The sequence below is a fragment of the Lissotriton vulgaris genome, chromosome 5 (assembly GCF_964263255.1).
Source record: "Lissotriton vulgaris chromosome 5, aLisVul1.2, whole genome shotgun sequence".
NCBI classification, from domain to species: domain Eukaryota; kingdom Metazoa; phylum Chordata; class Amphibia; order Caudata; family Salamandridae; genus Lissotriton; species Lissotriton vulgaris.
The window spans coordinates 387,833,712-387,905,800 of record NC_141693.1 but is presented as its reverse complement, the minus strand read 5'-3'; positions in this window follow the sequence as shown (position 1 = coordinate 387,905,800).

The window sequence follows — 72,089 nt, the reverse complement described above, 5'->3', positions numbered from 1 at the left end:
GGATGTTTATGAGGCAGTTAGTCAGGTTTTCAGGATGGTCAATCAGCTGGGACAGGGAGACGACTAATTGGGTGTCATCGGCGTAACTCACCATTTTGATGTTAAATGGTGTTACCACGTCCTCGAGGGGGGCCATATAGACATTAAAAAGCGTGGGGCTTAGGGAAGAGCCCTGGGGGACGCCGCTAGTGAGTGGGAGGGTGGATGAGTGGTGACTGTCATCCCAGACTTGAAAGGTGCGTCCTGTAAGATAGGATTCGATCCATCCGATAGCTGTCCCGGTAAGTCCTGCTTTCGCCAGTCTGCTCAGAAGGACACGGTGGTTGACCGTATCGAAGGCTGCACTTAGATCCAGGAGGATCACTGCCACTGATCCTCCTGAATCTAGTAAGCCCCTTGCCTCTTCAATCACCGCAAGCAGTGCGGTGTCCGTTCCGTGGCCTGGGCGAAATCCGGTCTGGGATTGTCTGAGCAGTTTGTTTGTTTCAAGGAACTGAGATAATTGGATATTTACCAATTTCTCGGTGACTTTACTAATGCCAGGGAGTAGGGATATTGGCCTATAGTTGGTCAGGTCTGCTGGATCCAGCTGGGGTTTTTTTATGAGTGCTTTGACCACCGCACTCTTCCAGCTGTCGGGGACGATGCCATGGGAGAACGAACAGTTGATGAGGTCCGTAATGGTAGGAACTATTACTGGGGCTACTGTCTTAAGGAACCTGATAGGGGCTGGGTCCAAGGGCGATCCACTTTTCATTTTTACAAGGGTTCGCTCAACCTCTGCGGGGGTGACAGGTCGGAAAGTCTTAAGCGAAGGACGACAGATGCTTTCAGACATTTTGGGGACAGGACTGCTTTCCGTAAGGCTGGGAAGGCTGGAGGGAGGGAGGGAGGCCAGGATATTAAATGTGTTTAATTACCAATGAATACAAATTAATGACCAAATAATAAATAATTATCAATTAATTATCAATACATATAAATAAAAATAAATATTGACTTTATTACAATTAAATTACTTCCCACCCTATCCCCCTATAGACCCAAAACCCACCCCAAATAATAAATAACGCAATTAGCATAATTATCAATTAATCAACTAATAAAAATTAATTACCAATTAATAATTAATTATCAAGCAATTAATTATCAGTACATATACATGAAAATTAATATTAACTTCATAACAATTACTTCCCACCCTATTCCCCTATAAACCCACAACCCACTCCAAATAAATAATGCAATTAACATAATTATCAATTAATCAATTAATGAAAATGAATTACCAATAATAAAAATGTATTACCAATTACTAAAAATGTATTACTAATTAATAATTCATTATCAATCAATTAATTATCAATACATATGAATACAAATTAATATTGAATTTACTATAATTAAATCACTTCCCACCCTATTCCCCTATAACCCGCAACTCGCAACCCTCAACCATCTACGGAATTAAATTACACAAAAATGTAATTACATAACATTCATTACTTTAAAAAAATCAACATACACTGCAAAATGAATACATCATTTTAACACATATACTACCATACATAACACTAAAAAAATGTATATTATGGAAATCGATATGTTAAATTCGATATTATGAAAATCGATATTTCATACCCCAAATTCGGTATTCTGATTGACTATATTTTAGTAATTAGATATTCTGTCCTATCTATATTTTGGAGTCGATATTCTGTCCAATCTATATTTTGGATTCTATGTTTTGGTCGTTTACCGGGTATCCCACCCATCGAAATTAAAAGGCCAGTCTTAATAAGCTTCAATAAGAGTTCACGGTTTTTCTTTCTCTTTATTACTCTATCTCCCACTTCCCCTTTACACTCTCTCTGATTTCCCTCACCAACCCGACCATATCTCTATCTCCTATCCCTTAGCCCTCCAGTCTTTCTTGGTTGCCTTGTACCCTCGCTGTTCCCCCCCATAAATAGCACTGCAGCAGCAATATTTCTTCATGTCTCACCTTTCTTGCATCTATTTTCCAACCTATAGGGTGACTCTCAAAGTTGATAGTTATGCTAATGCGTGTACAATTAAGCCAGTGTTGGCAAAGGAAACTGCATCAACCAGTCATCTTGGAATGCTATGTTTTTTTAAGTTACAAACTGTCTGTCATGTTGGTTGCAGACACAGTGTGACAGCCATTTTGATATTATAGAAAGCAGCATAAAAGACAACACTACAAGATGGCTAGTGCCACTATTGGTATAACAAAATCATTAGTTTGTCAACTGCTTGCTATTTGTTTGTGAACACCAGTGGGGAGTGCAGGCTCCCGCCTGGTATTCCTCGTTTTTGGATTGTATGACACAAACATGATTTCCTTTCCCACGCGTACCTTAACAACGCGAGCAGAACAACAAATGTGTCTGAACAATGCATTCCATTTATAACACAAACCGTTACAACCACTTGCCTTAGGAGGGGTGCTTAACTTTGGAATCGTATAATTTAGTATTCCACGCCAGACCCCACAAAAGTAGAGAAAGCGTTGGACTTTAAAGTCCAATGCAGCTTTACCTAACGCATATTGTCATAATGATGTGTTGTAAATGTAATGTGAGGTCCAGACTCATTTATTGTTACATTCGCGTTGCAAAGACAATATGTTGTTTGGCGCTCATGTTATCTGCTGTTTTCCTGTTTTTGCATTGCCCTTCAACACTATTGGTTAGAGTGGGCCCTCGCCAAATCATTTTGGTGTTCAAGTTGCCATCCGACTGGTACTTGACTGGTACTCACCTATAACTATACGTTTAACAAAATGCTACTTGTCCGCCTGAAAAGGACTCTTCAGCCATACCTTCTGTACTGCACTGTTCCAGTCTGTTAATTATGTCTAATAACACAGTAAGCACTTCACATTGGTTGGGAACATAATTTTAAAACACAGAACTGAATCAATTCACCTCTGTTTACTATGTCTTGTGGGTATTTGTTTTAGTAAAGTGTATGCATGTAACATAGCTGATAGATGAGAAACTATGGTTTCTAGGCAGAAATGTGTTACTTTGAAAATGATTCACTAAACAAATGTTAACCCCTTCCATGCGGCCGCGATTCTGCGCCTGTGCGGCAGAAGCGCGAGTGGGCGGGTTTATGGCGGCCCCCAGCCGTCATCAGCACACGAGCACCGTAGTGCATGACGGCTGGGAGCCGTCATCAGCATGGAAGGGGTTAACGCAAGTTGCCACTTTTCTGTAATGTGGTTGGCTCAAGCCAATCCAGTAGACATGCAGCAAACAGGCCAGTCTTTGACAAATAGACTGTTCTAATAAAATAAGTACATTGATAATCCTACGAAGATGTTAGCTATCTTTATGAAAATTATATTTAACTTGCAGTACACCAAAAAGCGACTTTTGTTAGGTGGTACTATGTTTTAAAAGCTTTATTTTGGAAGTGATTGTAATGTGCTGCCTAGAACTCTAAGAACCCTTTCGGCATATATAAATGAGACTGCTTTGTCCTTCCATTAAAATATTGGATACAATTTAATATTTGGAACATTGGCAAGGAAGGCCATACATTTCAGACCATCTAACTTCACCCTGGAACATCAACTTACACAAACTAGGCAGGTGAGCATCTTTTGTGTCTTTACTTTAGCAGGTCCACCAAGCTTGATCCATAATCAGCATCCGCCCGTCAACTCTACTATGCAAGTCAGGGTATCCTTGAAGTAATGGGAACAGTATAACTAATATCTACACAAATCCTTACTCAAATCTGAACTTTTCTCTGTATTCAAACTAAACGTAATCACAAATCATATTTTAGTTTACTGAAGATAGTTTTGTTTGTTATATGTGTGTATGTGTGTAGAAGTATTTCTATAGTGCAAACCTATCTAGAAAACAACATTGCACTGAAAAGAGGGGGGCAGAGACCCAAAGTGCAATTCTGGATCATTCACAGGAACCTTGTAAAATTTAATTCCTATTGTGCATGTTAGTAGGGCTCTTATTAAGGAAGGTGTCTTCATTGTCTCTCTGAATTACATGTAAGTTGGTACAGTATTGAATCCGATAGGTATAAGGTTCTAGATCTTGGTCATGTAAATGAAGGAGTCTCACTGTCAAGTCTTTTCCTTCTTGAATTCCCCACAATAGGTGGTGCCATTTTGCTGCAGAAGAACATACTAAATGTTTGGCTTAGATGAACAGGGTGCAGTATCCTGCATTGATCTGATAATATAGCAGCGTTGTTACACTTACTCTCACACTGCTCATAGGCCATATCTATTGAAATGTATCTTAATACATTTTAATGCGGACTCTCAGCAGCTATATACAAATCTATAATGATTTGTGGAGTGGAGGTTGATAAGGGTACAACTCAATATATTAATTGTGATATTTTATTGTATGAATGTATATTTTATGTATGGCCTCTACCTCAACCAACATTATTGCCCACATTTTACTGATTTTAATAGCCTTGTGATTAATGCATGTATTCTATTGTAATATTTAATCGAATAAATTGTACATTGTTGCAATACCTTTATGACATGACGTCAAAATAAAGTAAATACAACAACAATAATGATTTGTGTGACTTGTTCAGTTTCAACATGTTTGCTTAACCTCTTGGAAAGAGAAAAGATCCATAAAAGCTCAACCAAAGTACTAAGCATGATAAATCACCCAGCACATCGGGCACGGGTTATATTATATATAGTGACTGGAGGTGAGCAAAGGGCATTTGCACCCGAGGGCAATTTGGTGTTAAAGAAAGGGCCACATATAATTGTGCATTGCATGTAGGTGAAATCCAATGCAAATGAGTGAAGGCCACAGACATGGATGCAGGAGCAAAGAAGTTGTTATGTAGCAAACTAATTGTGTGCCAGGTATGAGGTAATAATCAGTTGAGCCAGTCCTGAGGGCCAGCGGCCAAGAGACCCCCAGGCTGGTGCACTGAAGCACTGAAACACTTCACTCACCTACACAGTGATTGCTTCCCCCCTCTTGAATCTGAAGCCGGGAATACTACCTGTATTGTTGTATTGAAAGGCCTACCAATCATTCTTTCACCAATGCACTGTTCCCCATGCAGATGTGAGTTCATACTTTTACATGGAAGAGACAAAGGGGTCTATTAGGATTATGGTTAGGAAATAACTCCACCCCCATGGTGTGGCTCACTGGTTAGAGGCGGCAGACCCGGAAGCAGAGGACGGCCCGGGACCAGGGTTCAATTCCCAACGCGGCAGGGTCATGGACCAGGGACAGCGGACTCGATAATTCGCGCTTCGGTGCCTACTCTAACCAGGGATCACACTTGGCAACTCTGGGCATTAGCTTGCCTCATCTCCACAACGGCCCCCCACATACACCGGGGATGCCTGGTTTCACCTTGCAGATACCCAGCAGGGATCATCTCACAGGGAAAGCCAGGACGGGTTCCCCAGTGGTCTACAGAGCCGGGACGCCCCATTGCTGGGGTAGCCATGCGCTTTACAAGACAACATAACATAACATAACATTAACATTGCGGCGGTTGCTGCTGCCAGCAGCACCTCCACGATGTCCAAAGAAGCATGTCCTGCATGTCCCTGCACTGTGTGGCAGGCACTGCCTGCCACCTGGTACAGGGACATGGTACCCCCCCGGTGCACCCACACCCCCCCCCAACACATTAGGGGCCCTCTATGTGCCCCTGGAGACATTCTCCTCATGCCTTTCCATGGCGGTCCCACTGCTGCAGAAAGGATGGCTACTGCCGGCATCAGAATCACGTCGGCAGAGCCTAGCCCTGCACCGGCACCATTGTAGCAGTCCAGTTTCGCCCGTTAGGCAGGTGTGCGGACTGCTACCAGCAGAAAAGTGGCGGGCGGAAAATCTCACCACCGCAGTCGTCACCACCATGCTAATGGGACAGGCGGTTTTCCGGGTTGCGATCGCGGGCAGATGTCCACCGCCAATCCGGCAATTGCTACCGCTGGCCCGGCGGCGGACATCTGTTCGCCCTCCTAATAGACCCCTAGATCTGGATTGTGCACCCAATATGTCATACGTCCCGAAATGCTCTGTTGCATAATACTACCATTATATCCTTACTCATTTTTTAATATATGGAGGATATTTGTGATCTGCTTTTGCCCTATAAACCAGGACAGTCTTATCTGCTCACAAGCAGGCTCTCTTGTGTGTGACTCTTGGATGTTTCACCATTGCTCAGTGAGTCCTACATTCTTAACATTAATGCTTAATTTGAATGCTTAATTTGAATTGGTGGTTGCAGGTGAAACCCACCACCACTCATTTTTAAAGACCAAGACATTTTTCCATCCACAGACTTTGACCATGAACAAGAGAATGATATGTGGAAAAAAGGGGAAAAAACGAAGAAGAGAAAGACTGCCAAAGGGAAAAAGCAGGGATGAAATAGAACTGCAAGAGTGAGATACAGGAATAGAAATGTGTGGTGGTGAATGAAAGAGACATAGGGAGGAAGGCAGCATAGACAGCCTTAGCATTCAACAATCTCAACATTTGATAGTGGTAGCAGAGAGATTGTGAGAAAACGTTTGGGCCCGGCACTTATTGCACTGCTCACTATCACGATTCATGGGAGCCATATTTATGACCTGGTTTATGCCACTCTTGCACCACACAACGTGGTGAATGAGTGACACAAACCTTAGGTCAAATTTTTTAAGCAACACAAAGCAAAGCTGTCTTAAAAAATCTTGAGTAATGCAACGCAGCACAAATCACTGCATTCCATTGCTCTGTGCAAGAGAGGGGTCCATGGGAGTTGCGTCGGTGTACCCAAGCAAATCACAATGTTTTTGATGCATTTCTAGTATTACAAACCAGGTACACCTGGGAAAGCAACATCACAAAATAAAATAATGGACGGATTATTGAAACTTTTCAAACATCCCCAGTCATGGATTCGGGTTTAATCTATCGTCATTTGCTCACTACGTCACCCCACTTTGGACCCAGCCATATGCAAATGAATCTTGACCCTGCGCCCATGGGAACACCCAGCCGGAACTGCCAAGCCAGGTCCTTCCTGGATCGTATATAATAATCCTGGGACCCGTTTTAGGCAAACTTACCAGCCCTTGACCCATTTGTCTTCCTCAGAGTGCTCCCCTTAAAGCAGATATGGCTCGGTCCACACAGAGCGAACCCGCAGAGGACTCGGGCGTGTCTTGCTATCCGTGCATCCTCACGCATGGCTCCTTCCAGGTCTGCCTCACAAACAGAGACAGAGATGCGTCTCAAATTAGATGCCGGATAATCAGACTGCCTTTAGCAGAGGTCACAGCTAGTAAACTGCTTCAAGAGTGCTCAGGAGCCGAATTAATCCCCAGCATAGCCCAGACAATTGTTGAGCTGCTGATGGACGCCGTCAGAACTGGTGAGCCAGTTTCACCCTGTCAGGATGAGTGACGATTTCTCAGATATCTAAATTCATCAAAATGAAGTAGTCTACCAAGGACAGGGAAGACTCTGTTGAACAGGACGATGAAGTTGCTGCTGTACACACATTGCTCTACGGCAAGCTATGGCACTTGCCTTGTGAAAAACAAATTACAAAGCAATAATGTGTTTGTAAAGTTATCAGAAAAGTCCTCGTGGCTAAAAATATCTACTCAAAATGATTTTCCCTCAGTGATCAGAGCTAATAGTGAGTACTACAGTCACATTCAGGAAAGCCTTTTAGTGTTGTCCCTTTTTCAAGGACTATGTTTTTTATGCAAAGGAAATATTTTTTACTCGACATAGCATAGTGGTAAGGTCTAAGGCATTAACCTTGATAACTACAATGAGTAATGCATGAAATTATGTGAGATTAAGCTGGTACAATAATAATTTCACCATGGAGCACTATGCAGCCGAAGCCACACCTTATCTCATTAGGTCACCCATCCATCAATCATCTAGAAAGTTATGTGCCTTTCTATCGAGCAATGTTTACTTTTGTGACCGTGTTGTCGACGATTGCTTGTGGTTCAGTGTGTTTTATCTGCCTCTCTGAGGACATAGATATACATACTTGTTTTATAAGTCTTTGCATGTGCCTTATTACCCTTTGTCCATTCGTTTCTTACGAACCAGTCTTTGTGTGCAAGATTGTGTGTATGAGTACTGTGCTGTTTGAGGTCATGTATTTTTTCCATGTACCATGCCTCTGTGCAGAATCACTATACAAAATCTAACCTATTGGCATAGACAGGGGTTCATTATTGTTCCTAGGTAAGCATTTGTCTGTTGAAATACTCCTCGTTACTCTGCATTTAGGAGGATTGATGTAAATCCCTAAAACCCAAAACTGCAAGCCCAGTCGATTCGGTCGTTCCTATTTCAGTACATGGATACGTCATCTGTCCTAGGCAGTGCTTGAAATGGAAAAAAAATAGAAGTGCAGGTACTCTACACCAGAGTACCTGCTTGTTCCTGATAATGGCCGATACTCTCCAATGAAAAGTATTACGCCACTTTCGAGAAGTGCCAATACTCTCCCTCTCAAAATAAAAAAACTACCAATACTCCGTACCGGACAGGACCGGCCTGATAAAAGCACTGGTCCTAGGGTTCCACATCATAGGGCCAGATCATTTACAAGCCCCTTTTCTCAGAACTACCGGTTGGCTTCCTGCCACTATATATCTAAGATTAGGTTCCACATTTAATGAATCTGAAGTGCTGAAAAGTGGACATAATGTGGCAAGATTTTGCTTAAGAATCATTTTAAAAGGAGAATTGAAGCAACATACGTTTTGTAAATCTGAGCCTCGGTGCTTAAACTGCAAGACTTCGGCCATTAATTGAAGCCCTTTAAAGAGATTGCTTCTGCTGACATAGCTGATTATTCATGATACCGCATTATATATGGTTTATCATTTGCAGAGATTATCAATTCTTACACGCAGTGGCTTAAATCTTTCCATGAGCTGTAATGCAAGCAGGCAAGAGACATATAATTGCCCTGTAATGGTCTGCTAACAACATCCTTGAGTCTCGCTACGACTTCATCAGTGGCTCGAATGCTCTAGCTACGTCTACACCTTGTATAAATAAAGATTGCAGCTCTTAAAGACACTCTTTGAAAATTGTAATGAAAATAAGATTTATTTCCTAAAGCCAGTAATTTTCTTGGTCTCGCAAACTTGGTGCAAAAATTGCAGACCAACAGTTCTTCCCCAGGCATGCTCCACGTCAGCTTAGCATTTCATTAATTTTCTCTTTAATTAGCAAAGCAAGAGATAGAGCATATTCAGACAGCTACATTGCCACGGCTGTTTCCTTATATATAACTCCCCGTGTCTTCGAAAGATTAGCCCTTAATAGAATGAGAAAATGCAGCATCCTTAATCCTCACCTGAGGTTTATTGTGGAATTATTCATACAAAGTAGAAACTGAGGTTTAAAGAGCACATTTGAACAGGCCCATGGAAAGTATTTTCCAGTTGATCAGTTGAAGATACATTCGAAATTGTGTAAGAGTAAATGAACTATTTTAGACAGCTAGATTGCAAAACTTTTCACGGAAAGAGAAGTTATTTATTGAAAGTTTAGGCATTTATCTCTGACATGCACACTGAATTAAGACAAAGAGAAACATTTTCGGTAAACGAAGTTAATACCATGATGGTGGTAATTTGGTACCCTAACATCACTACACTGTGCAGCATCCAGAGAATATTGTACCTCAAAAGAACGCTATATCACACCTCATAAACAGTAAACTGGCCTTGGTTCTAGAAAAATAGACAATCTGAGCTTAAATCTGACCTTTGCCAAAGCCATGGTCAGCAATTAAGAGGTCACACACAGGTGTGTGCACTCTTCTAATAAATTATATGCGGAGGTCATGGAATACATTTTTTTTTAAACTCTTACACAATTTAGGTTCCACTTTACTTAAAATAAGACACTTTGGAGCATATTTGGGAGATTTGTGGGGCAGGGCAGCACAGCAAATCACCTTGCTGCACTCCCCAGAGTCACAGGGAATGGACAGGAATGAACAGTATTTATCCAATGCCTCGCAAACCTGATCTTTTACCATGCGCTAGTGCCATTTTTGCAGCCTAGCAACAACGCAGGCACCCTTGCACCATGGGTGCCTGTGTGTTAGACAGAATCGTTTTTGTGCTGGAAGGGGCACCTTCAAACCACAGGGTCAAGACTGATTTGCATATAACTGTGTTTGAACAGGGGTGGCGAAGTGAGCTAAAGTATGATGATGGATTCAACCCAGATCCGTGACTGGGGGTGAGTGTCTGAAAAGGTTCAGTGCTCTATCCATCATCTCCTTGTGTTTGCTTTGTGCACCCTAAGTTGGCAGGGTATGCCCAGACATGGGTCCCTTGCTCACTTTGCCACTGGATACAAGATAGCCTGGTTGATGAAGGGTGTTACCCAGAAACCGGTTTAGGGAAGACCTGGCTCCGCAGTTTGAGCTGGACTGTTCGCAGGAGGCACAGGGTCAAGACTGATTTGCATTTAATTGTGTCTGGACTGGGATGGCGAAGTGAGCTAAAGAGCCATGATGGATTCAACCCAGATCTGTGACAGGGATGAGTGTCTGAAAAGTTTCAACACTCCGTCCATCATCTCTTTTGCTCATCATGCTATTCCAGTTTGGACCCAGCCATATACAAATCAGGCTTGACCCTTCTCCGCATGGGAACGGTCTAGCCCGAACTGCCAGGCCAGGTCCTCCCCGCACCGGAAACAAGCATCCTAGGATCGAGGTTGGGGTATCACCCCTCATCATCCATGATAGCTTGACTCCAGTGGCATGATGATCACAGGACCCATGTCTGGGCCCACCCATCCCACTTAGGGCAAGACATGTTCCCATTGGGATCAGGATCAGGTCTGATTTGCTTATGCTTGGTTCAAACTGAGGTGGCATGGTGAGCAAACATTGATGAATTTAACTCGGATCCGTTACTGTGGGTGAATTTTTGACAACACTCAGCATTCTGTCCATCATCTTTTTGTGTTGCTGCAGTGAACCCTTATCAATCATTACTTTAGGAGTGATTTCCTCACCCCCATATCAAAGTGGGAACTTTTCACAGAGAAGGTACTGAACACTTCTTCTTCATAAAACCACCTTAGAACTCATCAATCCAAAGAACACTCACAAGTCCTAATAAAGGATCAAATCATCTGCCTCTTGATGCATCATAGGTAGGAATCACAACAGAATTCTGAGATTATCTAGGCGGAAGCATGAGAACACAGAGATCGAAGTTAAACTAAAGCTCATAAATAAAGCATATCGGAAGACAGTTTGAGAGTACAAAGCAACATTTGATAACTCTCACAAGGGAATTCCAAATCATTCTCTTACAAGAACGATGGGCATAGCGATCATTCCCAATAGAGTTGTTTACCAGCTGTTTTAGTCCAACAAGATCAAAAATAATAGATGTTGGAAGGAATGCTTAACAATGCAAACATTCACCCCAGTCACAGATCTGTGGATAATCCATCCCTTTTTTGTTCACCATGCAACCCCAGTTTGGACCCAAACATATGCAAATCAGTTTTGACCCTGCTCCTCATGGGAACAGTCCCGCACAAATTGCCAGGCCAGGTCCTCCCTGGGCTGAGAACAAACATCCAAGGCCCAGGTTCAGAGTATCACTCCTCATCATCTAGGATAGCTTGACTACAGTGATGTGGTGATCACAGCATCCACGTCTTGGCATATCCACCCCACTTAGGGCAAGAAATGTTCGAATTGAAAGCAGGGTCAAGTCTGATTTGCATATAGCTGGGACAAACTGAGGTGGCATGGTGAGCAAAGAAATGATGGATTTAACCCAGATCTGTTACTGTGGGTGAATGTTTGACCAAGCTCAGCATTCTGTCCATCATCTATTTGTGTAGCTGTAGTGAACCCTTATGAATTATTGCTTTAATAATGACTCCCTTACTCCAACATCAAAGTGGACGCGTGTCATAGAGAATCAATCAATCAAACATTTGTAGAGTGCGCTACTCACCCAGGAGGGTCTCATGGCGCTGAGGGGGGTGGGAGGGGCTGCTACTGTTCAAACAACCGGATCGGAATGGAGGGAGGCGGACTCTATGGGTTCTGTCAGTGAGGAAGGAGGTGATCCAGTCAAGGGCTTTGTCGCAGATCCCTGCGTTGTAGAGGCGTGGGCGTAGGGTGTGGTGGCAGACAGTGTCCAAGGCAGCTGAGAGGTCTAGGAGGATGAGGGCGGTGGTTTTGACGTTGTCCTGCAGGGTCCTGATGTTGTCAGTGGTTGCAATGAGGGCAGTTTTGTTGCTGTGGTTGCTGCAGAATCCAGATTGGGATGAGTCCAAGGTGTTGTTCTCTTCAAGGAATAGGGTCAGTTGTGTTGACGATCTTCTCAATGACTTTCGTGGGGAACGGGAGCAGGGAGATGGACCAGAAGTTCTTGAGGTCCTTAAGGTATACTTTGAGTTTCTTGAGTTGGGATTTGATCTCTGTGTATATCCAGCTTTCCAGGAAGGTGGTGGTCTCAAATGAGCTGTTGAAGATCTTTCGGAGTTGGGGTGCGATGATGGAGCTCGCTTTGTTGAAGATGTGATGGGGGCAGAGGTCTGATGGTGAGCCGGAGTGGATGTTGTTCATGGTTTTGATGGTATCTTCATCATTGATGTGGTTCCAGGAGATGAGGAGGCCGGTGTGACTTGGGGGCGGTGAGTTTGGGGTGTCGGCGGTTGTCGGGGGGGGTCTGGGTGTTGATCTTGCTGTGGAAGAAGGTGGCTAGAGTGTCACAGAGGTTTTGTGACAGCGGGATGCCATTGGAGTTGGACCTGGGGTTGGCGAGTTCCTTCACAATGCTGAAGAGCTCTTTGCTGTTGTTTGCGTTGTTGTCAATGCATTCCTTGAAGGAGGTCCTTTTGGTGGTTCAAATGAGTTGGTGGTGCCTTGCGCTGGCGTTCTTGAGGGCTGCATGGGTGTGTGGTGTTTTCTCATGGCGCCATTTCTTTTCTAGTCTTCAGCAGGTCTGCTTGTATGCCTGGAAGTTGGCGGTGAAGCATATGGCTCTTCTGTTGGTGTGTCTATTTGAGGTTTCTTGATTGAGGTGAGGGTGTTGGCGCAGTCGTCGATCTATAGCCTGAGGTTGCGGGTGGCTGTGTAGGTGTGGTCGGTTGGTGGGTCTCGGGCGAGGATGGTGATTAGCTGGTCTTTGGTGACCTTGTTTCAGCTGCGGTGCGGGATTTTTTGCTGGTGGTTGTGTGCGGTGATTTTCTCGAAGGAGAAGTGGATGCAGCGGTGGTCAGCCCAATAAAGTTTGGTGGTGTGGCTGAAGGTGATGTGGCTGATGGCGGCGAAAATGAGGTCAAGCGTGTGTCTGGTGGAGTGGGTAGGTGTCGTGAAGAGCTGTTTGAGACCGAGGTTGGCGATGTTGTCCAGCAGTGTGATGTAATTGCTGTCATCGGTGTTCTCGAGTTGGAAGTTCAGGTCTCGAGGAGAATGTAGTCTGTGGAGGCCAGGGCGTGCTAGCTGACGGCATCTGTGATGAAGTTGCTGAACTGTGGCCAGGGTCTGGGGGGTCTGTACATGAGGGTTTCTCTGACGGTGGTGTTGGGATCGATATGGATCTGGAAGTGCAGGTGTTCGGAGGTGCTGAGGGTGTCTTTGGTGTTGGTCGAGATTCTGAGGGTATTTCTGTGGCGATGGTGATTCCTCCTCCCAGTCTGTTGGTGTGGTCCCACAGGTGATCTTGTAGCCATTGGGGATGGCTATTGCAATGGCTGGTGCCGATGGGGTGTTCATCCAGGTCTCTGTCAGGAAAGCGACGTCTGGGGAGGATGAGTCGAGCAGCTCGCAGAGTTCAATGGCATGTCTGTGGACGGAGCGGGTGTTGAGCAGTATGCATCTGAGATGGTTGTTGCCTGCCTTGGTGGGGGGGGGCAGGACGTGCTGGTGTACGCTGGCTGGTGAAGATGCAGCTTCAGCAGGTGAAGGGTCCATAGGTGTGCTTGGGGGTGGCTAGAAGCAGGTGGTTGATCTGCCGGCGTTGAGTACGTGGAGGAGGTTGGTGTTGTAGCGGCGTCTGGTGTTGTGGCGCTTTCGGGGGCCAGGGGCCAGAGAAGTTACTGAACTCTTATTCTTAAAAAAAACACCCTTGAAATTGTCAAGCCAAAGAAAACTGACCTAAAAAAGGAAGAAATTATCTGCACCCATCATAGTTAGGAATCACAACAAAATTCTGAGATTCACCAAAGAAAAATGGAAGGTGCACTCGTTGCGGAGTCAATACAGACAACGTTAAGAATCGTTCTGAATTCTGAGATTATCTAGGAGGCAGCATTGGAACTCTGAGATCCAAGTTAAACTAAATCTCATAAACAATGCATATCGGAGGAGAGTTTGGGAGTGCAAAACAGCAACAGCATTTGATAACTCTAACAAAGAAAATCCAAATCATTATCTTACAAGAAACATGGGCAAAGCGGTCGTTCCCAATAGAGGGGTTTACCATCTATTTTAGTCACACAAAAGGTAAAAGATGAGAACAGATGCTGTGTGGAATGCTGAACAATGCATACATTTGCACCCAGTCACAGATCTGGTTTTAATATATCCTTTTTTTGCTCACCATGCAAACCCAGTTTGGACCCAGACATATGCAAATCAGCCTTGGCCCTGCTCCTCATGGGAACAGTCCAGCACTAACTGCCAGGCCAGGTACTCCCTGTACTGGAAACAAGAAACCTGGAACCCGTTTTGGGTTATCAACCCTCATCAGGCAGTCTGGCTTGAATCATGAGGAAATGTAAATTTTATGGTCAAGTTGTGTTCCCTAACGCGTACCCCACCGTCTCCATGTACGAGTTAAAGTGCATGTAACTTCCCTCCTGTACCAGCTATGAAGACGCAAATACATTTGCGTCCAACGTCAACATGTCCTCTTTCAGACCCACCCTGAATGGGTTGGATAGCCCGTTCCTAAGTATGCTATGCCAACGTCTTTTTGTAGTGTACTTCTACGTTTTTCAGCTCTAGCTGAGTAGGCCCTGAATTTCTGCCACCGAGCCTCTTTTCTGGCTTCTGACTCCAAGGGCCTCTGCCCAGGCTGCCTCTGTACCCGTGAACTCTGACTTACTTTCAGCGCGGCCCCTCGCGCTCAGCTCAGCCTGCTGTCTGCCAAGATTGACTATAACCTTCGAGTTATCTGTTCCGCTCCCCGAAAATACATTCCTGCCTGCTAGCTTCAGTAAACATTCCCCTCAGCTGCAGAGCCAAGGGGCCGACCTGTCTCTATGCAACTAATTCAAGTAATTCATAGCCCTTGTTGCCATGCTCCCATGGAAGGCCCATGCCCCCACGCTTCTCATACAGACACTCAGGCGCTTATGCACGCACTCACAGTTAGTATAGAATAGCTTCTGCCCTCGAGACCTTTCCGCCCAGATAGCTTAGTTCCTAAACACCAGATATCAGATATGATAGAAGCACAAGTTGATCTGACATGCCAGACTTCTGTCTCTTTCCGTCGGTGCAAATGTCAAGCCCCCTGCACCCTCCAGCTTCACGTCAATCACACGTCATGCAGCTACGCGCGCATCCAAGCTTCCGATTTCTGCTGACATTGCAACATTTCTGTTAGTGCCACCCCTTTGTGACACCTACCTGTGACGTTTCTAGCACACACCTCTAGTTCACGCCTTCTGATCACGTACTTGTAACACGTGTATACTGTTATCTTGTCTTCTCTCAGCTGTTACGCCCATTATAACTGTTTCCTATGACATGAATTAAGTATATAAGCTATGTAATGTAATAAAATGTAGCGCTCTATCCCTTCTGACACCCCTGTGGTGGTCAGAACATGATATCCTGGTCTAGACCATTCCTTTTTGAGGAATAAAACCCCTAAGAACTCTAACACCACGGACTCTGTTTTCTTTCTTTCCGATTGAGTTATTATTGATTAAGTACTTACCTGCATAGAAATTAAGAGAGTAAATTAATTATTTACGTCATTTTGGCGCCCGAACAGGGACCCCTCCCCCACCTCACGCGCCGGTTGGTGCGTTGTAAGCTATGTCCCCTGCCATCAGTTAGATGGAAACTACGCGTACCGGCAGGATTTCCTGCATCTCCCTCTGACCCACGGAGGTGACGAAGACTGCGATCAGTGCCCAGACGAGGCGGTGAGGAGTGCGGAGGATCCCGACCAGAGCCTAGCCGAAAGAAGCAAGGTCCGAGGTGTCAAGAGGCCCACCAGGTTTCCGAAATTTTCCGAAGTTTTCCGAAGTTTTTCCGAAGTGTCGAATCGAGTCCAGTCGAGTTTTCCGAGGCCTTCTGTTTCCGTGCTTCCCGGTGAGTACCATTGCTGGGACGTATCTAGACGGGTTTGGGTACACAAGTCCGGTCTGCACTGTTTTTAGGCAGTGTATCTGTACTGTTTAGCAGTACATCCAGTATAGGGGGTAGTCATCTATGTCTCAAATGTCTTTTCATGTGATTAATGTCGTGGTATGAATGTGAATGTGACCGTTTTTAATGTGAATTATTGTGTTTCTTGTACAATTAGCTGTACCCAGTATTAAGTAAACTAAGGATTGAGCATTCAGTACTAAGTAAGCAAAATGCCGTTTTTCAACAAGTTAAAGCAGATAGGAACTAGGAAAGGGATACTAGAGGAAGAAATTCCTATCCCCCCTAGGGACACTCCAGGTAACTTTATGTACCATAAGCACGGCATAGATGCCATATTGTATCTAGACTTATGGACTGACTATACTAAACACCTAGACGAAAGACACAGATGGCCCGTTAACGGAACATGGGATGCCGAGTGCATCATGAAGGTAGAGGAAGCACTATGGAAAAAGAAAGCCAGACAATCTCAGAAAGACGCCATAGAATTTTGGCGTAAGGAATCACATAAACGTGCTGAAAGAGCACTCCGTAGAGAAGACAGACTTAAAGAATCAGAGAAAGCCCAAGAAAACGAACTAGTTACCGAGGGGATCCGAGTAAAAACTGAACAGATAGACCGCGCACGACATAATCTTGTAAACGGTATGTATCTTGCGGCCGAGGGTACACCTGAGGCCCTATCAGAAATACCGAAAAACTTACCACCACCATTGATCCCAACTAAAGTAATGCATAAGACTACTAAAGATATATTCCTAAATTCTTATCTAGAGGATGTAGCACCGGCTTACACCAATCTGCCTGTTCGCACCTTGCCTCCTGACGGGGACGGGGGCACCCCGCCCCCAGATCATGTTCCGCCAGTACCGCGACAGACCTCCCCCGTTCCGCCAGCCCCGCCACTTCCCGCACCCAAAATAGACCTACCGAAACCACGTTTACCTGATCTAACTAAACGACAAATTCAAGTTCAGATACCGACTCCACAGGGAGATACTGCACAAGCCTCCGCTTCAGGAGGTGCAACCGCGGGTCCTCGGACCCCGCCATTGACACACAGATTAAATCTCAGGGATATGCAGAGTCCTCTCACGTTCAGGTCACCCCGCTTTGACGCATTTAAAGAAAACCTTTCAGTTTGCAGATACGATCCAGTACCCGGAAAAGACGATCTAATGATATTGGCATCACTACGGTTAAGATCTGCTACTGATATCTTGCTATGTTATGTAGGAATGAAGGATCGTCTGGATAGAATATATGAGTTTGTTCAGACAGGGAAAGACCCTGACAGTATTAAGGAGGCCATGGAGAAACAGAAAGTTGACATTCAAGCACAGATACTACGATTTTTCATAAACTGTCTAATAAGAGAACGAGATAGGCCTGGAACAGATCAGAGTGAATTAGATGCATTGAACAAGTGGGGGCAAAATATAGCTGAAGGAAAACATGATAAGGGGACTTGCATAGCCACTATGTACAGGAAAATTAGGAAAGCAGTGCTAGCAGTACACCAAAAAGAGAAAGAAAAAGCTTCCTCCGAGGAGGAAGAAGAACTTGAAGAACCAGAAAGAGCTGCAGATACTATAGCATATGTAGGTAAGGGGAATTACCTTAGGAAAGGCATCCGTCCAGAAAGCAAGAGAGTTTTTTTCTCTGCCTTGACAAACCCGAATTCTGCTGAACATCAGTTCCAGGAAACTGATAAAAGGCTTCGAGATCGAGTAGGGTACCACGTGCTCACTTCTATGGATGAACAAGAACTAGCCCGATCAGCCGTATCATGGGCCGAAAATCCAGACATATATAATGATGACACAGTAGCGCAGACATTTCTGAACCTTTCCCCAGACGAGCAGAAATTAGCAGGTGTATACATGATTCAGCACCTCCTCATCAAATACAGAAACCATCATTCTGATCCAGGTCCCCTACACGAAACACTAGAAGCACTACTCATGGATAGATGGAGAGGCTTAAGTACCAAATTAATTCAAATAATTCTAGAACAACGCCGTAGATATGACACTTTCATAAGCTCCGAATATGTTCCCGCCCCGCCTCCAGAAAGAAAAACGTATCACATGCAATGCGGGGGTGGCATTGAAAGTCAGAACCCCTTACGAGAAGTACACCCTGTTATGGGTACGGATCACCTTTTGAAACGTGTATATGTACACACGCCTCTGACCAAGTTAGAACTGTTAGAAATGAAGAAACTAGTACTGTGTCATGATAAAGATCCTGCAGGTTTTCACAGAGAGCTTAAAGACATGTTACTGATGGGGGATTACACATATGATGATATCATGAAAATGTTAAAAGTACTGTTGCCCACGGGCATCTACGAGAAACTAAAGGAAAAGGAATGGGAGGTGGGAGACACAAAGATTGCATGGGCAGAAATAGAAGAGGAAGAAAATAAACGGGTCCCAGGGGTAGGCCTTGGGGATAAGACTAAAGCATTACCCGGTTTGATAGTACAGGTCCTGCCAAGATTATTGACAACTAGAAAGGAAGATTGGGACGCGATCTCGTCTTGTAAACAGAAACATGATGAAGATACTAGTGACTTCTATTCAAGATTCGAGAAATGTTTCATTATCAATAGTGGCCTCAAACCAAGTAGCGAGTCATATCCGCACCTTTTTGTATCAAAACTAGTCGAGAATTCCCTACCATTAGTTAAAAACCGAGTGTACAAAGTTGAAAGTACTTGGCAGGCAAATACACCATCCCAGATGTTACAGATGCTCCAATATCATCAGAACAGAATTAGAGAAGAGCAGGATCAGGAACAGAAACGCATGAAAGACACGAAGATGAAAATGTTAGTAGCTCAGACGGTCCCAGCCGACGGTCAGAGAAAGGGTGGGACCCAGACAAGTCACACTACAGCTCCCGTTAAAGGGACATGCAATTACTGTAAGCAGCCAGGTCATTACGTACATGAATGCCCAGTCCTGAAACATAATATAGCAACAGGTAAAACTAAAGAAAGACCGCATCCGCCTAGACAAGACCATAACCAGCATCAGTCTTCACAGAATACACAGCCTATGCATGCTTCTTCACCTCCAGCACAGACAGTAGCGGTACCACAGCCACAGCCCATTGCCGCGTCTCAGCAAGTTTCGCAACAGATGTACCAGTATGCCCAGTCCGCATACCCAGATTACCCCCGATATACATGAAACAGCCTAGAGAGGGAAGGTGGCTTGCCTCTTATTGAAATTCCTGTAGATCAAGAAGGTCCTTATGTACACAGTCACGTATTGGGAAAAGACAGAAAGTTTTTAATTGACACAGGGGCAAGTCGCACTACGATCAGCCATGATGAAGTCCCAGGGGCACCCCTCTCAGGCTCACAGAATGTTTCCCTTGGTTTTTCAGGACAGCCTATTGTAAATGAGGTATCAGAACCAGTCCCCCTGGCTGTGGGTCCATTATCACGTGTTACAGACTTGTTACTTACAAAATCATGTCCGGAAAATCTGTTAGGAATTAAAACATTGAAGGCTCTAGGAGCTATAATCTGCTGTTCCCCGGAGGGAGTTAGACTCTTTCTACGGGATTTCAAGGGTCATTATGTTTTGCGAGAATTCGATGTCAGATTGAAAAATGTGCCAGATTACTTGTGGGCAAAAGGCCCAACTGATGTAGGTTGCATGCATATCACCCCATACCGCGTTACACTCAAGGCAGGTGTTGTTTTACCGAGAATCAGACAATACAAGTTACCACCCGATGCTGTAGTGGCTTTACTGAAAATCATTGAAGAGCTCATTGCCCAAGGAGTGGTCGTAGAGACCGACTCCAATGTCTGTAATTCACCGATCATTCCGATTCTTAAACGTACCGATCCCAATGCACCGCCAGTATATCGGCTGGTGATTGATCTTCGAGAACTGAATAAATGCATTATACCACAGTACCCTGTGGTTCCCGACATCTCATCCCTATTGACTGCTATTGATTCAGAAGCGACGTTCTTTACTGTAATTGACCTCAAGAACGCCTTCTTCAGCGTGCCTATTGATCCAGAGAGCCAATATCTCTTCGGATTCAGTTTAAATGGATGCAGCTTCAAATTTTCACGCGCACCTCAAGGATTCACAGAAAGCCCCAGCATCTACAGTCAAGCACTGAAAAGACAACTAGATTGTATTCAAATGCCAGTTAACACCGCTTTACTGCAATACGTCGATGATCTACTGATCACCGCACGAAGTGAGCCCGAATGTGAACAAGCATCACTGACAGTTTTACATTTTCTGGCCGACAAGGGACACAAGGTGTCTCCTTCGAAGCTACAATTCTGTGTTCAGCAAGTTGTGTACTTGGGTCACTTGCTGTCCAAAGTGGGGAGACAGCTCACTCCCGATCGCATTCAGTTAATTGTAAATATGCCACAACCCCAGACACAAAAGGAAGTGCGGGCCTTCATAGGCCTCACCTCATACTGCAGACAATGGATTCCTCAACATGCATTTCTAGCTAAACCACTCATCCAGTTAACGACACAGGAGGCAGCGACTTCGACTGCCCTCCCTTGGACTCAGGAACACACACAAGCTTTTGAAGAATTAAAGAAAGCCTTATGCCAAGCACCAGTTTTAGCGACACCATGTTACAGCAAACCGTTTACACTTTTTGTTACAGAACGTGATGGTACAGCATTGTCTGTCCTCACTCAAGATCAAGCAGGTTCACATAAGCCTTGCGCTTATTTCTCAAGTACATTGGATTCAGTAGCCCAGGCACTCCCTGCGTGCTTGAAGTCAGTAGCAGCAACAGCACTAGCCATCAGACAGAGCGATTCAATTGTTTTAGGCCATCAATTAACAGTACAAGTTCCACACTCTGTAGAGGTTCTGTTAAACAGAACCCAGACTCAGCACTTGACTATAGCACGACTGACAGGTTATGAATTAACGTTATTCCAGCCACACATAGAAATCAGGCGCTGCAGTATTCTGAACCCCGCAACACTGTTACCTACAATTATTACAGATCCAGCCCCGCATGATTGTATAGAAATCATTAATGCAGTAACAAAGCCTAGACGAGATTTAACAGATGTTCCACTAACAAACCCAGACCTGACACTTTATGTGGACGGTTCATGCCTGAGAACAAATACAGGAGAATTAGTGGCCGCGTATGCAGTGACCACTGAAACTGAAGTTAAAGAAACACATCGTATTGACACACTGTCCGCTCAAGCAGCAGAGCTCATCGCTCTGACCCGAGCTTGTATACTAGCCAAGAACAGAAATGTCAACATATACACTGATTCCCGTTATGCGTTCGGAGTTGTACACGACTTCGGCATGTTATGGCAAGAAAGAGGTTTTTTGACCTCCCACGGTGCCAAGATACAACACGGTCCCCTCATTCAAGCACTGTTAGAAGCAATACATTTGCCTTCAGGAATATCAGTCATGAAGTGTAAAGCACATACTAAGGTCACAGATTCTGTTTCCCAGGGTAACGACCTGGCAGACCAGACAGCAAAACATACAGCACTGACTCACACCCAGACAACTGATGTGACAAAGACAATAGTACCGACAAAGTGTATGGCAGTCAAGGATCCCGCTCTAGATGTAATTGATATTCAGGCACATGCTACCCCAGAAGAAATAAAGAGATGGATTGAACTAGGAGGGATCCAGACAGATCAAGGTTGGATGACGAAGGGAAAATCTACATGGTTTCTCCCTGACTCTATGGTTCAAGTCATGATTAATACAGCACATAGCCCAGCACATCTAGGAGAGAAAGCGATGTTAGACAGTTTACAAAATCTTTGGAATAATAAACACTTACGAGCGGCCGCAAAACAGAAAGTGCGTACTTGCATGATCTGTTGTCAGTTCAATCCAGGTAAAAGCGTCCCTGTAGAGCAAGGTGGATTTCATCCCCCCGATCACCCTTTTGAAGTCCTCCAAATGGATTATATCCAGATGAACAGTTGTCGAGGATTCAAGTATGTCCTTGTAGTTGTTTGTGCTCTGTCCCGCTGGACCGAAGCATACCCAGTCTCAGACTATACTGCTCCGACCACTGCCAAGCAGTTGGTTCGTGAATTCTTCCCACGATACGGTTTGCCTCGTGTCGTGTACTCAGATAACGGACAACCCTTCTCGTCCGAGCTAATGAAACAAGTTTCTTTACTGCTAGGATATCAGTGGAAGTTTCATTGTGTCCGACATCCTGAAGCCGCAGGCCTTGTAGAGAGGCATAACCAGACACTAAAGATACGCCTTGCAAAAATATGTCAGGAGAAAGGGGTCGACTGGATAGTCGCCCTGCCAGTGGCACTATTCTACATGAGGATGGTCGCCCACTCGAGATCAGGGCTATCCCCGTACGAAGTGGTTTTTGGCAGACCACCGAATATGTGGGGGACGCCCATTCCGAAAAAGATCACTGATGTTGATTGTAACATGTTGACAGATTACCTTGCCTCCTTGATGTCTGCACTCCAATCATGTCGTTCACAGGTTGCCGCAGCCTTCCCTGACAACACTGATGTAAAGCCGCACGAGGTCCGTCCTGGGGACCTAGTATTGGTGCGAAATTTCGACAGGAAGAGTCCACTGGAGCCCCGCTGGAAATCCCCGAAGACCGTCCTTCTCACCACGAGGACCGCCGTGAAGATCGAAGGGAGAAAGGGGTGGGTCCATACGAGTCATGTGAAAAAATTTCATGAACTGAAACCAGACCGAGACTCGTCCACCCCCACCAAAGACTGTGTTGAGCCAAAAGACTTTACAGTTACCGAACGAGAAAAAACTCCCCAAGAGGAGTACAGGTCGAAACTCCGATCTAGCAAGTCAGACAGTTTAATTGTTTAAGTCCTCCCCTAGGTGAATCGGTTAAATAGTTTCTGACATGTATCCCCTAGATCGAGATAGAGAGAGAGAGAGACAAGTTAAGAAAAGTGCATATTGTAAATCACTCCGTAGTCACTGTATAGTGACACTATTAATAATGTTTATTCTGAGTATCTTAGTTATTGTTGCTAGCATTCTGCTACCTATCTACTGGCCTATTTTCAGGCGTGAACAATCTGTTTACAATGTTTCTGCTGAACATTCTTTTAGTGAGTTACCGCCACACGAACTCTCTTACAGACTTGCGCTGCGCAACAATACATTCATTAATATGTTACACCATTCCCATCAGACTAACAATGCTACAGACTGCTGGATATGTGGCCGACTCCCTCCCTACCAGAATTACAAGGGAGCTCTGCCCCTTTTTCCGTACCCGTTCACTCACAATGGCTCCTGTTGTGCATGGTTTAAAATAATTAATTCCTTAGATCCTGATATTGCTGTTTTCGATGGGGGCTGGGTTTGGGGAAACTTGAACTTAGTCCTGCTCGACGTCTGTTACCCTGATAAGGAGGGACTCCCCACTCGAATAGGAACTGATCTAGAAAATGAAGTATATGGATTAGGTAACTACACAATTAGCCTTATGATCCTTACTGTCGAATCCGAGGCTGCACCAGTCCTGCCCCATATGCTAGTATTACCAGTCACTGGTGAATTATGTGTCCGAAAGAAAGGTTCAGTACACTTAGGTCATAGTAAATGCACTACTGTGGTCGAATTCAGTGATCATGGTAAATCGTCCTTCAAAGCTATCAGTCACTCCTATTTTGTTTGTGGTCATACCGCATACATACGTCTGCCTCCAGATTGGGACGGTACCTGTTATATTGCATTCCTTCTGCCACCTGTTTTTCTAGCTCCCCCTGATTACCATAGAAATACAAATCTAGTAAAGAATAGACCCAGAAGAGATATCCCACTTGTCGACTACACAGAAACGGCATGGGAACAGTACACCGATTTTAATAAGGGATTCTTTTTCTTTTTAGGACCTGTCCAAAACAGTAAATTAATACGTAGATTAACTAGAACACTTGAAGCTGTAGTACATGAAACTGCCTCCGCCTTAGGTAACTTAACAGAGGAGCTATCTGCTATGCGGGTTGTTGTCCTTCAAAATCGTCTTGTTATTGACGTCATCTTGGCAGATAGAGGTGGAGCCTGTAAGGTCATCGGGTCAAGTTGCTGCGTTTTCATCCCACAAAACGCGCCATCTGTCTATCAAGCTATTACCCGTCTGCATAAAATTGCAAATCAGATACATCAGAATCCAGGCACCTGGACTTGGTCCGGTTGGTTCTGGACAACGTTAACTGCTTGGGGATGGAAGATCCTATCCTTCCTAGGTTTTGGCCTTGTCATAGTATTCAGCTGCTGCCTGTGCCTACAGTGTGGGCCGGCGATATGTGGACTGTGTGCCACATCGTGCATTGAACATTCCAGTTTCCTCTCAAACCGTCAAAGAAAGAAAGATGAGCAAATGATGCTGCAAGAACAAACTGATCAATTTATGATGATTGATATATCATGAAGGGTCCGTAGGGAACAAGGAGGGAATGAGGAAATGTAAATTTTATGGTCAAGTTGTGTTCCCTAACGCGTACCCCACCGTCTCCATGTACGAGTTAAAGTGCATGTAACTTCCCTCCTGTACCAGCTATGAAGACGCAAATACAGTTGCGTCCAACGTCAACATGTCCTCTTTCAGACCCACCCTGAATGGGTTGGATAGCCCGTTCCTAAGTATGCTATGCCAACGTCTTTTTGTAGTGTACTTCTACGTTTTTCAGCTCTAGCTGAGTAGGCCCTGAATTTCTGCCACCGAGCCTCTTTTCTGGCTTCTGACTCCAAGGGCCTCTGCCCAGGCTGCCTCTGTACCCGTGAACTCTGACTTACTTTCAGCGCGGCCCCTCGCGCTCAGCTCAGCCTGCTGTCTGCCAAGATTGACTATAACCTTCGAGTTATCTGTTCCGCTCCCCGAAAATACATTCCTGCCTGCTAGCTTCAGTAAACATTCCCCTCAGCTGCAGAGCCAAGGGGCCGACCTGTCTCTATGCAACTAATTCAAGTAATTCATAGCCCTTGTTGCCATGCTCCCATGGAAGGCCCATGCCCCCACGCTTCTCATACAGACACTCAGGCGCTTATGCACGCACTCACAGTCAGTATAGAATAGCTTCTGCCCTCGAGACCTTTCCGCCCAGATAGCTTAGTTCCTAAACACCAGATATCAGATATGATAGAAGCACAAGTTGATCTGACATGCCAGACTTCTGTCTCTTTCCGTCGGTGCAAATGTCAAGCCCCCTGCACCCTCCAGCTTCACGTCAATCAGACGTCATGCAGCTGCGCGCGCATCCAAGCTTCCGATTTCTGCTGACATTGCAACATTTCTGTTAGTGCCACCCCTTTGTGACACCTACCTGTGACGTTTCTAGCACACACCTCTAGTTCACGCCTTCTGATCGCGTACTTGTAACACGTGTATACTGTTATCTTGTCTTCTCTCAGCTGTTACGCCCATTATAACTGTTTCCTATGACATGAATTAAGTATATAAGCTATGTAATGTAATAAAATGTAGCGCTCTATCCCTTCTGACACCCCTGTGGTGGTCAGAACATGATATCCTGGTCTAGACCATTCCTTTTTGAGGAATAAAACCCCTAAGAACTCTAACACCACGGACTCTGTTTTCTTTCTTTCCGATTGAGTTATTATTGATTAAGTACTTACCTGCATAGAAATTAAGAGAGTAAATTAATTATTTACGTCAATCACGTGGCACGGGGAGCCCGGGAATGGGACCCACATGTCAGGGCGATCCCGTCCCACTTAGGGCAACAAATGTAAAAAAAACAAATGATGGGCAGAATGCTTAAAAACACCAGTATGGAGACCAGGGCCGAAATCCATAGTTTTTGTGCCTACCATGTCATTCCACACTGGACCCAGTCACATGCAAATCTGTGTTGATGCTGCACTCCATAGAAACATTCCAGCCTGAACTGCCAGACCAGGTTATCCGGACAGGAAACAAGGTAGGAGTTAGTCAGGGAACACTGAGATCCATGTTAAACTGAAGCTCATAAACAATGCATAGTTTAAGGACAGTTTGGGAAGACAAAACAACAACAAAACAAAATCTCTGTACAAACGCAATGTACCTCAGTAAAAAGAAAAATGAAAAATTCCAGAGCTTTTTGGAGAATGGTCAATAAGTTGAACAGGGCCCCAACTGTGGTCTTGAGATCAAACTTAACAGACACAGGCTGGGCTGATTTCCTAACTAAACACTTCAACCAAATCCTAGAGGTCACAGCACTTCTTATCCAAAAGACGGGAAGGAAAATTCTAACAAAGAACCGGATAGTCCCAGACGACTGCACGATTAGCTTCTCTGAGGAGCAAGTATGCAAATCTATCCATAAGAGTAGACAAGACAGGGCATCAGGTCTGAACGGAATTCCAAAGCATTGTACAAAAAAAATCTAAGCATGGGCGGAAAATCCGTTCCGCTCGCGGATTTTGCGAATTTTCGGTAAATTCGCAATCCGCGAGATTTGCGAATTTCCCGCAAAATCCGCAAATTCGCACGCAGCGGATTTTTTTTTCTTGGGGATACAATTTTGCGGCGTGCGGCATTCACTTACCGTCATTCAGCGTTTGCCGAGTTGTTTTTCTCGATATTTTGCGAGTGCTGTGCCATTTTGGATCTTGCTGCGGGATCCCGCGGGAGTTTGGCAGCGCATCGCGAGAGTTCGCAATTGCGAACATGTAGGCAGCAACAATCTCGCACTCACGAAATTACAAAATTTGCAATTCTGCACAAGAAATCCACTAGCAAGCAGCATAGACCTGAAAATGATGATTTTTATAAGAATAACTCCTCAGGTTGACATTTGCCTGCACTTTTTTGGATTTGAGGCCTTTTGACTTTCTTTGGATCACTTTTGGATTAGAAATCAACTTTCACAAGTAAGTTTGTTTGGGGCATTACAGTTGCTGTTCGGCAGAAAAACGAGTTTTGCAAAACTGAAAGCACTCAGCAGGTGCAAAAGTTTACTCATCATTAGTAACCATTCCCTGTAGTACTTCCTGAGGGGCCCCTCCAGAGTTCAGTTGCCTATGTTTGTTTGGGGCATTATAGTTGCTGTTCTGCAGAAAAACGAGTTTTGCAAAACTGAAAGCACTCAGCAGGTGCAAAAGTTCAAAGTCATCATTAGTAACCATTCCCTGTAGTGCTTCCTGACTGGGGCCCCTCCAGAGTTCAGTTGCTAGTTGCAAGAATTGTATGACCCTGCTCTGACCCTCACCGCAGGCTCATAGAATAGCTACAAGTAGGCCACAAAGGTCCTGGGAAAAAAAATTGCCCTGCAACAGAAAGCAAATTACAGATAAGGAAGCAGGTGCCAGACTGGAATTTTAAAACAGTGACACATTAATAAATCAACCCCAAATTAATTCATGTCAGTTGAAGCAGGGCAGGTGTGCTTGCTTGCTTTCCCCCCCCATAATCTACAGTGATGATGAACCAGAGGGTGGCATTGATGTACATGAGGGTGGCATGGGTGAAACAGAGGGTGGCAGTGGTGAAACAGAGGGTGCTGGGAACCTGTGATGATGAACCAGACGTAGAAAAAACATAGTCGCGACCGTTGCGAGCCGACAAGTAAGTTCGCAATTGCGAACTGGTACAAAACCCTCGCGAACTGGCAGAAACCCTTGCGAACACAAAAAAAATCCACAAATTTGCGAAAATTCGCGGGTTTTGCGGATTGCGAGTTCGCAAATACGCAAATTCGCGAACGCCAGATTCGCAAAATTCACCCATGCTTAGAAAAATTCTACCTTCTGGGCGACCAACCTATCAGTAGGTTTCAGTAATGCACTCCAACTAGAAACTATTCCAGATTTGTGGAAAGGCTCCATAATTTCCCCAAGTTTTTAAAGGAGAGGATCACCACCGGCCAGAAAACTATTTCCCCATCAAGTAATTAGACACTTAGGCAAAGCACATTGCAGGGCTTCTTTTTAATTTTTCTTTGGGCAGAAGAAAAACAAATATCCCTCCTAAAGAGTCTGGGTTCGTACAAGTAGCCAGAAAGGCAACTAACACTCTATCACTCTCTGTATTTATGGATGAATAAAAGTTAGATAAGCAAAACATTTACCTCTGTTTTATGGACTTTAAGTCGGCATTGGACTGTGTATAGCGCAACCTCCTTTGGCAAAAACTGGTACACTGGGGCGTTCGTCTCCTAAAAGCAATAAGGTTGTTATACTCCGGTACCTGGGCAAGAGTGAGAAAAGGAGACAGCTCTTTTGTGTCCAGGAAAATAGAAATATCCCTGGGTTTGAAGAAAGGTTAGTACTTGCCCCATAACTGTTCAATATCTTCCTTGCTGACCTGACCCAATCCCTGGATGAAGTAAATTCACATCCACCTGAGCTCGGAGACACGCACATCTCAAATCTCCTGTATGCAGATTATCATAGATTACACTACGCAACAGCCAACGGCATGGTAATAAACAAGAAGAAAACCAAAGTCATGGAAAGGAGCAAAAGAGTACATAAAAATTACAAATGGTACCTACAAGGCCAACAACTGGAGCAAGTTAAAGCCTACAGATTTCTCAGAGTACTATTTAACAACAAGAGCTGCTTCCAACAGGATCTAGAGGAAGGAGGAAGAGCACCACTCTACTCCTCGCAATAGGTGGCCCAATTTATCTGCTACTGCTGACAGAAATAGCAGCAAAATTACCCCTGCATATATCCTATGGAAGCGAGGCACTGCCTGGTAGAGTCGCAACAATTGTAATACGATCTTCATGAAAGTATTCAGATTGTTTTTCCTTCTTTCTTGCAGTGCTTTGCCGTCTCAGACAAGGCTTGAGTTCGATCTACTAAACCAACCAATTGCCAGGAAAGGAGCCTATATTAAAATATAGAAAAGAAGAAAGTCATCGACCACAAACCAGCTATGCTAAGCTCTTTGATGAGAAGATCAAATAAATACAAAGAGACAGTATCTATATTTTGCGATTGACAAAATTGCTGTTCAATCACTATATGAATGGCTTCTGCCCCCAGATCCATTTAGAAAAGCGATTTACGGACTAATGAAAAAATCTCAGTGTTAAAAGACAAAGAAGCCCTCTCAAAAAGATCCCACTCCAGGATAATTTTAAATGAATATACAACTCTTAAACTCCAGCCCTACTTAGAGACCAAGTGGTCCAGGCAGATACAATTTCTTTTTAACAGGTATTGTTTGGCTTCCTTCCAGGTCTGGCTCACACAGTGCATTGGCACCGGGACATTAAAAACGTTTGTTACAGACTGTGCAAAACTGGGGAGGAAAGCATTACCCATAAAACTTGTCTTTGCCCTGAGTTGCTGAACAAGAAGAGGGGGCTACTAGGAGCACTTTTTAAACAGAGTGGAATTTGCCCGCTCACGCAAGCTGTGATTGCATGCTTTGTATTTTTCCAAGACAAAGAATCTTTAATGGCCTCCTAAGCTCTCCAGGGTCTCAGGAAAAAAAAGAACAATCAGCAGGCTTAACTCATTGTAGACTATCCTGTGTCCAGACAGTAACAAGTGATGAAGTACAAAAACTTCTGCTTTATATAAAAACTGGTTCACCCACTGATCCCTGTCCCCCTACCGTTATGCATCTGGCTGCCCAGAAGATCTGTGATAATCTCACCCCCCTTATTAACCAAGTCCTGTAATCAGGTTGCTATCCAGAAATCTGGAAAAAGCATCTATTAGACCTCTCCTAAAGAAACCCAATCTGGACTCTACCAAACCAAAAAACTATCGCCCTATCGCCGGCTTACCAATAGTGGCTAAGATCTTGGCAAAATCACTAAACACAGCGCTGACTGATTACTCAGATGCCAACAATCTATTGGATAGTTCTCAGCACGGTGTCTGTTCACACCATTCCACCGAATCTGCCCTGATCCTTGCAACCGAAGAGATCCGCAGGGTGGTGGATGAGGGGAAGGGCATCCTGGTGCTCCTGGATTTCTCGGCCGCGTTTGACACCGTGAACCACACAGTGTTGGTGCAGTGGCTGAGCGATGTAGGGGTGGAGGGTACCGCCCTGGATCTCCTATCCTTCTTCTTGGAGGCAAGAGAGCAAAGGCTGTTCTGGGACGGCCTGAAATCCGACAGTTTTCAACTCCCATGCGGCGTCCCACAGGGATTCGTCCTTTCCCCTACAATGTTTAACATCTACATCACCCCGCTGGCTAATTTTATCAGAAGCATGGTTTTGCCCTGGTCTCTTACGCTGATGATTCTCAACTTGTCATCTCTGTTACCAATCAGCCTGAGAACACTGCAGCCAAGTTCCATGTCTGTCTCGCTGAGATTATGACCTGGATGAATCATAGCTTCCTGAAAATGAATACAGACAAAACAGAGGTGATGGAATTCGGCCCGGGCTAGCCCCTGTGGAACAAGACCTGGTTGAGGCTAGAGAATGCCCACACCTGGTCACCAAGGTTAAGAACCTTGGGATCATTATTTATAACTGATTGAACTTTGGTGCCCAGGTAAACAGACTTATCTCATCCTGCTTTTTTCTATTAAAAACTCTGAGAACATGTTTTCCATACGTCTCTCACGGCAATGGAGCACTATATTAAAATATAAACCTAAACATAAATGGATACGATACCTCTTTGTACTGTAATAGCTTGCAGGGAAAAAAATTGGAAATCTTTAAGACTACCCTGAATCTCGAAGAACATGGCGGCTGCAGGCTAGTGCGGCGCGCACGTCAGACGCCGTTCCTCTGAAGCACTGCGGTGCTGCTGCCCTTCCGGAGCCCTGAATGGAGCCTCGAGTCGTGTAAACGTCTCCCGTTTACCTCGGTTTGTGCGGATAGCGGCGGCACCTTTCATCCTTTCTGCTTCTGCTACCTCTGTGTCTTTTTCCTGCCGTCTTCCGCGGACTCGTGGATGTGCTGGGGTGAAGGTGCTGATTCCTGACCCCTCTCCCTTGGCCCGCTGCCTCCGTGTAGCCGGTGGCAGAAAGCAGCCGTGGAGCTCCGCCGAGTTCGTTCGGCTCGGGGGCTACTCGGAGGTAAGCTGGGCTGCGGTGGGGGCGTGGGGCAGCAGCTGCAGCGGACTCCCTCGGGGGAGGCTTGTGGCCTCAGTGGTGGAGAAGGGGGCCAGGGGAAAATCAAAACAGAGAGAAAGACTGGTCATACTCCTGTCGTGACAGTGGATCCCACGGGGGAGGTTGAGGGAGTGGATGGGGACACGGAGTCAGATAAAATCAATGATAAGAAAGCCCCTAATAGGAAAGTAAACTCCAAGAGTACGAGTGGGAAGCGGGGGAAGAATCAGAAGACTGGAAGGAAACTACAAGTCCCAGAATCCCCCATTACAGAGGGAGCCGAATCAGCAGAATCTTCTACCTCAGGCATAGAAAGTACCAGGCTCAACCAAAGGGCAATTTGTAGTAAAGCTGTGGCTAAGGGCAAACAAAATAAGGGTGGCCCTCAAAAGGGACCTAATATCTTAAGCTCTACTAGTGCCACTGGTAAGATTACCCCCTCATTGCGCTCATACTTCAAAGTTCTTCCCCAGGTGTTGGACTTGCTACCTGCCAAAACCCCAGATAATTTCGCTCAATCACCTACATCTCTCCTGAATACACTTACATTTTCGAGTATTCTCACTGATAAAAGCAAGAGTAAAACTCCCACATTGGCCCTAGACATGGCTGAGTTACTGCCTCTCCCAGCAATAAGTACTGAAGATAATGTTGGGTGCGTGCAAGACCAACAGGTCAAGAGAAGTCAATCAATCTAGAGGAGGGAGCTGATGAAGGAGCCAAAAGTGAGAAGTTGACTAATACCGAGAGAGCTTTGGAAGCCCTCACAGCCTCAATAGCATCAATGAGAGAAGAAATTAGAAATGATTTCCTGATTTCTAAGGCGAACCAGAACGACATTCGGCCATCTTGTGAGGTGTTAGAGAGGAAAGTAGATGGGCTGGGTGAAAGGACAGAAATACTTGAGGGCTCCGTAGGGGTATTGAAGGCAAGCCTGGATGTAGCCGAATTAAAGATCCTAAATTTACGGAGGGAAGGAGATGCCATGAAAGAGAGAGTCGAATCATTGGAAAACTATTTGCGGCGAAAAAACCAGCGACTCCTGAAGATACCCGAGGGGAAGGAAGGGGGGGACCTCAAGACCTTTGTAATTAAAATATTGAAGGACTCCCTTAATCTCGAGGAATCTGTCGAGGAGCTAGACAAAGACGTACAACAAATTCATCGCTACCCCTTTCGCTTGAATCCTGGGAGAGCAAAACCTAGGAAAATCTTGATTAATTTTCTTACGTACTCTTTGAAAGAAAAAACTTTAAATCTCTCATTAAAATCAACATCGCTAAAGGGCCCTGATTTCTCTTTCGAAGTACGTTATGACCTCTCCAAACCCACTCTGGATAGACAGTGGGAACTGGGTCAGAGGATGGACAAGTTTAGGTCTGCCAGTGCAACTGTTCAGATGAGGTTCCCCGCATTTTTGCGGGTTATGTACAATAATAGGATGCACAACGTCAGATCCCCTTTGGAGGCCGATGAATAGTTGGAATCCATTAGTAATCACTCTCAGGGTCGAGTTTAGCACTGGAACAATTGGAGCGGGTTGGGCCTTGTTGCACATACTCTCCACCTATAGTTAAGATATATCAGTGGATTGTGTTACCATTTACCTCTTCACATGCTATCTAATGTTCCGACCTGTAATGTGACCGGTAATACGATTTGAGCACGCTAGGGTCGAGTATAGAGGTTGAGTGGGTAAAAAGGGAGTAAAAATTTTAAAAATTTAAAAAAGGGGAAACACATAAAAAAAAATAGAAAAGATGAGAGGGAAAATAAAAAAAATAAAAAAATGAATGAAGAGAAAATGGAAAAACAGAAGATAAAAAAAAATCTAATCACATATGTTTGCTCCAGAGGGGTTTGAGGGGCATTTAGCGGTGCAGGAGGGAATGGTGTTGTAAGACGCAAATCAGGCCTCACATCTGGTCGGAGTAAGTCTGGGAGAGTTCTTCAAGGGAGGGGAGGAGGGTGTGGGGGGGGGAAGAATAAAAAGCTCAAAAAATCCTCAGGAGTCAGGCCTTCCAAGATTTGTTTTGTGCCCTAGTAGGGTATACTGCCAACTTTGGGGAAAAAAATAATTTCAAGGTGGAAGAAAATGGGAATGAAGATAGACACCAGACGATGGCCTCTGTTCAATTCTTTTTTTTTTTTTTTTTTAAACCTTTATTTACGAATGCACAATACACAGCGTCTGCCTACAACCCCGCAGGGCCGGCCGCTATGACATAGACAGGCAGAGTGAAAAGTAGATTCCGAGGCAGTACGTTGCTGAAGCAGTCTATCAAGTCCACATTTTAGGTAAGAGCATATCATCATACAAGTAGGATAAGAAAGGTTTAATTTTATGTTTTTGTTGAAAGAACACCAACACACAAACACATGGTATCATAGTGGCAAGGGTTGCTGGAGGCATGGGGGGGGAAGTGATGTGAAAGAAGGGATGCTGGCAAGGGGGGGGCGGCACGTGCGGGAAAACAGAACGTGTGATAGAATTAGAAAAAGGAACGTAAATCATGGAGAGGAGGGGAGAGGGACCTCATAATCAAGCGGAGGGGAACAAATGTCTCCCCGATAGGCATTCCACTGAGCCCAAACTCTGGACCACTTCCCTGGGCGCCCTCGAGCCTCATACACAGTCTTCTCTCTGAACATAGACCAGTCCATGTTCTCCTTCCAGGCACTTAGCAATGGTAATCTAGGGGAGCCCCAGAGCTGCGCGATATCTCTCTTCGCGACCATGTTGCCCAGGGTAACCCAAAGTGTCTGGGCAGCATTACAATCAGACGGTTCCCACACATTCAACAGACAACGACGTGCCTCGGGAAGTAGTGGGATCCCCGTAACACGACTCATAACATCATGCACCCTGGACCAATACGCTGCAATCATCGGGCATTCCCAAAGGACATGAAGAAAGGTACCATCCATTCCACACCCACGCCTACATCGACCGTCCGAAACCAAACCCATTCGCACCAGACGTACCCCAGTCAGATACACACGGTGGAGGATCTTCAACTGGACAAAGCGAAGCCGTGCCGGAATAGCCACCTCCTTAGGGGAAGATACAGCTGACTGCCAGTCCTCGTCATCTAATTCGAGTCCGTCAGCCGTCCAGGCTGCCCTGAGCTTCTCGAGCTGGTCAGCTCTATTGTTGATAAGCTTTTTGTAGATTAAGGAGATGGTACTATCCGGGACATGGCCATCTAGAACACGGTCTTCCAGGGGGGAGGACTGCGGAATATCGGTACCAGGTGGGAAGACGGAGGACAGGGCATGCCTCACCTGCATATATCGGAAGTGTCCTCTATCGTCGAGCCGGTATTCCAGTTTCAAGGACTCAAAAGACTTGACCGCGCCCCGCGCCCACAGGTCCTCCACCGTGCTGATCCCAATCATGTCCCATTTCTCAAACCCTTTCGTCTTCCACAGGTTGCCCAACCGTTCCGAATCATACAGTGGCGTCTTACGTGTCAGCCTACCACCCCAGCCCGTGGCCACGGTAGCATCCCTCCATGCCCGCACTGCACATTTCGTCGGGCCCGTAAGGAGCCGAAAGGGTGCCTTTGAATACAGAGCCCTATTAAAATTGCCACCAGGCAATAATAGTTTATCCAAAGCAAAGGCGGGAGCGGGCTCCGGCGCATAGGTCGCATGGTTGATGGCGCTCAGGTGTGAGGCCCAGTAGTACCGTCTAATATCCGGCAACGCAATACCCCCATCATACCAGGAGAGCGTGAGTTTGGACAAAGCAATACGGGCACGGCCGTCCCAAATAAGTTGTCGCTGTAGACTCTCGACTTCACGGAAATAGCGAGCTGGAACAGGGTCGAAGAAATTTTGCAAGGTGTAAAGAAATCGGGGGAGCGACATCATTTTAAAGAGTGCCGCTCGGCCCAAAGGAGATAGAGGCAAATCGCGCCAACGCCGAACGTCTTGCTTCAGTCTACGGAGCGGAGCATACAGATGCTCCGCTCGTAGCGGACCGAAGAGGACGTGGATACAAAGATCCCCAGATACTTAAAGCCGTCGGCCGCAACCAGAATGGGAAACCTGCGGGGGAGAGGCGGCAGCGTACCAGCTATGACGTAGACACAGGACTTGGTCCAGCTAATGACAAGTCCCGAGTTTTTACCGAAGGACGTGAGAACGTCGAAGAGAACGTTGAGCGATTTCTGAGGGGAAGTGAGATAAAGGAGGATATCATCCGCGTACAAGGAGACACGATCCTCGAGGTCAGGGGACCATCGGATCCCTTTGATAGAGGGTTCCCACCGGAGCCACGCGGCAAGGGGTTCGAGCGCCAATGCAAAGAGGAGCGGGGAAAGCGGACAGCCCTGACGTGTGCCCCGGCCTAAGGGGAAGGGGTCCGAACATCTACCATTCATGGCGACCTGAGCAAGTGGGCGTTCATAAAGAAGCTTGACCCATGCGATAAAAGTAGGGCCAAAGCCAAATTTAGCGAGGGCCGCCCATAAGTAGGGCCATTCAATAGTGTCAAATGCCATTGTGGCGTCCAGGGAGGCGACCACTGCCGGCTCGGCGAGGGTTGAAGCTCTCGCGAGAACGCTGTGCAGTCTACGCAGATTGAGAGCAGTGTTCCTATGGGGGATAAAACCGGATTGATCCGGGTGGATCAGGTCACAGATCACCTTAAGCAACCGATTGGCCAGTACCTTAGCAAGGATTTTGGGTTCCGCGTTAAGGAGGGAAATGGGGCGGTACGAGGCACAGCGGTCACGTGGTTTGCCATCTTTATAAATGACGACTATGGTAGCGAGGCTCTGCTCGAGGGGGAGGCATCCGGCCTCAACCGCCTCGAGAAACATGTGACGCAGGTGGGCGGCCATTTTGTCGGGACAAAGTTTGTAAAGTTCAATGGGGAGTCCATTAGGGCCCATCGCCTTGCCCGAGCGAATGGAGCGGATTGCAAGGGCAATCTCGTCGACAGTAAAAGGGGCCTCCAGGGCAAGGCGGTCCTCATCCGACACAGAGGGCAGGGCGATGTCACGCAACAGTAGCCTGGAATCGGCCTCATCTCGGTCGCTAACAGGCGTGTAAACCGTCCGGAAGTGGTCCACAAAGCAATCAACAATTTCACCCGGATCAGAGACACTCTCACCAGATTCACGAACAATGGCGGGAACAACACGACTCGCACGCTCAGTCTTATCCAGCCACGCAAGAAGCTTGCTAGCCTTATCGCCCACATCAAACAATCGGCCAAGCTGATTTGCCCGCATCAATTTCGCAGCATCCGTGACACAGGCTCTATAGTCCGCCTGCTTCAATTCCAAGGTGTGCAGCAGCGCAGGCGTGTCATTCCCACCCAGCTCACTTTCAAGCGAAGTAATTTCAGTTTCAAGAGCCACCACAGCCTCCCTCTTAACCCTACGCTCTGCAGCAATGAAGGATAGGGCGGAACCCCTAATAACCGTCTTGAAGGCCTCCCAAAGAACAGTGGGGGAGGTGACCGAGCCCACATTCTCAGAAAAGTAGCAATCTATTGCCTTAACCAAGTCTGCGCGGAGCCGGGGGTTCCGAAAATGCCAGGGAGGAATGGGGGGGACCCTGTTGCCAAGTAGAACGCCCACAGAAATCGTAATCAGCATGGGAGAGTGGTCAGAGATACCTCGGGGAAGATGTCGTACCTCCCGAACAGTGGACAGTGTGGAGGCTAACATAAGGAAATAATCGATACGGGAGAGACTACCATGCGCACCTGAATGAAAAGTGTATTGCTGGAGTGTGGGGTGTAGTGAGCGCCAGACATCTACCAGGCCAAAAGTATCGGCCATCTCACTGAGCCACATCTGGGACTGCAACAGTACCCTAGGGGGAAGTCGGTCACATTCACCGGACATTACAGAATTAAAGTCCCCACCCAGGATCAACAATCCGTCCGGAAGCCCAAGGAGAGTCCTGCCAAGATCAGCATAGGTGGTGGCCTGCAGTCCCGGGGGGATATAGACAGCAACAAACACGATCTGTTTACCCTCCCACCTCCCGGAAACAGCAGCATACCGCCCACGGTCATCAAGGACAACCTCGTCAATAGCAAGAGCAAGGGAAGACTTTACCATGATACCCACACCCCGAGATCCTGAAGTGAAACCAGCATGTGCAACCAGGCGATAACCCCGGCGGTCTAAGGCCTTGCAAGCATTTCCAATTAAGTGGGTCTCCTGAAGGAATACAACATCTGGGGTATGGCGCCTCAAGAATTGCAGTACAATGCCCCGCTTGATCCTGTCGCCCAATCCGTTTACGTTCCAAGAAAGAACCCGCATTTCACCCCCCCCCCATCGTGGCAAAGACATTCCACCCCCACCCACCAGCAAAGCCCACAGTTCAAAGACATTGCAAAGTATGAAATACCATGAAAACAAAGACAAAACAGACTAAACGAAACACAACCAAATACCCCGAAACCAGCCCCAGAACCAAAACCCGTTACAACACCCCCCTCCCTGCACCCCTGCTGACTAAAAAGCCACCCCCAACTGCAGTGTGCCTGTCGCCCCATATTATCTACACAAAGAAACCCCCGAGGAGGAAGGGAGAAATCACCCGTTCCCGCACCGTCACGGGCAATAAAACAATGAACAAAGTTAATTTACATAGTACGTTGCATAGTCTCAATCGGAACCTCTGGGGGCCCAATTACTCCTGGGCCGTTGCACCACCTTCCGCACCACCAGGGCCTCCACTTCCAGAGTCATCTGCCGGCAGCGAGTCCAACCAGTCGGCAACACGTTCAGGCTGATCAAAAAAGTAGGCACGTTCTCGAAATTCGATTCGTAGCCGGGCCGGAAACAGCATGGCGTATTTCAGTCCCCGATCTCTCAGGCGACGTTTCACCCCAAGGAAACCTGATCTTTGTCGCTGCACTTGGGGAGTGAAATCGGGATATATGGAGACAGAGTTATTGTCATATTTCAAAGGACCATGCTTACGAGCGGCCTGAAGGATAGCGTCTCTGTCCCGGTAGTGGAAAAGCCTCGCAATAATCGGCCTCGGCGGGTTCCCTGGCTTCACTTGTCCTCCTGGAAAACGATAGGCGCGCTCCACGGCAAAGAATTTACTGAGTCCTGCCGGAGCCAGTTGAGCGACAATAAGTTCCTCGACCAACAGGTCGGTCGACACAGCACCATCACATTCCGGCACTCCGACCAGGCGTATGTTGTTCCGCCTGGCCCTGTTATCATAGTCCTCCATCCTCTTGAGCAGCAAATCGTGCGAGGCACGCAGATTACCAATCTCGGATTGCGCCTCAGCCATGTCCGTCACCAGACTCGACGCTTTGAGATCTAGAGCCTTCACCCGCTCATTCGTTTTGGCTAAGTCGGCACGAATAAGAGTTACATCCACCGCCACCGTGTCGATTTTGGACACAACGGCTTCGAATTGTTGACTCATATCGGCCTTAAGTCCAGTGATGGCAGCCAAAAGATCTTGGAGCGATACTTCCGACGAAGATGGCATGTCCATTTGAAGTCCTTCAGCACCAACGTTTGTGGCCCCGGGGGAGCCCCTCAGCTGGGTGTAGCGTTCGATCATGTTGGACTGGATCGATCCCCCCCGGGTCGCAGCCTTCCGGCGTTTTTCGGCCTCCGCTTTGGTTGCCATCGCACGTTCAATGCTGGCCGGGTAGCCAGGCGGAGCGGCGAGAAGGAGAAAAAGTTTCGAAAGTTCGATGAGCCAGTGAAATGGGAGTGTCGCGACCTCCGTGCCAGTCCTACGGCGGAAAGTGTGGGCTGCGAGAGCAACAGGCGAAAGCAGAGTAGGAGGAGACAAGAACAAAGAGATGGAAACCGAAAGTGAAAGCAGTACACCTCCGGTGGGCCAGATGCCAGTCAGCCGTTGTTGTTCAACTACAGGTCGGCCACAATGGGTAGTCGAGTCCCCGGTCGCGCCCGCGGGCAGGCCAAAAAGTCGCTGATGTCAGAAAAATGGTCCCCAGGGTCCGTTTTCGACCAAAAAAGGATCGTTAGTATCAGTGAAGAGAGCGCTGCAAAAGCCCGTCAAAGTGAACAGGATAGGTGAAGGATAGATAAAGAAGGACGGCGCGGGTCTCGGGAGCTCTCTGCTCACGCGACCATCTTGGATGCCCGCGTAGCTCCTCCCCTCTGTTCAATTCTTGTCATGGAATGTCAATGGTCTGCGCATGAGGGGTAGAAGTGAGCGCATTCTACAATGCTTACAAGATTCCCCCGCACAGATCATTGTCATCCAGGAATCACATCTTCTAAAAGCTGAGGCCAATATTATTTTGAAAAAGGCAGAGATGGATAGACAGATTTATCAGTACTGATCATAATGCCAATATAAGAGGAATACTCCTAATATGCAAAAAATCAGCGAAGGTTCAGATCCTAGATTATAATGAAGATCAGAGCGGAAGATGGCTTTTGGTGAATATGTCCATTGACGGTTGGGTGTGTAACTTAGTCGGATACTATGGACCTAATATTGAAGATCCGTCCTACTTAGACATAATAAGGAACCATCTGATGACCTCCCAAGTTCCTATCATTTGGGCCGGGGATTTAACATCGTACTTAACCCAAAATTGGACAAATCTACTAACTCTAGAGCCTACATGCCTTCCAAATCCAGATAGTCCCTTAAAGGAATAAGGACACAGCTGGGTCTGGCAGACTTATGGAGAGAAAAGGCGGGTAATAAATTAGGGGTTTCTTACAGGAACCTCAAATACAAACATAAATCTAGACTCGACTTCGCGCTATTTAGTTATTGTCTTAAAAATTCCCATTCTGGGATAAACTATCTTCCCTTTCACCTATCGGCCCATTCAGCTCTTTCGTTTGCTCTCAATCTTGTAGCTCAAACTAAACATCCATCTTGGTCATTCGATCGTACTATCCTATTAGAAGAAGAGGAAGTTAGGTTTTTGGTGAGCAAAACAACTTTGTTTTTGGATGTAAATTTAGATTCTACAACACTTGATACGGTTTGGGAGACTCTGAAAGCATTTCTGAGAGGATGCATAACAAGCAGAGCCTCCTACCAGCATAGTATGTATCGAAGGAAGATTTAAAAATCTTGAGCAGGAAATGGAGACGATTGAGCAGAGGCTTGGGGCATCAATTGGATCACCCGACGACAAAAAAAATCTGGGCGAACTGAAAAATCAATTAGAGAGCATACTACAAGAAAGAGTCTCGAAGAGATGGGAGGCGAGTAAGATCTCCCATTTTGAATTCGGAGAGGCAGCTGGCAAGATATTGGCATGGAAGGTTAAGGCAGATCAAGCCCAAAATTTCATCAGAGAAATCAAGGTTGAAGGTGAGAGCGCAGCCAGGATTTCTAATCAGGAGATATGCACTGCCTTTAGGGAGTTTTTTGAGGGGATATATAGGGAAGATACCCCGGATGATCAGCTGGTAAGGGATACATGGTTGGACCAGATCTCCCTACCGTCTCTCTCATCAATACAGAGCGAAGGTATGAAGATGGAAATATCTGAGGCCGAAGTTAGGAAAGCTATTACGCTACTCAAACATGGGAAGGCGGCAGGTCCTGACGGGCTACCAGGTGAACTATACCACACGCATTGGGGGATGTTATCGCCCCCATTTTGACTGCCCTCTTCAATGGCATCTTACGGAAGGGGCAAGATCCCCCAAGATTTTGGGGCGAGGCGACCATGGTACTGATCCCCAAACCAGGAAAGGACCCAACTTTATGTGGTCCTATCGCCCGATATCATTATTGAACAGCTGAAGATCTTTGCTTCCATTATGTCAGCTAGATTGGGTTCAGTAATAGGGGAAATCGTACATCAGGATCAGAGGGGATTCATCAAAGGGCGCCAGCTATCTGACATGACGTACGATTTGGTGGGGGCAATAGATATTGCTTTGACCTTTTCAATTCCATTGGCTACACTCACCATAGACGCGACTAACGCATTCGATAGGGTCAACTGGCCCTATCTAGCTGCAGTTCTGAACTTTAACTTCGGGGAGAATTTTTGTCGGACCGTATCCCTTATGTATAATGCTCCATCAGCAAGGTTGGTAATTAATGGTGCATTGACAGACTCCTTTAAAATTTTGAGGGGTACGAGACAGGGCTGCCCGCTCTCTCCCCTCCTCTTCAATTTGTACATTGAACTGTTTGCAGAAATTTTAAGGGGAGATGAAAATATTCCATCATTCAGATTTGGAGAGTGGGAGAGGCGGGTCGCACTCTATGCAGACGACATTCTTATTTTAACATCTGACCCGGAGACATCATTCCCGGCAGTTATTAAGAGGGCTGAAGAGTTTGGTCACATCTTTGGGTACGAGATAAATGCTAGTAAAACTGACATCATGGCATGTAACATCCCCAATTTACAGCTGGATGTGACCAACTCAATGCGATATCTGGGTATCCGGGTGGTTGAAGATGTTGGAGGCATCGCTCAAGTGAACTTAAAGAGAGTGTCTACAATGAGTGTAGAAAACTGCTAAAATCTTGGTCCAATCTTCCATTTACCATATTAGGCAGAGTGAGTCTGTTAAAGATGTCTATCCTTCCTAAATGTACATTCATTTTTAACACCATTCCCCTGGCCTTTGATGGTAAAACTTTGGATAAGTGCCAGAGAGAGATAAATTCCTTCATTTGGAAATATAAATCGGCGAGGGTGGCATGGAAGAAGTTGAGGAGGAGGAGGGAAAAGGGGGGGCTAGCCTTGCCGGAATTACAATACTATGCATGGGCCTTTCAGTTGTCCCATTCGAGAATGCTTTTAAAATCACCATCTAATACATCTGCTGGGGCAATGTTTAAAGCCATGCTGGTCGGTGCTTCATTACCAACCGACGGATATTTGTTTAAATTTGGGGACCAAAAATACTTTTAAAAAGTCAAGTTAAAATCCTTATGTCCCAGGCAAAAGCCTGGCTACAAATAAGGAAAAGACTAGGTCTGCCGTATTTCTCAAACTATGCACCTATCTGGGACTCCCCGGGCTTGCCGCTATGTCTGAAAGACAGACTAGCAATTCTGGTGAGGGATGAGGAATAACAAGATGGGGAGAATTGTTGGCAGGAAAGTCCTTGAGGTCTTGGGAGGAGCTACGGGAACAGTTGGGCCCGAGTTTTCTAGATTTAAGTTTATACAATTAGACAGTTGGGTCAAAGCTCTGGGTAGGACAGGGGTAACATTTGGGAAGAGCAGTACCATAGAACAACATTTGGTGGAACGACAAGGGGGGGGTAAAGAGGTGACGCAGTGGTACTGGAATTTGCTAGAGGAGGCTGATGGAGAGTTCACTGTTGGGCCCCCGGAATTGTGGGGAGAAGAATTAGGTGCCCAAAGTATAGAAATTTGGAAAACATCTTGTATCCTCTTATACAAAACTGTTAAACCAGCATGGCTGAGACGTAATCATTTTTTCACGATACATCGAGCCTACCTCTCACCTTTGAAACTGTAAATTTATCCCAGGCAAGAAATGCAATAAGTGCAACTACATCGAGGCCTCGGTTGTCCGTATGTTAAAGGAGTACCCTTACATAGCCCAGTTCTGGGATGAAGTGAAAGTAACCCTAGATTCTATCTTAAACATATCTGTGTCCATCACACTACCCCTTATTATCTTTGGATGGGATGATAGTATAACCGGTCATGCAAGGTCTCTCTTGTTTTATGCAGTTTTGCTGGCTAGGAGACATGTGTGTAAAGTCTGGATAGAAAATACGGCACCATCACATGCAAACTGGTTGTCATCTATGTATGAAACATCTAAGATGGATATGACTAGATCTTGCAGTATTCGTAACGTGGCTTTTTGGGACCTTTTGGTTCAGTGGAAATAGTTGCCGGGTTTTTTTGTGTGTTTTTTTCCCGGTCCTATCATTATGCCATATTACTCCAAGGACCAGGCCCCCTCCCTTTGTAACATGGTTGGTCCTACAGGTCATTAATACCAAGATGGAGAAAGTGCAGGCCTGCTCCTGTTTATTCCCTGTACTTCTTAAGGTCCATCTACTGCCAGTCCTCAGAAATCGTGTCACCGAGTGGGCAACAGTAAACACCTCGTATCTCGTTGCAAGACACGCATGGTGGTTGGCGGCTAATTAGGAGGAGGTCAAGGCAAATGAGGACAACATTTTTTTTTAAAAAAGACTACCCTGAATCTCTCTCATATTTTGTCGAACTTCCACTTTTAAACATAGCTATAGACAATTGCTATTATTGTAGTGTTTCGAATTGTTTTAACAATGTTTTAGTACTTTTTATGAATTGCTTCTTTCACAGGTTTTTAATTGAGGTAACACATGCTTTAGTTTATTCATAGCTATGCATAACAATAACATTTGAATTTGCATTCGACATTTATAAATAACATTTTAAATAATGTTTTGTCAATTCCATGTTGCTCAGTTTTTACCATATTTTATTTAAATAATTGTTTTATTTCTCACTGCTGATTTATTGGTGGTGTATGGGACTCTGAGCAGGTCTATTATTATTTTAGCTATATATCTGGACAGTCTTTACCTTTCAATGCCACATGTGTTTTTGGTATTGGGGTGAGGGAGGAGCTCCAGGGCAGGCACACATTTACATTTTGTTCTATATACTTCCTGCTTTTTTACAATGTGCTGTTACACAGTTTTATATGTGTCAGATGGGCAGCCATTTTGTTTTTGTCCTCCATGCATTCTTCCCAGATAGACTTTTGTCATCCACCATTTTGCAAAATCAGTGTGTATATGTGTGTGTGTGTGTATGTGCATTTCTGTGTGCACATGCATGCATATGTGTGTGTGCGTGGGCATGTGTGAGGCAGTTTTATTGGTGTACACCGGAATACAATGCCAGAATCAAGTCATATTGCCTTAGCAGGAGGACACAATATTTGGTCGCAGTCTTCTACAAACTGCCACTTCACTCCATCTCTTCATGCTCAGGAATATCATATTATAAAACTAATGATTAAGGGCTTATGTGGTCACTAAAAATGCAATGAAACCCTTACTCGCAGTTGAAATCAATGCTTTGTATGGCTATTTGATGTGACTCGAACTATGTTGAATTTATCTCACACATAATATAAAGGAGATTAGTGTCTCTAAGAAATAAGCAGCAACAGGATATCAGGGCCACAAGTGTAATCACATTTTGGTCGTGATTTTGGAACATTTTGCAGACAATTTTATCCTTGTAGAACAAGGCAATGAATCTGAGTTGCACAGCACTGGGGGTTGTAAATTTGCAAGTCATTTTACTGTTACATGCAGAAAACATGCACCAGTATCGTGCAAGTACAAGTTAAGCCCCATGGAATGAGGGAAGACCACATGGAACTATTCCCAATAACCTGTGGTATTAGGCATAAATATATCACCTGCTCTAAGCAGGTGGTAGATGTTTGCTTCTGCCTCAATCTTTTGAGTAAAGGCGGAGCTATGGGAAATGGGAAGCAAAAGAAAAGTAAACAGAAAAATTAAATTGGAAATGAGGCTTGGTTGCTGCTTCAGAACGAACCTCATGGAAGCTGGCTGGGTGAAATTACGTCCAGAAATAATTGGGTCCGGTGTACTCACACCAGGGAAAACCAGCGGTGGGAAAACTGGCCTATTCTGTATCAGGTAGATATAAAAATCATACAATAACTTAGCTCTGCCAGACTCATAATGAGGGCTACTATAAGTAGTATTATGTGTTGCCTATAATCACCCACTATACTTAATTTTATGCCAAATCACTTACAGAATATCGACGACCACAATATCGAGGTACCAAAACATTGGGACATGAATATCGATGTCAAGAATATCAAAAATATTGAGAAGAAACATATAGGGCCCTATTAGCATATCGGGCAGATCGCCACCGCCAGGCCTGCAGTGGCCACCGCCCACCGGACGGTGGTGATCTGCCCGCCAAATGTCCCTGGTTGATCCCCAGGCCCATTTGGCGGACGGAAAGACCGTCCGCCGCTTTTCCGCTGGTCGGATTTCCGACCGGGCGGAAAAGGGACACAATATGTAGCGGTGCCTTTCAGGCAACGCCATCCATATTAATATAGCTATGGTTGGATGCCTTTCCATGGCGGAGACTCCGCCATGGAAAGGCATGCAGGAATTCACTGTTGGGCCCCCGGGAGGGTGGGAGGCTGCACTTGGGGGGTACCTATGGTACCTCCCTACATTGGGAAGCACAAGGTGGCAGGCACCACGCGGTGCCTGTCACGTTGTGCAGGCCAATGCACAATATGCAAATTTGGCATTGTGGCGTGTGCTGCACAAACGCCTGCCACAATGTTAAATATGCAGGATGCAACCACGAGGGTGGCGGTCACATCCTAATGGGCACAGTGGCACCGTGGCACCTCTGGCGGGCATCCCGTTTACCGTTACGGTGGCACCTCTGGCGGGCGGTCCCGTTTACTATCAGCCTTTTTTTATTTTTTTAATGAAGTTTTTTATTGCTTATAGAGATGATCAACTTTTGTAATGGTTTTAATTAACTGCACAATAAACTTACTTACTTATTTACGTTTACCGTTATGGTGTCCGCATGCCATCGTAATAGGCCCCATAGTTGTTAAAAATATTGAAGTGAAAAATATTGGGTTTTTTATTATATAAAAAATAATGTAAAATAACTTTAATAATACATATAACTGAATTTTTTTAATTTATAGAAAATGTTAACAATTATAAATAAAAAATATAATGTAAAAATAAATTAAACATACATATATAAAGGGGTCGATTCTGATTCATATTCGTAGCTGTTTCCATACGAATCGTCCGGTCTGTAAAAAAAAATACATCCGAATTGTTGCGAACCGTACGAAAAGCAAGAAAAAATCCACACGATACGGACCCTGAAAGAGAACCGTATGAATCGTAAACATGCTGTACGAATCGACAAGTACGACCGGGGAAAGAGTATGCGATTCGTACGGTAAACGTTGCGCATGAGAAATTCGTACGGAGAGCCACACAATCACATAGGGTACGGTTTGTACACCCCATAATCGTAGGGGTATGGTTCGTACACCCCATGATCGTAGGTGTACGAACCGTAACCCATGATCATAGGTGTACGAACCGTACACCTACGATCATGGGGTGTACGGACCATACCGGGGGGTCCGTTTTGAACACATTTCGAGTCGAATTCTGCTTTTCTGGATTTTTTGAGGTCTCGTAAAAAAAGGAGTCGGACGGAGTGTTGACTGGACGAATCATACTTGCTGGGTCCGAAAATGATGCTTCAATCCTTACAGACATCGCGTACTGCGCGTTCCGAATGCGATTTGTAAGGATTATTGAGTCGTACGGGCTTTGGTTTGATTTGGACGGAGAACGCATCGTACTACATCATACGTACGGGGATGTTCGAGGATATGATTCGTACGGGAAAAATAATCTGTACGGCTATTCATACAGGATTTTAACGAATCAGAATTGGCCCCTAAATTTTATATATATATATATATATATATATATATATATATATATATATATTATATATATATATATATATATATATATATATTCAATGAAAAAACCATTGGTTTTAGGCCATATATAGTTAGGGATTTGCATTTACAAAACCTTATTTTACTCGCATAAAACCATTGAAATTCCATATATAGTTATAAGCGCTAACTATATATCGCGCACCCGCAATCCACTGCTGATGATGTCACATATTACATCATTCATGACATGGTTAGTGACATCACTGATGACATCACTGATGACATCTCAAATGACATCACTGATGACATCACTGATGACAACATGCAGTGACTGTATGTTTCTGTAAAGTTAAAATATCTCTTACATATTGAAGAATGAGTGGATATATAAGTGTCTGGATGAAGGATTTAGTAGGTGCATGACTGACTGTATGAGTGAGTGATTAAATGTGTCTCGCTGAGTGCATGGGTTAGTGACTAAACTGTCTTAATTTGTGCATCATTATGTCTGTTGTTCTGTAAACTGTTGCATGTGTTGATAAGTAGCTATATGAGTAACTATATGGGTTATTGATTGGTTGCCCAAGTATTTGTATGGGATACTGAGTGTGTGTGTAGGTGGCTGGGAGGTGTATGACTCTGTGCATAGATGTGTGAGCAGTTGATTCACTAGATGTATGGTTTCAAAAGTGCATGTGGAAACAGCTGTATGGGCGGTTGACTGTGTGCATGAGTGCATTGGAGAGTGAATGGATATCTCAGTGCTACATGTCGAAGTAAGTACATATGTAAAACACAGTACATGTGAGAGTTGACATATATAAATAACTGTGCATAAGAGCCAGTGAATGTGTGAGTGGCTGTATGGATCATTGTGAACTTGTATCAGGGATTGTATAATAGAGTAAATATGTGTTAGTATATGTTTGAATAAGTAAATTTTGTATAACTGTATAGTTGAGGAAATGGAGGTGTGATTGATTCTTTGCATGACTGACTAGGTGTGTGAGTAACTCCATGGATGAGTGACAGTCTGTGAGTGTCTGTTTACACTGATTGTATCTAAGGTTATATTAGAGTCTGAAGAGGTTCATCGTATTATCACATGAATGATATCATCAGTGATGTTATCAGTCATGTCAAATGAGATGTTTTCAGTGATGTCATCAGTGATGTCATTTGAGATGTCATCAGTGATGTCATCAGTGATGTCACTAACCATGTCATGAATGATGTAATATGTGACATCATCAGCAGTGGATTGCGGGTGCGCGATATATAGTTAGCGCTTATAACTATATATGGAATTTCAATGGTTTTATGCGAGTAAAATAAGGTTTTGTAAATGCAAATCCCTAACTATATATGGCCTAAAACCAATGGTTTTTTCATTGAATTTTCAAGGTTTTGTAAATGCAAATTCCTAACTATATATCCACTATAACCTATGGTTTTTTCTGTGAATTTCATTGGTTTTTTAATAGCAAATATGAAAAGCTTTAAAATGTCAAGTACGTGATAGATAAAAACATTTTCGTATTTATGCACGCTGATGTGCTTTGAACGCTGCACCCCCCCCCCCCTCCCCTCTTTTGTCTTAGTAGTACTCTCTCTTTGCAGATAGTGAACGGTAGTTAACGCAAGCCTTTGCCCCCGTTGTAATCCGTCGTGCCTGCTTGTCTCTCCATTTGATTGATTGTTGTCCAAGCATTTACTGTTTTAGAATTGGTTCTCTTTGGATCATTCTCTATTTACAAACAAGCACAAAGTCGCAATACTCTGTTTAGTCTTTGCAGATAGTGAAAAATCGTGTAAAAAAAATAAAAGTAATCGAGCAAAATCAGTAGGCCACTAATTGGATCTCTTTTTGACCTCGCTAAAATAGAAATATTAGGAACAACCCTTCATGAGAAATACGAAAATAGTGAGATGAACTGAGCTCCACACCATGAGGGCTGCAAGACAGCTCGGCTCCATCACCCATCCCGCACAAAATAACGACAAACCCTATGCAAATATTAAAAATATAGACAACACACCAGCAAAGAAACAGGGTAAAACATTTTATTAAAAAACTATTTACATAACGTTGGTTTATAAGATGATGTCAGTAGTGGACCGATGTGTGAATAGATCAAAAGCAGCACAAGGCTCCAAGATCCGGATGGCAAGCTCCTGGATGTTGGGTGCCATAGTTTAGAGTTCTGAATTTGAGCCTTTTTCAATGCCTGTGCTTTGTTGAATCAAAATGGCGGCTTGACACAAAGCTGACTCAAGCGTTGCTACTGATGCTATGCAGACCAAAACTGGTTTTCAGTTTGTACATTTTTCTAGATTTTTCAATCCAAGTTTGGTTGACTTTGTAGAACGATGGCTTCAAATTTTCAACATACGGTGTGGTGGCGCTGACTGGGAGGGGGCGCTTCGCTCCTGCCCCCTCCCCAAGTAAGATTTTCATACGTGAAAGTACGTTAATGGTTTTGGTCCCTGAGATGCTTCGATGTCACTGCCATTCTCAAATAGCATAAGTTCTGGATGTTGGGTGCCATAGTTAAGAGTTCTGAGCAGTGCTTGTAACACTGTCTGAAGCTTATTTCCACCTACTGCAGCTTCACTATTCTCAAAGTAAGTGAGTGTCGTTTGTGGACCTGACTGCATTAGAAAACAATGTGATATGTTAGCTTCCTAAACAGCTTGACGGAGGCCCCTGAGGGGCGGTGTGATGGCCATGGACTCGGAGAAGACGATTGGCTCCGACACCCTCCCCAAGTCTTATAGCACTGGTGTAGCCTGAGATCGCCCCCGACATAGGCGGCCGGCTCCCGGGGTCCGGGGGAACTTTTTGCCTTTTGATGACTCTTCAATTCTGGACCTTGTCCCACAATCCGTTTGACCTGAAGACAAGCTGTAGTGGGGCGCCCCTTTACCGTTTTAGTTGCCATTCCGCCCGCTTTTGCTACACTGTGCCTCTTCCGCCATTCAGCTGTTTACCGGCCGCTCTTGCGACTACAGCGTCTCGCTCATCATGTAGTTGAGTTGCTCCCGCTCTTGCGGTGCAGCGATAGGCGGCTGCCACAGGACTCTCAAAATGGCGGCCGGCTCTTCGGTTTTGGGCCTGGTCCACTAAAATGGCCCTGGGACACCTTGTTCTCGAAAAGCGTCCCCTCAGTCGTGAAGATTCTACAAAAGTCTTGGGGGCCTCCGACTCCCGCAGGCTTCTGGTGGGGAGCGGCTGCCATGATTGCTCGTGGAATGGCCACGACGGAGCTACGAGATGGTAGTGGTCTCATGCTGACGCCAGCTTTAGTCTGAAACATCCAGAAACACTATAGACTACCAATTCGATCAGTTCCGGTAGCGCCCCAACATGACCCGGAAGAGAAGAACTTGCCCTCCCCTCTTTGACTGATGGTTCTTGTTGCCTGTCCCCTCTGTTGTCATTTAACAGAACTTTTTGGACTGCTGAAAGGGGTTGTGTTCTGAACGCTGGTTGGTGGAGACATTTTGACTATATTCTTGACCTACGTTGTCGCGTAATGCGTTATATGACACGCCGCGTTAGCGCACCCGGAAGTGATCCGAGGCGCGGCGCGCAGCACGTAACGTAAGCATAACAGGTCATGTGACTTGTTAATAAAACTTTTCATTGGTTCATTTTACTTTTGTTAATTTAATGATGAAAAGCTTGGTCATATGACCTAAAAATTACGCTTTTTATTGTTTTCGAACAATATTTTTTTTTCAAACATATGTTATAATATTCCAGGCTAATGTACTTTCCCGGAAAATTTACAACTGTCTTGCAAGTAAAATATATTCCTTTTTCGAGAAAAAGGGCGTTTCTTCCTTCCATGACGGAGCCGTTGAGTAAAAGAGATTCGGCCTGCTGTCTTAGTCGCCGATACGCCTGATTATCAGATTCTTATCGATCACTTTATGTTGCAGAAAAAACACAACTGCCCTTGACCATTTATCTTTACTGCGTTCCTACATATTATACCTTTTATCCGTCATGTAATTGGACTGCTTTATTTCACTTGCCTTTTACTGATTCGAAAACAGTGACTAAAAGTAAAAACTTTACCAATGTAAATACTACTACCGTGTTTTGTTTTAAAAACCTTTATTGTGAAAATGTCAGTATACAAATACGGGCCTATAACCACGTGGGCCGGCCACGGAGCAAACTGAAATCGTATATGATGAGGAGACATTTACACTGTAGAGGAACGTAACGAGCGGGCCATTAGGTTGCAAGAACTAAGATGTCTAACAGTTGCGGAATCGGTGGACATACATTTTGTAATTAAAATAGGACAGGGCCACTTACAATAACATTTTCTAGATATACATTTGCGGGCAAGGAGTTACGAGTCCCATTTATACCGGCGCCATTTTGGGCGAGGCCGGGCAGGTCCAAGATACAGTCAAAATGTCTCCACCAACCATCGGCCAGACCAGAACCCCTTTCGGCCCTTTATGCTACAAGATGGTGTCTTCCATTCAGAAAATATTGTTGGCAGCATTTTGAAAGGAAACAGAAACAGCCGTTCTCCTAGTGAGTTTCACATTGTTACATTTAGGAAGAATGTTGAAGAGTAGTATGTGGAAAATCTGAAGCCATTTTTCTACAAACTCTCAATCAGACTTGGATGGAAAAAAAAACCTGAAGAATGTACAAACTGAAAACCAATTTTTGTCTGTATAGCATCAACAGTAACGCTTGAGTCAGCTTTGTGTCAAGCCGCCATTTTCATTCACTCAATAGCGTCCCCCTACACACATTCAGGGACCTGGTCGTGTCTTCAGATGAAACGGATTGTAGGAAAAGAAGCAGAAAGGAAAAGAAAAAAAGTTCCGCTGGACACCACCTTGGGCAATAGTGAAGCTGCAAAAGGTGCAAATAAGCTTCAGACAGTCTTCAACTTACTCTGATTCTTATAATAAACTTCAGATAGTCTTACAAGCACTGCTCAGAACTCTCAACTGAGGCACTCAACATCCAGGACTTGCCATTCGGATCTTGGCGCCTTGTGCTGGTTCCGACCTATTCACACATCGGTCCACTACTGACATCACCTCATAAGCCAACGGGGCACCCCACGCCGACTTTCGGCGCAGCATTGTAGGATGGCCACACCAGTGCGGCAACTTGCTGGACACAACATCGGGGCCATCCAGATCTCGGCGCGTTCGACTCACTGTACCGCAACAGTGACCGCAACTCAGCTGGACACGCCGTCTTTCGGCGCAGCATTGTAGGATGGCCACACCAGTGCGGCAATTTGCTGGACACCACCTCGGTGCCATCCGGATCTCGGCGCGTTCGAGTCACTGTACCGCAACAGTGACCGCAATTCAGCTGGACACGCCGTCTTTCGGCGCAGCATTGTAGGATGGCCACACCAGTGCGGCAATTTGCTGGACACCACCTCGGTGCCATCCGGATCTCGGCGCGTTCGAGTCACTGTACCGCAACAGTGACCGCAACTCAGCTGGACACGCCGTCTTTCGGCGCAGCATTGTAGGATGGCCACACCAGTGCGGCAATTTGCTGGACACCACCTCGGTACCATCCGGATCTCGGCCCGTTGTGCTGCCTTCGGCCTATTCGCACATCGGTCCGCTACTGACGCCGCCTCACGTGCCAACGGATTTTCTACGCTTTTTGTAGCCCTATGCCGCATAACAGGTCATGTGACTTGTTTATAAAACTTTTCATTGGTTCATTTTACTTTTGGTTTCCTAAAGATGGAAGGCTTGGTCATATGACCTAAAAATAACACTTTTCATTGGTTTAGAACATTTTTTTTCCCAAACGATGAAAGCCCCACCTTGTTTCTGGATCATTCAGACTGAAGCTGGCGTCAGCATGAGAGCACCACCATCTCGTGGCTCCGTCGTGGTCATTCCGCGAGCAATCATGGCAGCCGCTCCCCACCGGAAGCCTGCGGGAGTCGGGGGCCCCCAAGACTTTTGTAGAATCTTCACGGCTGAGGGGACGCTTTTCGAGAATGGAGCCCAAGCCCTAGCAGGCAAGCGTCCGAGTTCCAAGGTGTCCCAGGGCCATTTCAGTGGACCAGGCCCAAAACCGAGGAGCCGTCCGCCATTTTAAGAGCCATGTGGCAGCCACCTATCGCTGCACTGCAAGAGTGGAAGCAACTCAACAACATGGTGAGCGAGACGCTGTAGCCGCAAGAGCGGGCGCAACTCAGCTAGATGGCCGCCACCTGGGGAGGCCCGTTCACGCCGCCTCCCCCACCCCCGGGCCGCGGCACGCCAATTTTCGGAGCAGCATTGTAGGATACCAAAACCAGTGCGGCAGTTTACTGGACATCACCTGGGTGCCTGTCGTACATGTTGTGTCAGCCATGTGACACTGGACACAGTCCCATCAACATCTCAACGCGTTCTGCTGCCTTGGGACTATTCGCACAACAGACCGCTACTGACGAGGCCTCCCCCCGCACCACCCGGGACGCCCCACGCTGTTTTTCTGTGCTGCATTGTAGGATCCCAAAACCAGTGCGGCACCCAGGCGACATCACCTGGGTGCCGTCCAGAACTCTGCACGTTGTGCTGCCTTGGGACTATTCGCACAAAAGACAGCTTCTAACCATTGTTGCTTTTTGTGTTGAAAAATGTTTAAATGTTTTTAGTTTTTGTTCCGTTCGTTATAGTTAATAGTTAATAAAGTTTTATAATCTTACTTTGTTGGAGTGTTATCTATTTTTTTTTAAACGGGTGAATGGGGCCTTGAATCGGGTTATTGTCATGTGTGGGCTTTGGAAGTGTGCTGCTGCAGGATCGGACATTTCAAACTCAAATGCACGTTCTTTTTCTTACCTTTCCGAAGCATGGAGCGCAATAGCAGGCAGAGAAAGGGTGATGCACGTGTTGAACACTACCTGACCTGGCAAGTTGCTGGCAGTGCCCCCCCCCCGCCCGCTCCTGAAAGAGGACACACACACACCGCCGCCCCGAGTACTTCACAAATCTTTAAAAGACCATGCGCTTGTTCATGAGGCTTAAATGGTTTATCACCTCTTCTAGAACCCCTGCATCGACCCTCTGACGTTTCCTGGAAAAATTACCATGTAACACAATACCAAGCCCTGTCAGCTGAAACCCCCAAGGAATCGTGGGGCATATTATCAAGGGGGTTTATCTCCGCTTTTTTGGCTTTAAAAGCCATGAAAGCGGAGATAAAATTATCTCCCTATTACCAAGCTGTCGCTAACACCAGTTAGTGACAGCTAAAAGGAGATAGCGACCATCTTGGGCCCCGCTTTGCATGTCAGTGATACTTATCACTAATGACATGCAAAGTGGCGTGCCAAGATGTTAGCGACTGGAAACAGTCCCTAACATCGCTATCTTCTATTACCAACTTTTGGAGATATTCGCGCTAAGCGAGAATATCTCCAAAATCTAACACCTGCCCTGAGCAGTTCTTAGCCATGTTATCCAATGGGAGGTGGATAACATGGCTAAGAGCATTTGCTCGATAATACATGAATATCGCTGACTTTTCTGCGATAATAGCCAGGTTTATCTGCGATAAAAATCGCCGATGTGCGGCGATAATTTTTGTCTCTAAACAAGTTAGAGACAAACATTATCGCTAGTTGTTCGTAATATGCCCCCGGGTTTTTGCTTGCAGAAATCGGGAGGCGGGAGACTAGCACTGAAATCAGTAGTCACACGCCTGAATCGGGAGGGTTGGCATGTCTGAATTCTCTACAGCTGGGGCCATAAACTACATCCGCAGGGGTAGGTGATAGCCTAGGTCCGGCCTGGACAATCGGACACAGAGGAAGAGGAGTGTCAGAGGGTGCGGTAGTGAATAGGGTGAAAGGGAGGTGTCGGGCGGGCACAGGGTGTGATTCTCAGAGAAGAGCAGCACAGATGGGGGGAAGTATATGGCCCATGCATGAGAGAGAGAGCGGGGATGACCAGTGCGTGGGGGAGATGCTTGCGAGGGTGGGGAGCCATGCTGAGGATCGGCGGCGTGCAGAGAGTGGGCCTGGTCAAGGCATCTAAAATGGCTGCCGTGCACGACAAAATTGTGACATTGGACAAAAAGGCAAGATGGCGCAGACAATGTTTATCAATAAGGATTCATTTATAACAAAATATTTACTCGCAGTGACAAAATGGTGGTCAACACTTCCTGATTTCCATCGAATCGAACGTTAACAAACGTCACGCAGCAAAAAAAAAAAAAAAAAAAAAAAAAGCTCACGCACAGAGCAGTTTTTAACCATGTTATCCAATGGAAGGTGGATAACACGGCTAAGAGCATTTGCTGGATAATGCATGAATATCGCTGACTTTTCAACGATATTCATGCATTGTGGCCGATGTGCGGCGATAATTTTTGTCTCTAAACAATTAAAACGAAGCACAAAATGGCGAATTCCCGTTTCGCTACCAGTTTGCGGCCCAGTTCGCGGCCCGTGAAGCGCTTCTACCGTGAAAAATCATTTTTTTTTCTTTTCCCCACGGGACCCTTTAATAACCCCAACAACATTCCTAGGGGGTCAAGAGGGGGATACCTTGCCCCCTTTCATTAAATTCCCCTTTCGTTTTTCACCTCTTCTTCTCTCTCGATCCTACCGAGAGACAAGATGGCGGCCGCTCCGGACTGTCACGCAGCAAAAAAAAAAAAAGCTCACGCACAGCCGCTGGAAGAGATGTATCAACATATATCAGCCTCCTCAGCCACCCTCAGGAAACATAGGGGATTAGGATACGTCTCCCGCACCCCCTTATACCAAATAATTTAATTAACGAAGCACAAAATGGCAAATTCCTGTTTCGCTACCAGTTTGCAGCCCAGTTCGCGGCCCGTGAAGTGCTTCTACCGTGAAAAATCATTTTTTTTTTCTTTTCCCCACGGGACCCTTTAATAACCCCAACAACATTCCTAGGGGGTCAAGAGGGGGATACCTTGCCCCCTTTCATTAAATTCCCCTTTCGTTTTTCACCTCTTCTTCTCTCTCGATCCTACCGAGAGACAAGATGGCGGCCGCTTCGGACTGCTTAGAATGTTGACAGACACCGGAGAGCCAATCAGCTTTCTGCGCGCAAAGTTCCGAAACGCGAAAAGTAAGCGGACCGGATCGCTGCCCGGAGCGCTGTTACAGATATATATCTTGATTTAAACGTTAATTTCTCAAAATCCACTGAAGCACATATATTGAGACCTAGCAAAGACACATCGGGCTAACAGTCCCTACAATTTTGCCAAGTTTCGTGCAAATCCATTCAGCCGTTCGAGCTAAAAGTGAGTCCAACCGCCCTATGGAAAACTCAATGTAAAAAACGCGTTTTGGGACCCCCCCTTTTTTCTCAGCCCCCCCTTGACGAAACCCCACCAAATTTTCAGGGGCTGCTCAGAAACAAAATGTGCCATTTTCCTGAAAATTTCAGCCGATTCCGTCCACAAACGCCAAAGTTATTAGACATAGAATTTTCAGAAATCCCATAGGGAATTAATCCTAACTATATATACCTACTGGCGATAGCCAGTAGGTAATATATATATATATATATATATATATATATATATATATATATATATATATATATATATATATATATATATATATATATATATATATATATATATATATATATATATATATATATATATATATATATATATATATATATATATATATATATATATATATATATATATTTATATTTACTGTATAATGATGAATAAATAATAATTTTAATAAATTATACAATGTTAGAAAGATATTAAAAATTATAAATACACATATATCTATATATATATATATATATATATATATATATACATACACCTGTAACATGAAAATAATATATATATACATATATTAACTACAAGGAGTCCGGTCCAGATAGAGGCTGTCAAACGGGCGGTCCGTGTTCAGGGTACCGGAAACCCTGTAACATTTTGCACAGAACCTTCTATTTCCTCGAAGTATTCATGGACAGCAAGTGGGTTTCATTGCAGAAAGGTTTATTCCAGCTACAAAGCAACGCAGTTCAGCTTACGACAGGTGTTTTTATACATATTTTACATATTTTTTGAGACAGTGTAAACATAAAAGACAGACAGTGTCAACACAGTGGCAACATAGTAAAACGGCGGCCATCTTAACATTGTGTCAAAGCATTGTAACTCTGTATCAGCAAGCCACAACATCTTTTTCTACTTTCAAATATAGTCCATCACGCTGGTCCTGGTTAAATTATCACCACAACCATTGTTATAACTTATGTAGAATAATTACAAATAGTATACAAAAGAGACCAACAAGCTGATTCCACGAAATACCCAGTCTCGCTTTTAGTATTCCATAGTCCCTCTAATCTAAGGGGTATTTTGGAATACCATCAATACATGGCAATAATTTGGGAAATAGACAAATATACAAATGTTTTGCTTGTGAAGCATCAATAAATGTATTGCACCATTATGCAAATATTGCGGTGGCAGTTTTTAGATGACATCTTTTTTATCTGGGATGGAGATGTATACTCTGCTATAGCTTTTATAGCCAAATTGAATGAAAACATTTACAATTTGGCATTTACAGAAAATATGAGCAAAACTGAGATTGAATTCTTAGATATTGGAGTTGAAATCAAAGAACATATGATGCATACCAAGTTGTTTCGAAATAAGACAGCGGGGAACAGTATCCTCAATGCATCAAGCTCCCACCCTTGAAGTCGTGTACAAAGCATTCCGTTTCGTGTATTACTACGTGCCAAACGGAATTGCAGTTCTGAAGAAGGGTACCAGAATGAGAAGAAAATCATGGTACAAAGTTTTAAAGAACGAGGGCATCCTGAAGCCAAAGTTAAGGAACAGGACACGCTCAGATGTATTACCTTCTATTCGGGGCAAGCCCAGAATGTGAGATTAACATTGAAAAAATATTGGCATATACTACTCACAGACCCGCACCTCAAAAACAATCTCAGTAATGGTCCTCAAGTTAAATTTCAGAAGAATAGATCATTAAGAGATGAGTTAAGTCCCAACTTGGTATGAGATACTGAGAAGCCAAGATCAGGTGGGAGGGCAGGATTTCGTTCATGCAGGAACTGTAAGGCCTGCAGCAATAGCTTGGATTATGTGAGTTTGAACATCATCAGTAGTAAGAGAGCCTTGGTGTTTAAAAAGGCACAAACATGTAACACAATGTAATGTGTGTACGCACGTATATGTCCTTGTAACAAGGCATATATAGGAAGTTCCAATCATCTGGCCCAAAAACAGGTACTTGAACACATTAGAGCCATCCGTCATTATAACTGACAATATCCAGTTGCCCGACATTTTTTTGACAATCACATGCAAAATAAACATTTTTTGAAAATGGTGGTAATTGACTCAGTAGGGGAGAATATCCGAGGAGGAAACAGATTATTGACCTTATGGAAATTAGAGTCAAGGTACATCATAGATTTGGAGACTATGTCACCAATGGGGATGAATTCTAACGAGAAATTGTCTGTACATTTGCACAACTGAGAAGGTGCTAGAAATTGTGTTGCTTGCTGTATATTCTGAAGATTTACTGTTTTTAACATATTTTAATCTCTTTCACTTTTAATTGTTTTTGCACTTATTCACATGGGGCTATCAAAATCATTGACTTAAGCCCACTGGGGCAAAACTGCCACTATTTTTGCAAGCCATGAACAAAGAGACTCACTTAAGCTATAGTATTGCTGTTTATATTTTATGGTACATTTTTGTGGTTATTTTGGATTTCATAAGGATAGTAGGCCCACTCAGGCTTATTAGTACGAGTTGAATTGGCACCGCGATATTTGCATAAAGGTGCGATACATTTATTGTTGCTTCACAAGCAAAATATCAGTATATTTGTCTATTTCCCAAATTATTGCCATATATTGATGGGTATTCCAAAATAGCCCTTAGATTAGAGAAACTGTGAAATACTAAAAGCAATACTGGGTATTTCGTGGAATCAGCTTGTTGGTCTCTTTTGCATACTATTTGTAATATACATAAGTTATGGCAACGGTTGTGGTGATATTTTAACCACGACCGGCGTGATGGACTATATTTGAAAGTAGAAAAAGATGATGTGGCTTGCTGATATAGAGTTACAATTCTTTAACACAATGTTAAGATGGTCGCCGTTTAGTATGTTGCCACTGTGTTGACACTGTCTGTCTTTTATGTTTACACTGTATCAAAAAATATATAAAATGTGTGAAAAAAACACCTGTCACCTAGAGTGAACAAGGCGTAACCTGAAACGCGTTGCTTTGTTGCTGAAATAAACTTTCTGCAACAAAACCCACTTGTTGTCTGTGAATACTTCGAGGATATAGAAGGTTCTGTGTACAATATAAAAAAATTATATATATATATATATATATCCACAAAAGATGCCTGATTGAACAGAAGGAAGCCACACAAGAAGATAATAGCATCTGCCACGTTTATTCACGGAGGGAGGCAGCATGGGGGAAACACAGCATGCAGCAGAATACAAGTCCTGCCTGACACGTTTCGTGCATCAAGCACTTCCTCAAAGGCTTCGGACTTTGCAGGAAATGACACGATCATTTTCGGTACCACTACTTGAATTACGACCTTGGGGGCGTGGCCAACCCCGTGACCCGATGGTACTTGTGGTGCCAGTTTTACATCTGTGCGCTATCGTGCCAAGTCTCATTGTTTGAAATAACACCCATGTGGGTTGTGCAGCGGCTCTCTCCTTCATGCTGCTTCCTTTGTCCTCCTAGAATCGGCATTTTCTTCCATACGTAAAGCCGTTTATGGGCGTCTCTACTGGAGGGTTGTAAACAGCCCCGGGACTTCGCAACGCGGCTCAGGCGTGCCACCAACAATCCACAAAAGATGCCTGATTGAACAGAAGGAAGCCGCACAAGAAGATAATAGCATCTGCCACGTTTATTCACGGAGGGAGGCAGCATGGGGGAAACACAGCATGCAGCAGAATACAAGTCCTGCCTGACGCGTTTCGTGCATCAAGCACTTCCTCAAAGGCTTTGGACTTTGCAGGAAATGACACGATCATTTTCGGTACCACTACTTGAATTACGCCCTTGGGGGCGTGGCCTACCCCGTGGCCCGATGGTACTTGTGGTGCCAGTTTTTCATCTGTGCGCTATCGTGCCAAGTCTCATTGTTTGAAATAACACCAATGTGGGTTGTGCAGCGGCTCTCTCCTTCATGCTGCTTCCTTTGTCCTCCTAGAATCGGCATCTTCTTCCATACGTAAAGCCGTTTATAGGCGTCTCTACTGGAGGGTTTTAAACAGGGTTTTAAACAGCCCCGGGACTTCGCAACGCGGCTAAGGCGTGCCTCCAACAATCCACAAAAGATGCCTGATTGAACAGAAGGAAGCCGCATAAGAAGATAATAGCATCTGCCACGTTTATTCACGGAGGGAGGCAGCATGTGCGGCTTCCTTCTTTTCAATCAGGCATCTTTTGTGGATTGTTGGCGGCACTCATGACATGGTCAGTGACATCACTCATGACATCACTGATGACACCATCCTTGTGACAGAGTGACAGACCTTCTTTCACTGTAACCCTTGAAACACATATTCAAAAATAGAAACTAAAATTTTCAAAAAAAAGGAGATACCCATACCAGTTACAACAACCAATTTAGTAATTCCACCATTTATATAAACATCCACTAATTCACCAACAGTTCTATATAGTCACTCATACATATACTCACTCATCATATGTAGTGATACACCTATAAATCCTGTAACACATCGACAGTCTTCCAAAAGTTGCTCACACACATACTCACACATGCAAATAAACTATTGATCATCCATTTATTTGCATATACAGCTATACCCACACTACCACCTTACTTCTAAGGAAACTTACACATACTTACTCGCTTAAACAATCACTTATAGAAACACATACTTATTAAAACAGGAACTCTTACAATCTCTCACTCTCACATATACTCACTTATATACATCAATACTCACATATACTAGATTAAAACATATGTAGTTACTGATAAAGACACTAGTGAGACAGTCATTCACTCACTAACACACACATATACACACTCATCCATCCATACAGTCCTGCACATATGCCGTCTTCCAAACACATACAAACAGTGAGTCAGTCATTGATGCATCTATGTGCTAAGTAATACCCCCACCAAACCATACAGACACTCATACTGATACTTAAAAAAACATCTAATAACCCATATACACACACATGTAGCTACTCATTAACCCATGCAGCCACTTATACACAAAGTGAAACACTGATACAAACATTTAAATATTTAAACAATATTCGCTAATATATGTATTCACTAAAATACACTTAATAGGCCAGTTAACCAGTCAATTAAAAAAAAAAACATCCATTAAGACACTTATTTTAACATTTATTCTTCCATCGACCTTTACTTATACATATATAAAACATATTTTTTTTTCAGAAAGGCACACATTCACTGGATGGTGTCATCAATGATGTCATGAGTGATGTCACTGACCAAGTCATGTGTGATGTAACATGTGACGTCATTAGCAGTGCATTACACGCGCAAGTTATAGTGAGTCCAACTAACTATAAGGTCGCGTAGCGTCAGGTGTCACACGCTGCATCCGGACACTGCCTCTGAGGAAATGCTGAAAGGGCATGAAACGTGTCAGGCAGCTTTCATTTGTTTGGCAAAGACTTGCTTCCACTGTACATGCAACTCCTGCAATAAACGAACGGATGACATAATCCTACCTGTGCTGTGGCTCTCTGAAAGTTGGGAAAACTTGTGGATTGATGTATATATATATATATATATATATATATATATATATATATATATATATATATATATATATATATATTACCTACTGGCGGTCGCCAGTAGGTAGTTATAGTTAGGATTTTTTTCAATGTTAAATCTGAAAATTCTATTTGGAATAACTTTGGCGCCGGTTGACGAATCTGCCTGAAAATTTCCTCAAAATGGCCTCGCGGCGTTCCGGTCCTTCCCTGAAAGTTTGGGGGGGATTCGTCAAGCGGGGGCCGAGATAAAAGGGGGGTCCCAAAACGCGTTTTCCCCATGTTAATTTCCATAGGGCGGTCGATTTCACTTTTAGCCCGAACGGCTGAATGGATTTCCACCAAACTTGGCAAAATTGTAGGGACTGGTAGCCCGATGTGCCTTTGCTATGTCTCAAGATATGTGCTCCAGTGGATTTTGAGTAATTAAGGTTCAAAAAAATATATATATCTATAGCCGCGCTCCGGTACGCGCACCGGTACGCGCACCGGGCGCTTCCCCGCGACTTGCGCGCAGAAAGCTGATTGGCTCTGGGATGTCTGTAAACATTCTAAACAGTCCGGAGCGGCCGCCATCTTGTGTCTCGGTAGGATCGAGACACGAGAGGTGGCCAAAACAAAGAGGGAAATGACCATAAGGGGGCAGAGTAGACCCCCCTTGACCCCCTAGGTTTGATGTGGGGGCCATAAAAGGGCCCCGCGGAGCAAAAAAAAAATTAAAAAAATTTTTGTTTTTCGCGGGGTGAGCGCCCGGTACGCGCACCGGTACGCGCACCGGTAAGCGTACCGGGGAGTGTACCATGGGGAAAAAGAATGACAGTTTTAAAAGTAGCTGTTTAAAAAAAAATGTTTTGTTGTTTTTTTTATACATACACATACATATATATATAAATGCATATGCATATATATATATGCATATATGTGTATATGTGTGCGTGTAGAGAGAGGTAGAGAGGTAGAGGTGTAGAGGTAGAGAGGTAGAGAGGTAGCGGTAGAGAGGTAGAGATTAGTAGAGAGAGAAGAAGAGAGAGGTAGAGAGGTAGAGAGTAGAGAGTGAGTAATAGAGAGTAGAGAGTGAGTAGTAGAGAGTAGTAGAGAGCAGTAGAGAGAGTAGCAGAGAGTGAGTAGTAGAGAGTAGTAGAGTGAATAGTAGAGTGAGTAGTAGAGAGTAGTAGAGAGTGAGTAGTAGAGAGTGAGTAGTAGACAGTAGTAGAGAGTAAGTAGTAGAGTGAGTAGTAGAGAGCAGTAGAAAGTGAGTAGTAGAGAGTAGTAAAGAGTGAGTAGTAGAGAGTGAGTAGTAGAGAGTGAGTAGTAGAGAGTAGTAGAGAATGAGTAGCAGAGAGAATAGTAGTGAGTAGTAGAGAGTGAGTAGTAGAGTGAGTAGTAGAGACTAGTAGAGAGAGAGTAGTAGAGAGTGAGTAGTAGACAGTAGTAGAGAGTGAGAAGTAGAGAGTGAGTAGTAGAGAGTAGTAGTGAGTAGTAAAGAGTGAGTAGTAGAGAGAGTAGTAGAGAGTGAGTAGTAGAGAGTAGTAGATAGTGAGTAGTAGGGAGTAGTGAGTAGCGAGTAGTAGGGAGTGAGTAGTAGAGAGAGAGTAGTAGAGTAGTAGAGAATGAGTAGTAGACAGTGAGTATTTGAGAGTAGTGGAGTAGGAGAGAGTAAGTAGTAGAGAGTAGTGGAGAATATTCCAAAGTTTGGCACAGCACCACTTTCACAATGAGTCCAATCAAATCATATCACTTAGAGTCCTTATTGAAGCGCTGAATCTTGGTGTATATTCAAATGCTTTTATTTTCCTTAAGTTTATGTACCACAGCCAGCCGAAAGGTTTCGTTCTGTACAACAGAACTTCTTGAGGGCGTTCTTATTTCCTTCAAGTTATGTCGGTATCCAGTTGTCATATAACTAGATATTTCTTCCAAATGTTAGACGAGACATAAGTATATTCTTATTCAAAGTGACTAGGTATCAATTTTACCCACACAATTCGGGCAGACTTGAGTAATTTATAGCATCCTCAAAGTCAGTCTTTCAAAAATTCCAAAGTATAGGACATGATAATCCAAATCCAAATGTTTCTCAAGAAAAGTAATTTACAATCGTTCGGAATATCGGTGTTTGGGCAGATATGATCCAGGGACCCCCAGTATGCAAGGGGAATTAGTCCCCCCTCTACAAACGCGCCAGTGGCCTGCATTGCAGAGAGGTGTAACAAGGGTGTGGCCTCATTACACTTCTCTGCAATGCAGCTCCCTCGCGCATACTGGAGGCTCCTGGTGGACCAGTTGACCCCAGGGACCCCCAGTATGCAAGGGGAATTAGTTCCCCCTCTGCAAACGCGGCAGTGGGCTGCGTTGCAGAGAGGTGTAACAAGGGGCATAGTCTCATTACACCTCTGCAATGCAGCCCCTGGCGCATACTGGAGGTTCCAGGTGGGCTAATTGGCCCCCAGGGGTCCCCAGTATGCAAGGGGAATTAGTTCCCCCTCTTCAAACATGCACGGGGGCTGCGTTGCAGAGAGGTGTAAAAAGGGTTGTGGCTTCATTACACCTCTCTGCAATGCAGTCCCCTGGCGCATACTGGAGATTCCTGGTGGGCTTTCAGGTCTTATATAGTTAGGAATTAGCATTAAAAAAACCTTTGAAATTCACTGAAAAAACCATAGGTTTCACACCAGTTATAGTTAGGAATTAGCATTTAAAAAACCTTTGAAATTCACTGAAAAAACCATAGGTTTCACACCATTTATAGTTAGCTGGAAATTTTAGGTTTTTTAAATGCTAATTCCTAACTATAACTGGTGTGAAACCTATGGTTTTTTCAGTGAATATATATATATATACATACATACATATATATATATATATATATATATATACACATACATATATATATATATATATATATATATATATATATATATATATATACATATATATATATATATTTTCAATGGTATTCTGGAACGCTGCCAATTAGGTTTTTGTGATAGGGTCGGAACCATTGAGAAGTGTCTCAATCTAAATCTAATCTTGGGGAAATACAATATCGCACGCAGATCGGCAGTCCATCTCGCTTTTATGGACTTGTCCTCTGTGTTCGATTTTGTTAATAGATCAAATCTCTGGACAGCCCTTCTGAATTATGGCTTAGACAAGTCCCTTCTGCATTTCCTGCCTCATCTGCATAAGGATCTCAATGCTTGTCTTAGAATTGATCAGGGCTGCGAAGTTACAAATACTTATAAAGTTCAAAGAGGGGTGAGACAAGGATGTGTCTTAGCCCCTCTTCTTTTTATTATTTACCTTAACGGCCTTCACAAAAGTCTTATTTCCCTCTCCCATGATGTTCCGAAAATTCTGGGCAATTCCTTCCCTTTACGCAGACGATGCGGTCCTTATGGGCCGCACCCCTAATGCTTTACATACCTTGGTGAAGGGATTTGTCGTATATATGGAGTCTCTCGATTTGAAAACTAATTTCAAGAAATCTTTCATCATGTCCTGTGGTCCTAACAAATGACAGCTAGGCAATATTTTGGTAGGCGCAGACAAACTGTAGCCTACTAATAATTTTCCCTACTTGGGGGTGGTCTTTGCTGCGAACAACTCCTGGACTGAGTACATTTATCACTCCAGGGGTAGGTTCTCAAAGGCCATCAATTCAATTCTCAGCCTACCTCAGTCTAAGAACACTGGTACTTTATCTGCTGTTTTGAAAATCTATAAAGCCCAGTGCTCTCCTGTTGCCACCTATGGCGCAGAGGTTTGGAGTGTGGCCAAATGTGGACCCATACAATTGGAAGAGAATACATTTCTCAGGAAGATACTTTGTGTCCCTATCTCTACATCACAATATGTCTGCCACAAGGAGTTAAACTTGAATTTTATCGAGGACTTCATCCGTGCACGCCCCGCCTTGTTTTGGCTTTCCATTTGGAATAAGCCAACAGCCTCACTTACCAGGGATATTATTACTGTTTGTCGGAACTATGATAAATGTTTGGATATTCCCTGGCTCTCTAGAGTGTATAATAGTCTGTGTAGCATTAATTATGGGAATGTTTTTATCAAGCACACTGTAGATAATCTCCCGCTTAAAAAGGAACTAAGAAATGCTCTATGCACTCTATTTACCATAGAAAGATCAAACCAGGAATCCCTTAAGACCACTGTTTCTACATATCTGGCCTTTGACTTTTTAACCTCGCTCATCCCTTATTATCTGACACTTCAGATGAGCCACTGGGTGCAGGGACTAATATTCCGCCTAAGGGGAGGCTCAATCAAATTTGTACTTTGTTTTCCCCTTGGCCATCAGAAAGATCTTGATTCCCTCCCTTGCCTGTGTGATGGACTGAGCCGTCAATCTGCTTTGCACTTTTTATTCTTTTGTAAATTTTATATGAAATACATGGAATTGTTTTTAATTCCGTATTTTAAAAAAATCAGACCTATTAGCTTGGAAAATGCATATCTAATGATTTTAACTGTGGACATTTGTATGTACCATGTGATCTTATGTTATTTGTTTTAAAACTGTCTCTTTTTTCTTTTTTCTGACTTGTACTTTTATGGATACTTTGTTATCCGAATAAAGTTTTATTGAAGATATATATATATATATATATATATATATATATATATATATATATATATATATATATATATATATATATATATATATATATATATATATATATATATATATATATATATATGATACCAACAAAAGAGCCCTTGAGCTCCGCACAGGGCACACATGCTTTCCCTCACCATCCGGTCTGATGCCTTGTTGAGACACGCAGACCAACTGTCACTTCGTTTGGCCAGATTCCAACCCGTTTCAAGGCACTCCGCCCCTTAATCATGGAATTATGCACAGAGGGATAAAAAGGCTCACTTCCTGTTTCTTTCAGTCCTTTTATTGATTGAAAGACCGCCCCCAGTCGGCGTGGCGTTTTCAGGCACAACCAGCTGCATGCTGGTAATTGCAGTTCATACACGAAGCGAGTACAATAATACCTTGAGTAGGCTTGGTCCCCCTGTTGATTTGCAATAATAAAATCCTTTAGTACGTGTGATTCTTCTGGTGTGCGCGTGTTATCATTCAGGGAAAAAGCACTACACGGACTGGAATGGTTTCCCTTCCGAAGCCTATTCAATCCTCCACCACTTCTGTAGAAGACGAAAACGGTGCCCCTGTGCAACGGCCAAGGGAAGCTGTGCTTTTAACAATGATACCAACAAAAGAGCCCTTGAGCTCTGCACAGGGCACACACGTTTTCCCTCACCACACGGTCTGATGCCTTGCTGAGACACGAATACCAACTGTCACTTCGTTTGGCCAGATTCCAACGCGTTTCAAGGCATTCCGCCCCTTAATCATGGAATTATGCACAGAGGGATACAAAGGCTCACTTCCTGTTTCTTTCAGTCCTTTTATTGATTGAAAGACCGCCCCCAGTCGGCGTGGCGTTTTCATGCACAACCAGCTGCATGCTGGTAATTGCAGTTCATACACGAAGCGAGTACAATAATACCTTGAGTCGGCTTGGCCCCCCCTGTTGATTTGCAATAATAAAATCCTTTAGTAGGTGTGATTGCGCGTGTTATCATTCAGGGAAAGCGCACTACACGGACTGGAATGGTTGTCCTTCCTAAGCCTTTTCAATCCTCCACCACTTCTGTAGAAGACGAAAACGGTGCTCCTGTGCCACGGCCAAGGGAAGCCGTGCATTTAACAATGATACCAACAAAAGAGCCCTTGAGCTCCGGACAGGGCACACACGCTTTCCCTCACCATCCTGTCTGACGCCTTGCTGAGACACGCACACCAACTGTCACTTCGTTTGGCCAGATTACGACGCGTTTCAAGGCATTCCGCCCCTTAATCATGGAATTATGCACAGAGGGATACCTAGGCTCACTTCCTGTTTCTTTCAGTCCCTTTACTGATTGAAAGACCGCCCCCCGTGGGCATGGCATTTTCAAGCACAACCAGCTGGGGCTCACGGGCCCCCACCGTAGCCCTGGGGACAGCCACCCCCTGGGGCTTTAGTTGAATATGCGCGGGGGCTCACGGCTACCCGCAGCAAATGTAAATGTTGGGGGAGCTGAAAGGCCCACCCAAGCCCTGGGATCCGCCACCTCCCTGGGGCACTAAATATTTAAATTAAGGGCAGATTAATATTTTTTACAGTAACATTTGGATACACGTACCCAGTGCAGCGGTCAGCGCGACCACTGGTCTGCACGCATTGGGTACGCGTATCCTACCATGTATACTGCACGTATCCAAGCTAGAAAAAAATATATATTTTTCAGATATCTAATAAGCTTATGTGTTTAGATGTTGGGTAGCAGAGTCTACAGTTGTTGAGTAGGACTCTGTTACCCTCATCTGTAAAATGTACACCGTCTCTTCTATAGATGCCGTCCATATCAAAAGGCAGATTGTTGTTGAAAATGGACCCCATTCTATAATCTCTGAGATATGCAGAAACAGCTTTATTGACATGTTTCCTAGCTTTCTCAATCTGTGGACAGTATTGGTTGGGCCAGTTCCATTTCTGTCATTGGCATATGTTAGAATAGACAAAAGCAGTTTGAGGGAAAAGTGACATCAGTTCTGCAAAGGTGTCCTCAATAAGCATTTCAAGCCCTACTCCAGTCAAAGTGCCTAGGTTGTTGCCACCACAGTGCACTATGATGAGGTCAGGGTGTTGGAGGTGCAAACATGATTTCACCAATGGCATCAATTGGCAGCACTTTAATCCTCTCTGTACAATCCATTTAATGTCTACATTTGGCAAAGCTAGCTCTTTTTCAATACCTCTGCTTTCAGCATACCTTTTGCCATAGAAAATATAGCTGCGTCCCACTATCCACACTCTAAGCATCTTGAAGGAAGGTCTGGATGCACTCAGAAGGTGTTTGTATATGAAATGGCAATTTAAGAAATAAGGCTTTTCTAAGATGGTGGGTGAGATGCAGTTTTGAAAAAAGGACAGAAATGATTGGTTGTTTGAGAACATTATAGACTAAAAAGTAAAGTGCATGTTTCTATTTTTTAAAAGTATGTTTCTTATTGGTTAAGAAGAACTGTTTGAAAGGAACATTACATATGTTAAACATTGGAGGGATTTGTTAGCATGAGCTGAAAGTCATCTTGTATTTCTGGCAGCCATCTTGTTTGCCATGTGCTGCCACGTGTTTGCCATGTGCTCTGTCCTCCCTCAGTGTTGACTGCTCTTGCAATCTGCCTAGAACCTACCTATATTTAGCATCTTCCACCATCGCACATGCTCAGAAGGGCCTAGCTAGTAGGATGCACCTTCTCATCTTGTAGAACTGTCAGGCTATTTTTGCTGCTGCATGGAGAAGTAACTCTCCTCCCACTTTGTTGAGCAAGCAGATCTTGCATGCCCATATTAGTCATTTTTGCATTCTTACATGTGCCAGGACTGCCCCTTGGTCTTATGCTGACTATGTAACCCAAAGCATATATAAGGCCTCTGTTTTCTGCACTCCTCAGACTGCTTCATTCAGTTGCTAAGGCTTCTGTGTGACGCAGTCTCCCTCATTTGAGGCTAATAAATGTATTCTTTTTATATTTCAGTTTCTGTGCCAATTTCTTCTTTGTTGGTTTAAAAGGAACAAGTATCAGTGGGACCCCTGAGACGGTTTCTATGTTCAACACATAGGATAAGGTGAACACATAGGATAAGGTGGTATTTTGAGAGGTCAAGCACACTTGCTGCTTGGTTTAGTAACATTCTGTGGTGAACTTTTGACCAGTGTTTCAGTTGACCTTTGCATGGCCTGTTACTATGGTAACAGCAGAAAGCAAATTAGGGATAGGGTTCAAAGTTATGTCAGTTGGAAAGGGCTCAAATGTTCAAGCAATAGAAATGTGTGTTTGCTTTTGAATTAATGTGGGAAGAAATGTGATTTGTTATTTACATGTATATGTGTGTAGATTGAGTGTGTAGATTGAGAGGGAAAGTTTGCTCTTTGCCATAGGACCTCCTGACCCCCTATGCCTGCTCAGGGGTCCTACAAGGACCCCCAAGGCCAGAAAAAAGTGTTTTTTTAAAAGAAATTGTGGAATGAGCGTAGGATACGCGTATCCCGTGAATAAAAAAGAAAACCCTGAAGCTTGCTTTAGTTGTAATTAGCTCCCGGGGCATGGCCAAGTCCCGTGGGCAAAGTGTTTATTGTAGCGTGGGCCAAAGGGGCCCCCAGCCCCGGGGACCGCCACCCCGGGGCTTCTTTTTTTATAAAATAAAAAACCTGTGTGGGGGTTTCAAGCCTCCCCCCACATGCCCCGGGGACCACCACCTCCCTGGGGCACTACATTTTTAAATTGGGGGGTCCGTGACGGGCCACCCAGCGCCGGTGATCACCACCTATATTGGGCTTTATTTATAACTGTAAAATTAGGATGCGCATACCCAGCGTGGCGCTCAGCGCGACCTCTGGTGTGCACGCGTTGGGTACGCCTATCCTACCACGTATCCTACGCGATTTCTAAGGAGTCTGGTACACGCATCCAAGCAAGAAAAAAAATAAAAATAAATATATTTTTCAGCTATCTATCAAGCTTATGTGTTTAGTTGTTGGTTGGCACTAAAAAGAGCCTTTGTGTTTATTGGTACCTATAAGTAAGTACCTATGCAGAGTCTAAAGTTGTTGAGGAGGAGTGTTTTACATTATGCTGAACTTTTGACCTCTGTTGTCAGTTGAGTTTTGCATGATCTGTTACTATGTTAAGAGCAGAAAGCAAATTGGGGGTACGGTTCAAAGTTATGTCATTTGGAAAGGATTAACATGTGTAACAAATAGAAATGTGTGTTTACTTTTGAATTATTGTGGGAAGCAATGTGATTTGTTATTTACATATATATATGTGTAGATTGCGAGGGAAAGTTTGCCATTTTTTGGTTTTGCTAAGAACAGTGAAGTACAGAAATTCTGTATAAGAAAATCTGATGTGTGACTGACATTCTTTTTAATCTACAAATCTATTTGAAAGGTGAATTGTTAACTTGTAAGGGGGTGTATTTGGTGCATTTTGTTTTTAATAAGAGTAATGTGTTTATCCTGCTAAAGTACAAGGAGTAGTTTAGTTGTGTAGAATCACATTCTGAGTTTGTCTGCATTTGGATAACCATTGTGATAAAAGCATTTGGTAAGTTAATGTGTTTGGTGAGTCAGCTTTGTACAGTAAAGTGCAGTACTAAAAAATGTACAATGTGTGCAGTAACTTTTCCAGTTCTAGAGTAGTTAATAGTGTTACTTAATTAGACTTGTGTTTCAAATCTACAATTTTCCAGTCAGTATACATACACTACTGCAAACTCTCCGGGGCAGATTTACAAGCGCCTTGCGCCTCTTTGTGCTGCCATTGCATCACTTTTCTGACGCAATGTTGGCGCAAATAATGCAGTAAATTGCTTATATATTTGCAAAATGAGTCAGGGTTGTGCACTGAAATGTAGTAGTTATATACATGGAATGTGTGCATTCACTTTACCGTTTCTAGACTAGTAAATGTGTTTTTGTAAAATGGAAGGTATACTATTTTTTGTCTAGAGTCACACTGTGAGTCTGTGTGCATTTAGGAATCATTCTGGGAGAAGTTTTTTGTACGTTTTGTGTTTGTAGACACACAACTGCTTAAAAACCTATCCTTTTTGAAGTTTAGATAGAATTAGAAACCAGTTATTTGTTTTGTATTTGCAAAATTAGTCATGGTTGTACACTAAAATGCAATTGCACATTTCTGGAATGTGTGCAGTCATTTGAGCTCTTCAACAGTAATTATTAGTGTTGATTGTCTAGAATCAGACACAGTTTTGTTGTGTAGAATCACATTCTGAGTGTGTCTGCATTTGGATAACTATTGTGATAAAAGCATTTGGTAAGTTAATGTGTTTGGTGAGTCAGCTTTGTACAGTAGAGTGCAGTACTAAAAAATGTAGAATGTGTGCAGTAACTTTTCCAGTTTTTTGAGTAGTTAATAGTGTTGCCTGTTTAGAATTAGACTTGTGTTTCAAATCTACAATTTTCCAGTCAGTATACAAACACTACTGCAAACTCTCTGGGGCAAATTTACAAGCACCTTGCGCCTTTTTGTGCTGCCATTACGTCACTTTTTTGACGCAATGTTGGCGCAAATAATGCAGCAAATTGCTTATATATTTGCAAAATGAGTCGGGGTTGTGCACTGAAATGTAGTAGTTATAACATGGAATGTGTGCAGTCATTTTACCGTTTCTAGACTAGTAAACGTGTTTTCGTAAAATGGA